This window comes from Nicotiana tomentosiformis, chromosome 7, assembly GCF_000390325.3.
Source record: "Nicotiana tomentosiformis chromosome 7, ASM39032v3, whole genome shotgun sequence".
NCBI classification, from domain to species: domain Eukaryota; kingdom Viridiplantae; phylum Streptophyta; class Magnoliopsida; order Solanales; family Solanaceae; genus Nicotiana; species Nicotiana tomentosiformis.
In genome coordinates, this window is record NC_090818.1 from 45,565,164 (window position 1) to 45,637,252 (window position 72,089).

At 38.5% G+C, this 72,089-nt stretch overlaps 5 protein-coding genes across 6 annotated transcripts; 3 read left to right on the plus strand and 2 right to left on the minus strand.

The window, feature by feature from the left end:
* Nucleotides 1–1,437: 1,437 nt before the first annotated feature.
* LOC138895550 (uncharacterized) lies at nucleotides 1,438–24,480 on the plus strand. The gene is made up of 3 exons (XM_070180251.1): nucleotides 1,438–1,771; nucleotides 23,556–23,744; nucleotides 24,185–24,480. The coding sequence occupies exons 1-3, from the start codon at nucleotides 1,438–1,440 to the stop codon at nucleotides 24,478–24,480; spliced, it is 819 nt and encodes a 272-aa protein (XP_070036352.1).
* A 744-nt stretch (nucleotides 24,481–25,224) lies between these two features.
* LOC138895551 (uncharacterized) lies at nucleotides 25,225–25,777 on the plus strand. Its single transcript, XM_070180252.1, has 2 exons — nucleotides 25,225–25,577; nucleotides 25,756–25,777. The coding sequence occupies exons 1-2, from the start codon at nucleotides 25,225–25,227 to the stop codon at nucleotides 25,775–25,777; spliced, it is 375 nt and encodes a 124-aa protein (XP_070036353.1).
* A 12,529-nt stretch (nucleotides 25,778–38,306) lies between these two features.
* On the minus strand, nucleotides 38,307–41,919 carry LOC104114964 (G-type lectin S-receptor-like serine/threonine-protein kinase SD1-1). The gene is made up of 7 exons (XM_018777243.3): nucleotides 41,631–41,919; nucleotides 39,800–39,937; nucleotides 39,520–39,644; nucleotides 39,239–39,449; nucleotides 38,913–39,150; nucleotides 38,681–38,831; nucleotides 38,307–38,587 (listed from the first exon to the last, which is right to left on the minus strand). Exons 1-7 carry the CDS (start codon nucleotides 41,860–41,862, stop codon nucleotides 38,333–38,335), a joined length of 1,350 nt encoding a protein of 449 aa, XP_018632759.3. The 5' UTR covers nucleotides 41,863–41,919; the 3' UTR covers nucleotides 38,307–38,332.
* A 5,443-nt stretch (nucleotides 41,920–47,362) lies between these two features.
* On the minus strand, nucleotides 47,363–56,733 carry LOC104088693 (G-type lectin S-receptor-like serine/threonine-protein kinase At4g27290). Of its 2 annotated transcripts, none has more exons than XM_070181489.1 (8): nucleotides 55,617–56,733; nucleotides 55,133–55,452; nucleotides 48,996–49,112; nucleotides 48,715–48,839; nucleotides 48,437–48,647; nucleotides 48,115–48,352; nucleotides 47,884–48,034; nucleotides 47,363–47,796 (listed from the first exon to the last, which is right to left on the minus strand). In XM_070181489.1, exons 1-8 carry the CDS (start codon nucleotides 56,561–56,563, stop codon nucleotides 47,494–47,496), a joined length of 2,412 nt encoding a protein of 803 aa, XP_070037590.1. In that variant the 5' UTR covers nucleotides 56,564–56,733; the 3' UTR covers nucleotides 47,363–47,493. The 2 variants fall into 2 exon arrangements, with proteins under 2 accessions (XP_070037590.1, XP_070037589.1); XM_070181488.1 differs by having other exon boundaries at nucleotides 48,996–49,118; nucleotides 55,617–56,732.
* Nucleotides 56,734–61,377: 4,644 nt separating this feature from the next.
* LOC138895552 (uncharacterized) lies at nucleotides 61,378–61,916 on the plus strand. The gene is made up of 2 exons (XM_070180253.1): nucleotides 61,378–61,711; nucleotides 61,762–61,916. The coding sequence occupies exons 1-2, from the start codon at nucleotides 61,378–61,380 to the stop codon at nucleotides 61,914–61,916; spliced, it is 489 nt and encodes a 162-aa protein (XP_070036354.1).
* The last annotated feature ends 10,173 nt before the right edge of the window (nucleotides 61,917–72,089 follow it).

The window sequence follows — 72,089 nt, forward strand, 5'->3', positions numbered from 1 at the left end:
TCCGATCTTCACTGGAGCAGATCCAAACGAGGACCCTCAGGTATTTTATTGATAGGATGTCGAGGACTTTGAGGGTAATGAAGTCCACTGCGGCTGAGTCAGTTGAGCTAGATTAATATAAACTTCAAGATGTTGCAGTTAATTGGTATGAATCTTGGGAGTTGTCCAGAGGTGAGGATACCCTTCCAGTAGTATGGCAAGAGTTTACAGATGCTTTTTGTCAACATTATTTGCCACCAGAGCTTAGAGGGGCCAGACTTGATAGGTTCTTGACCCTTCGGCAGGGTAATATGTGTGTTCGGGAGTACAACCTTCATTTTGATTCTTTGGCTAAGATGGAGGATCGGGTTCACCGGTTCGTGATGGGGTTGGAGTCGCACCTACTTAATGACTGTGTGTTGGTCTCACTTCATCCAGGCATTGATATTTCTAGTATTCAGACATACACTCAGGGTGTAGAGGAGTATAAGCATAAGAAGAGGGACGATCGAGGGCATGATAGGGTCCAGAGTAAGAGAGCGAGATTTTCAAGTCCTTTTGGTGAGTTTTGAGGTAGTCAGAAATATCAGTACCCGAGGTATCCAATCCCAACGATCGGCTAGTGCACCCCATCAGTTTGCCGGTAGGATATTTGATCGTTCCACCTATCCAAGGCCCGGTCAGAGTTCCAGGGCCTCTCGTTCACAGTATAGGGATGAGTCAAATCAGATGAGGCCACCCTTGCCACGATGTGCTCAGTGTGATAAGCAGCATGCCGGACAGTGCCTCGTGGGGGTGGGTCTTTGTTATACTTGTGGTTATCCAGGCCACATTATCAGAGATTGTCCGACGAGAGGTGGTGCAGGTATAGCTAAGCCAGCGGGATCTATAGCTAGTTCATCATCATCAGCACGCCCCCCAGGGCAAGGTTCATAGGCATCAGCCGGTCATGGTAGAGGCACAAGTGGAGAATCTAGCTCAAGTGGTCGTCAGAACCGCGTTTATGCATTAGCGGGTTGACAGGATCAGGAGCTGTCACCTGATGCTGTTACAAGTATATTATCAGTCTCCTCATATGATGTATATGCACTGATTGATTCAGGTTACACCTTATCATATTTCACTTTGTTGGTTGCTAGCAAGTTTGGGATAAAACCTGAGTTGATTAAACCTTTTGAGGTGTCTATACCTGTTAAGGATCCATTGATAGCTAGACGGGTATATAGAGATTGTATAGTAGTAGTTCTTAGTCGTTCTATAGTAGCATACCTGATTGAACTAGATTTGGTAGATTTTGATGTTATAATGGGTATGGATTAGTTGGCTTCTTGTTATACTAACGTTGATTGTAGATCATAGATGGTTCGGTTCGAATTTCCAAGGGAGCCAGTTCTATAGTGGAAAGGTAAAACTGCATCGCCTAGAGGTAGGTTTATTTCCTATCTCAAGGCAAGGAAGATGATCAGAAAGGGTTATATTTATCACTTAGTTTGGGTACTGGATGTGAAAGCAGAGTCACTGACCATTCAATCTATCCTGATGGTTAATGAGTTTCCCGATGTTTTTCCCGATGAGCTTCCAAGCCTTCCGCCAGAGAGGGAGATTGATTTTGCTATTGACACATTACCAGATACTCAGCCGGTATCTAGTCCTCCTTATAGAATAGCACCTGCAAAGCTGAAAGAGTTGAAAGAACAACTAAGGGATTTGCTTGAAAAAGGCTTTATCAGACCCAGTACATCACCGTGGGGAGCACCTGTGTTATTTGTGAGAAAGAAATATGATTCCTTGCGTATGTGTATTGATTACAGATAGTTGAATAAGGCGACGATCAAGAATAAGTACCTGCTCCCGAGGATTGATAATTTATTTGATCAGTTGCAAGGTGCCAGGTGTTTAATGAAGATAGACTTGAGGTCAAGGTATAATCAGGTAAGGGTTAGAGAGAAAGATATTCCGAAGACAGCATTCAGGACCAGATACGGGCACTTTGAGTTTTGTGTTATGTCGTTCGGTTTGACCAATTCCCCAGCATTATTCATGGACATGATGAATCGTGTGTTCATACCCATTTTAGATTTGTTCGTGATTGTATTTATAGTTTATATTTTGGTTTATTCTCGTTCAAAGGCTGAGCATGCAAATCATTTATGTACTGTGCTCACAGTTCTACAAGAAAGAAAGTTGTACGTAAAATTCTCCAAATGTGAATTCTGTAGCTTTCCTTGGATATATTATTTCAGGTGAGGGTATCCGGGTTGATACACAAAAGATTGAGGCAGTGAAGATGTAATGCCCTGTAAACTTCCGCCAAGAAATTTAAGGTTTCGTGGTGCCAAGGTAGGCTAATATATTATATTTTCGGACTTTTTGGGTTGAACGGTTCCTTGGGGAGTTGAATCATTTAGACCTCTGGAAGCTAGGTCTATAGCGCGCTAGACCGTGCTATGTTCCTCGCAAAGCCAAATCTGTAGCACACTAGACCCTGCTATATCCCTAGCGAATCCTGGTATTTAGCTCGCTATAGAGCTCGCGAAGCCTGGTATTTAGCTTGCTCTAGAGCTCGCGAAGCCTGGTATTTAGCTTGCCCTAGAGCTTGTGAAGCCTGGTATTTAGCTCGCTACTGAGCTCGCGAAGCCTAGTCTGTAGCCCAGTCCAGAATTTTGAGGGTCCATTCTTCTATCCTTGTAACCCTACCCTATCTCGTTAAATAGACGCAATAGACCATTTTTGAAGGGAATATCTGATATTTTTAGAGAGAGGAAGTTCCCTAAAGTAATAGGAGAAATTCCTAAGCTAATTGTTCATCAAATTCTTGCTCAATCCTTGAAATTCAACAAGAAAGCTCACAAGATCTTCACCCAATAGGTAAGGTTCTAACCCTAGTCTTCAATTTTGAGTTTAGGTAGAAGATGGGTGATTGGGAGTGTGATTCTTGGGTATGAGAGTATAATTTATACATGCATGTACCAATAAGGTTTCAGAGAAGATTGTTGAGCTCAAATGGACAAAAATGTGGGTTGTGGAGTGAAGGAAATCTTATGGAAAGAACCTTGTAATCAAATTTGCACACCTAGTGTTTGATGAAATGCTTAAATGAGGTGAACCCACGAGTATCTTCCTAATTTATGGTTCACTTTTGTTATGTTTCTAAATAAATTGAAGTTGCTAGGATTTCCGGAATATCTTAGTAATGTAAGGAATGCTCAAGAAAGATTGAAGTCGTCCGGAGGTCAATTCACGTGAGAAGGCCATTTTGGAATATAGGCCTAACTTCAAAAGGTAATATCTTGCCTAACCTTGTGTGGGAGAATTTTCCCTTAGGAATTGAGACTTATGTGAAAATTGTGTGATTTAAAACCATGTGCGCGAGGTGACGAGTACGTACTTGGTTTATATGTGCGAATTATATCGATTAAAATTTGTAGACACCCTTATGTATTAAATTGGAAAATTATTGGAACTTATTAAATACCTTATTTGTCATGCCTCATTCCTTGTTTACCGAGGTTCTTTTTATAGGAAAATTTGGTGTGATTGCCACTTGACTTTTATGTGAACTATGTATTTGTTTGAGTTACCATTTTTATGGAAAATACTTTCATTATTGATTTTATCTACAGATAATTTAAATGGGAAATTTAGTTAACAAGATGAATAAATCTATTTATTTCCTGAAATTGTGATTTAAAAGACGTGTTGTTCTTTGATGAATTACTTTTCAGTTCATGTTGTTGAAAATTTGGTATTGAATTATAAAGGTCGTTAACCATACTAAGGCAAAGTTCTAAATTGTGAAATATTATTCGGTTGAGTTGTTCACTCCCGAACAGTTTGTTAAGATGTTATGCACATCATGATCGAGTCGTGGGCTCCTTATTGTGGAAAATAATAGTATTCTCGATTTATGTGGCAAGTTGTGATATTTGAGCACTTGAGGTGCAATTTATAACATGTTGTGATATTTGAGCACTTGAGGTGCAATTTGTAATATGTTGTGATATTTGAGCACTTGAGGTGCAATTTGTAATATGTTGTGATATTTGAGCACTTGATGTGCAATTTATGATATGTTGTGATATTTGAGCACTTGATGTGAAATTTGTGATATTTGAGCACTTGAGGTGCAATTTGTAATATGTTGTGATATTTGAGCACTTGAGGTGCAAGTTGTTTTATGCTGTCATATTTTGGCAGTTGAGATGCGATTTATGAGATATTGTGATATTGATACGCATGCGGTGATGTAAGGTTAGGGTGTTGAAACACATGCGGTGAGATAAAGTGGGCTTGATACGCGTGGCTAGTAGGGAAACTACTAGAAGTCATGCGGTGTGAAAAGGGTGGCTAAAACGCGAGATGCTATTTCGGAAAAAATGATTTTTAAAACTAAATGTGAAGGCTCCCGCGGTGATTTAAAGAAAGATTGTGAATTTATTTATAATTTGGGACTACGAGGCAGTACCTCGTGAGTGCCCTTTGTTAAAATATATTTATGATTTGGGACTACGAGACAGTACTTCGGGAGTGCCCTTTGTTGATATTTCTCTATGGCTGAACTTGCCTTTGATTATTTTATTTTTTCGTGATAGGTAAATCCTTGTGTTATTTCGTGATGTATTATTTGATTTTATTATGTGTTTCGTATTCCTTATTGTAATGTGTTGACTTTGGTTCTTCGTACGAGACTCTGAGGATTTGTGTTTTTATTTTTTATTGGTTTTCGAGGTTGAGTTGTTTTGTATAAAAGAAATTGCTGCCATGTTTTAATTATATAAGTTTCACATCCAAAACAGCAGCTATCAGGTGCTTCATTTTAATTGAAAGGTTATTATCTTCACACAAATGATTTCTAAAAATAAATTCATTTCTTTGTTGATTTCTTACTTGATTTAAAAATTGTAAACTTACTTTATTGAAAATAAATTGATCCTGCGGATCATATATACTTTGATATTTTGGTACGTGACTTGTATGTGCGGTTGTGATAGAAATATGGGAACGAGGAGCCTTAAAAATATGTAAGTGGGCTGAGACCCGTATTTTATGATTATGAAATGGGGCGTCACAGGGTGACTTTTATTTGAAAAGAATTATATTGGAAAGGTATTTATTTGAAAGAATTATATTCGAAAGATATTTATTTAAAAGAATTATATTCGAAAGATATTTATTTGAAATAATTATATTCGAAATATATTTATTTGAAAGAATTATATTTGGAAGGTTTATATGTGAAAAAAACAACTTATAGGTGAGAAATTTATATTTGAATGACTTGATTAATTGATTGTACTTGTATTCATTATTTGTTTGATCAATATTTATGGTGTTCTTGTTGCCTTATTATTTACATCACTAGTTGATTATTATTGCTATCACTGCTATTTATTTTCTATTATTTTTGTATACGATATTGTACAAGTTATTAGACTAGTAAGTGTCTTGACTGTACGTGGTTACTACTCCACCGAGGTTAGTCTTGATACTTACCGGGTACTGACTATGGTGTACTTATACTATACTTTTGCACATTTTTGTGCAGAGCCAAGTATTGGATATATCAGACCCAGACAGAGTTAGTGTGTTGATCGCAAGGATTCCAAGTATAGCTGCTTGGTCATCGCAGTCCCTTGGAGTCTTTCCATTTTATTGTACTGTCAACTCTTATTCGAACAGTATTGTATATTTGATCCTTGTGATCATTACATGTATTCAGTTAGAGTTCCTGACTCAGTATTACTAGTCTTGGGAGGTTGTTATTATTATTTCCGTTGTTGGTTTCGACACTTGTATTAAATTATATGTTTAAAAAATGGCTCGTAATGTAATTATAATCGGCTTACCTAGTCTTAGAGACTAAGTGGCATAACGACGCCTATGGTGGGATTTTGGGTCGTGACAAGTTGGTATCAGAGCTCTAGGTTCATAGGTTCTACGAGTCACGAACGGGTTTAGTTGAGTCTGGCAAATCTTTATGGAGACGTCTGTACTTATCTTCGAGAGGCTACAGAGCTAGTAGGAAAATCTCCACTTCTTTCATTCCTTATCGTGCGACATTTATTCAGCTTGAAGCATATATCTTATATTCTTTTGCATTCACTCATGTATGAAATTGCGCACTCAGTATCAACTATGCACCAACGATTCGTGATACTACAAAGGGTCTACAAGGGAGCCAAAGTTGCTCAACCATTGTTACAACGTGTCATCCAGATCGAGGATGTGGAAGTACTGAGAGATCATTTAGTTGTGCACATGGGGGTGCAACAAGTTCTGACATCGGGTTGATAAGTACTATCTTAAGAAGGTTTAATTAGTTTCCTAATCGTCACAATCGTGGTAGGGTCACGAGGTGGATGTAGATCTGAAGATAGTTGGTGGTACTGGAGATTACGCGGTTCATATGGGATTTCTATTTAGCGAAGGGTACATACGAGCAGCCAATGCACTAGAGGAAGCGAGTTTAACTATCATAAGGATGACATGCGCCAAATAAAGCGCTTGAGGTGTCTTATGACCGGTGTCGTGCGAGCGATAAAGGTTAGTGTTATGGATCATCGGACTATGTCCTATGGCTTCGTTCCAAGTGAAGGGAGTCCTCTATCAATGATCAGATTGCAGGGTCATGTATTATATCAATTTGGACCTGAGATGTATGTATGTGATATTGAAAGGTTCTGCGAAAGTTGTATATGATTAAGCGCTGATATTTTTAAGGGATGATGCTGGGACTTACGGTATTCCCGCGTCATTAATAATTCTACATTTCAGTATCAGCAGGGTCACGAAAATAATTTCAGAATACTCAGGATGCTCTAGTGTCACAACCTGTAATGACCCGGTCAGTCGTTTTGAGAGTTAGAGCCCCGAACCTCTATTAACTGCTTTCCCCATATCTATTTCTGCTATTGTGAGTTGCCGGGATGATTGGTTTTGAGTTTCGGAGTGTTTTGGGACACTTAGTCCCTAAATGAGAGCTTAAGCCTTAGAATTTGGACTATAGTCGGACCTATATGAAGACGGTTTCGGAATGGAATTTTGCCGGTTTTGTTAGCTCCGTTGAGTGATTTTGAGCTTAGGAGCGCGTCCAGAATATGTTTTGGAGGTCTGTAGTAGATTTAGGCTTGAATTGGCGAAAGTTAGATTCTTCGGCAATTTCGGCCGATAGTGTAAATTTTGATATCAAGCTCAGAATGGATTTCCCAAAGTGGTTGTAGGTTTGTAGTGTCATTTGTGACCTGTGTGTAAAATTTGAGGTAATTCAGACTAGATTTGACGTGATTCGGCGTCGTTTGTAGAATTTGGAAATTTCTAAGTTCTTAGGCTTGAATTCGTGCTTAATTCATGATTTTTTGTGTTGTTTGAAGGCTCGACTAAGTTCGTATGGTGTTATAGGATTTGTTGGTACGTTTGGTTGAGGTCCCGGGGGCCTCAAGTGAGTTTTGAGTGCTTAACGGATCAAAAGTTGGATTGTGTTGTTGCTGAAGTCTTCAGGCATCTGTCATTTTCGCACCTGCGGTGGAGAGACCGCATGTGCGTGATCGCACGTGCGGAGAGGCAAGCGCAGAAGATGATTTGGGATGTGTGGTCAGGGGTCGCATGTGCGAAGGGAAATGCCGCATCTGCGATGATCGCAGATGCGCTAAAGGACCCGCAGGTGCGGAGGAGATCGTAGAAGAGGGCAATAGTCCGCAGGCACGCACTCGCAGGTGCGGCCCTTTTTCCGCATAAGCGGACCCAGCCCTCTTAAGTCGTTTCCGCACCCGCGAAGGAAATTACGCAAGTGCAGCGTCGCAGGTGCGACCCAAGGTCCACCGATGCGGAATAACTGGGCAGAAAAGGGGCAGATTCGAGGGTTTGAAGTTCACTTCACAAATTTGATTGAGAGCTCGATGGAAGGCGGAATTTGGAGAGATTTTCGGAGGAAGTTGTTGGGTAATGATGCTTAACTCCCTTATGGTTATATTCCACTAATCTATGCTTGAATCCATCGTTTAAATTCGAAGTTGGGGTGAAAATTTGAGAAAAGTTCTTAGGCCGAATTGTGGGGTTTTGACCGAGATTTTGGTGTCGGATTTTAGTAAATTTGATATGGTTAGACTCGTGAGTGAATGAGCTTTCGTATTTGATGACTTTTACCCGATTCTGAGAAGTGGGCCCCACGAGCGATTTTTGAGTTAAATTTCAGAATTTTCGTTAAATGTTGATTTCGTTAATTAGATGAGTCTATTATTGTTGTATTTATGATACGTAATTTCCTTTGGCTAGATTTGGGCCATTTAGAGCCGGATATTCGTGGGAAAGGCATTGTGACTGATTAATTGAGCTTGACTCGAGGTAAGTGGCTTGCCTAACCTTGTGTTGGGGACTTTCCCCTTAGGATATTTTGATATTATTTGGTGTGTGGGCACCGTGTACATGCGGTGATGTGTACGTACACGGGCTATCGTTGCATAAATCCCATTTATCCTTTTTAAATCATAAATGGTTTCTCTTATTGAATTGCACTAATAATGTTTAATTGTTTAGTTTAGACTAGAAAAGCATGCTCGCATGTTTTAACTGCCTAATTGACATTCTGTGTGCCATGCTTAGTTAAATCCCTATTTTCCTTATCTGTGATTAATGTAAACTGTATAATTCGAGGCCATACCTGTCATTGTATCTTACATTGCATATTAAAATTGGGACTACGGACATATTCCGGGAGATACTACAGCACTGCATATTTACTTTGGGACTACAGACATATTTTGGGAGATCCCCCAGCATTGTATATTTACTTTGGGACTACGGACGTATTTCGGGAGATCCCCCAGCACTGCATATTTACTTTGGGACTACGGACATATTCCGGGAGATCCTCCTGTACTGCATATTTTCTTTTGGACTACGAACATATTCCGGGAGATCCTCCTGTACTGCATATTCATTCGGAACTACGGGACGACATCCCGGGAGATTCCCCATTGTGTTTACTTTGTTCTAAGTCGAGGGCTCCTTTAACTGTTAAATTTTCGAGAATTTCTTTAACTGTATTACCGTAAATTTTACTTATATCTTTTATTGTTTAATTTATTATATTTAGTCCGGTAGGGCCTTGACCTGACCTCGTCACTACTCGACTGAGGTTAGGCTTGACACTTACTGGGTACCATTGTGGTGTACTCATACTACTCTCTGCACATGTTTTTCGTGTGCAGATCCAGGTGCACCTTATCAGCCGCACTATCAGTGAGCCGGGACAGCTTTGGAAACTTCAAGGTATATCTGCCGTGTCCGCAGAACTCGAAGTCCCCTTCTACTCTTTCTCATATCTATTATTTTTTGTTTCTTCCTTGTTATATTCTGATGTATAGAGACACTAGACTTTTCCTTATGTAGTTTGTGATTCGCGATGTTCCGGGTTTTGGGGATTGTTGTGTATTTTTGAATAGTTGGTTAAATTTATATTTTTATTTCATTATTTCGCAAAGTATTAGGCTTACCTAGTTGTAGAGACTACGTGTCGTCACGACGTCACACGGAGGGGAAATTGGGTCGTGACACAACCCCAAATTTTCCTCTGTAGGATGTCGTGATGGCACCTTGTCTCTAAGACTAGGTAAGCCTATCAATGCGGAATAACAATAGAAATATAAAATAAATAAATTTGCAAACTCACATAATTATAACTCCCAAAACCCAGTAGAAATAAGTCACAAGCTTCTAAGAATTTATTCTAAGTGTCTCTATACATCAGAGTCTAAATGAAATAACGAAGACAACATAATAAGATAGATGGGGACTCCGGAGTCTGCGGATGCTGGCATATATACCTCGAAATCTCCTCGTATGGATAATTCACCGATGCCTGGTCTGATAAGATGTACCTGGATCTGCACAAAAAGATGTGAAGAAGCGTAGTATGAGTACACCACAGCGGTACCCAGTAAGTGCCAAGCCTAACCTCTGTAGAGTAGTGACGAGGTTAGGTCAGGCCCTACTGGAATAATAAAAGACATGGAGAAATGTTTAACAATATAATAACAATAATGACAATGGGGATAAATAAAGTAAGTAGTATTTCAATATTTAACTACACGGAATAAGGACAATTAACACCTCGCGGAAGGAAAATAGAAATTTACATCTTTAAGGAAAACACCAAAAATAACCAAAGCCAATGCAACCATAAAGGAATATCAACAAGGGCACTCCCTAGTTTTCGCCTCGTAGTCCCAAATCATAAATAAATTCACAATATCTCATTTCCATATATCACCACGGGAGACTTCACATTAAATTTTTAAAGAAATTTTTTTTTCCGAAATAGTATCCCGCGTTTTAGCCACCCTTATCACACCGCATGACTTCTAGTAGTTCCCCTACTAGCCGCGCATATCAAGCCACACTTATCTCACCGCATACGTTTTAACACCCAGACCTTATACCACCTAGGGCGTATCAATATCACAATTTGCACCTCAAGTGCCCAAATATTTTAACTTACCAAAATAAATCAACAACAACATTTTTTCACAGTAAAGAGCTCACGGCTGATGCCAAAATAAATCAACAATAGTAATATTTATCCACAATAAAGAGCTCACACCTCAATCACAATGGGTACAAAAATCTCAATAAAATATTCAGCACAAATAATATTTCACAAATTTAACACCTTGTCTAAATATCAAAATTTTAAATGTAAAATACTTCATTTTTAATAATATTTAAATTTAAGAAATTTATCCTTCAAATAATGCACAGAACAAAAGAAATAGAGTTTCAACTAAGAAGGTAACACACTTAGCAGGAATAGGTCCGACAAATTTAAAATACGAAAATATATTAATGATGATGATTATAACAGAAATAAATAATTTAATTAATATGCAATAGTGCTCTGCACAATTTAAAGACATAATCTCCCACATTTAGCCTGTGTACACACTCGTCACCTCGTGTACACGACTTTCAACACATCAACATTTTCATATCAATACCAATCCTAAGGGGAATTCCCCTCACCTCCCCCCCCCCCCACAAAATGTTAGACGAGTCACTTACCTCAAACGACGCTCAATCAGTCAAGTAGTATTCCTTATCCACGACTTTTCGACTCTGATCAGCTCGAATCTAGTCATAATTAATTTGATTCAATCAATACAAATTATAGGAATAAATTCCATATGAAAATACAAATTTTCTAACAAAATCCGAAATTTAACCCAAAAATTGCTTGTAGGGTCCACGTCTCGTAATCCGATGAAACTCACAAAATCAAAAAACCCATTCAATTACGAGTCCAACCATACTAGTTTCACTCAAATCCGACTCCGAATCGACACCGAAATTTCAAAAATTCATTTTATGAGATTTCTAAAAGTTTCACCAATTTTCCATCTCAAAACACAAATTAAATGATGAAAACAATGATATACTCATGTATATTGACCAAATCAGAGTTAGAATAACTTACCACCAATGTGTTTCCTTGCAAATCTCTCAAAAATTGCCTCTCCTAAAGCTCCAATTTGTCAAAAATGGAAAAATGGGACGAAACCTCCGTTTTATAATTTAAAGTCTTTGTCCAGGCGCTGCCCTCGATTTCCTGATCTCAATTTCATGACCACGATTTTGACCTCGATTTTGACATCGATATTGACCTCGATTTTGACAGATGAAGGAAAAACCATATCAACCAAAAACCAGCAAACTCAACTTCAGCACTCTCCCAATTTCAATTCTTGATCGGTTAACCATCCGAAACACACCTGAGGCCCTCGGGACCTCAACCAAATACATCAATAAGTCCTAAAACATTGCATGAACTTATTTGAAATCTCAAATCATATAAAACAATGCTAAAACCACGAACCTACCCCAATTCAAGTTTAAGGAACTTAAGAATTTCCAACTTCTACATTCGATGTCGAAACCTACCAAATCAAGTCCGATTAACATCAAATTTTTCACACAAGTCTTAAATGACATAACGGAGCTACAAAAATTTTCAGAACTGGATTTCGACCCCAAATCAAATAGTCAACTCCCCGGTCAAACTTTCCAAGAATTCAACTTTCACCATTTCAAGCCAAATTTCACTACAGATTTCAAAAAATAATTTCGGACACGCTCCTAAGTCCAAAATCACCATATGGAGCTATTGGAATCATCAAAACTCCATTCCTGGGTCCTTTACACATAAGTAGACATTCGGTCACTATTTGAACTTAAGCTTTAAACCTTGGAACTAAGTATTCCAATTCATTCCAAAACCTCACCGGACCCTAACCAATTACCCAGTCAAGTCCCATATCAAATGTAAAGCATAAAATGAGCAGTAATGGGGGAACGGAGTTGTAATACTCAAAACGACCAAATGGATCGTTACATTCTCCCCCTCTTAAACAAATGTTCATCCTCGAACGGGTTTAGAATGATACCTGGAGTATCAAATAGGTGTGGATATTTGCTCCGGATCTCCCACTCAGTCTCCCAAGTAGCTTCTCCATCTGACTAGCCTCTGCACTACACTTTCACTGAAGCTATGTCCTTTGATCTTAGCTTTCTAACCTATCTGTCCAAAATGGCCATTGGTTCCTCGACATAAGATAGATCTTTGTCCAACTGGAATGAGCTGAAATCTAACACATGAGATGGATCACCATGATACTTCTGGAGCATGGAAACATAGACCACTGGATGAACTGCAGAGAGGCTAGGTGGCAGTGCAAAGACTGTAAGCCACCTCTCCAACTCTCTCAAGAATCTCAAAAGGTCTAATATACCTCGGGCTCAACTTGTCCTTATTTCCGAACCTCATAACACCCTTTATAGGCGAAACCCAGAGCAAGACCCACTCACCAACCATGAATGCAACATCACGAAACTTCTGATTCGCATAACTCTTTTGTCTAGATTGGGCTGTACAAAGTCGATCCTGAATCAATTTAACCTTTCCAAAGCATCCTGAACTAGGTCTGTACCCAATAGTCTAGCCTCGCCCGATTCGAACCAACCCACTGGAGACCGGCACCGCCTACCATACAAGGCTTTATATGGAGCCATATGAATGCTCGACTGGTAGCGGTTGTTGTAAGCAAACTCTGCAAGTGGTAAGAACTGATCCAAAGCACCCCAAAAATCTATCACACACTCACGAAGCATATTCTCCAGTATCTGGATAGTGCGCTCGGATTGTCCGTCTGTCTGAGGGTGAAATGATGTACTCAACTCCACACGAGTACCCAACACTTACTGTACAACCCTCCAAAACCGTGATGTAAACTGCGTACCTCGATCAGAGATGATAGATACGGATACGCCATGAAGTTTGACAATCTTGCGAATATAGACCTGAGCCAGCTATTACGAAGAGTAAGTAGTAACTACAGGAATAAAATGAGCTGACTTGGCCAACCTATCCACAATCACCCAAACTGCATCGAGCTTCCTCTGAGTCCGTGGGAGCCCAACAACGAAATCCATAGTGATCCGCTCCCATTTCCATTCTGGAATCTCTAACTTCTGAAGCAATTCACCCAGTCATCGATGCTCATACTTCACCTACTAGCAATTTAGGCATCGAGCTACATACTCCACTATATCTTTCTTCATCCGCCTCCACCAATAGTACTGTATGAAATCCTGATACATCTTTGTAGCACCCGGATGAATGGAGTACCATGAATTGTGAGCCTCTAAGAGAATCAACTCACGCAAACCATCTACATTAGGCACACACAGCCTGCTCTGCATTCATAATACATCGTCATCTCCAATAGTGACTTCTTTGGCATCACCGTACTGAATTGTGTCCTTAAGGACAAGCAGATGGGGGTCATCATACTGATGCTACCTGATGCGATCATACAAAGAAGATTAATAAACCACACAAGCCAAAACTCGACTCAGCTCGGAAATATCCAATCTAACAAACTAGTTGGCCAAGGCCTAAACATCCAAGGCTAAAGGCCTCTATATTATTGGTAAGCATGCTAAGATGCCCAAACTCTCCGCCTTATGACTCAAGGCATCGGCCACCACATTGGCCTTTCCGAGATGATAGAGAATGGTGATATCATAATCCTTAAGCAACTCTAACCACCTTCGCTGCTAGAAATTAAGATCCCTCTATTTAAATAGATGTTGTAGACTCTGGTGGTCAGTATAAACCTCACAATGGACACCGTATAAATAATGCCGCCAAATCTTCAAGGCATGAACAATAGCTGCTAACTCCAGGTCATGGACCGCATACTTCTTCTCATGTATCTTTAACTGTCTGGATGCATAGGCAATCACCCTACTGTCTAACATCAATACTGTGCCGAGACCAATACGCGATGCATCACAATACACAGTATAAGACCCTGAACCTGTAGGCAATACCAAAAGTGGGGTTGTTGTCAAAGTTGTCTTGAGCTTTTAAAAGCTCTCCTCACATTCCTTGGTCAACCTGAACGGAGCACCCTTCTGGGTCAATTTGATCATAGGTGCAACAATAGAAGAGAAACCCTATACAAATCGGCGATAATACGCTGTCAAACCAAGGAAACTCTGGATCTCCGTAGCTGAGGACGGTCTGGACCAACTTTGCACTGCCTTAATCATCTTCGGATCTACCTTGATCCCTTAGTACGAAACAATATGACCCAAAAATTCCACTGAATCAAGCCAGAAATCACACTTTGAAAATTTTGCATAAAACTTCTTTTCTCTCAAAGTCTGAAGCACAGTTCTCAAGTGTTGCTCATGATCCTCCCAACTTCGAGAATACACCATAATAAAGTCAATAAATTCAATGATGAAGGAGTCAAAATAGGGCTGAAATACACTGTTCATCAGATGCATAAATGTTGTTGGGGCATTGGTTAGCCCAAATGACATTATAAGGAACTCATAATGACCATACCGAATCCTAAAAGCAGTCTTCGAGATATCTGGCTTCCGAATTTTCAATTGATGATAGCCTGAACACAAGTCGATCTTAGAGAACACTATGGCACCCTGAAGCTGATCAAATAGGTCATCAATATGTGGCAATGGATACATGTTCTTCACTATAACCTTGTCCAGCTGGCGGTAATCAATACACATCCGCATAAAACTATCCTTCTTCTTCACAAATAATACAGGAGCACCCAAAGGCGGTACACTGGGCCGAATCAAGCCCTTATCAAGCAACTCCTGTAAATGTTCTTTTAATTCTTTCAACTCTGCTGGGGCTATACGATATGGTGGAATAGAAATGGGTTGAGTTCCCGATAACAAATCTATGCCGAAGTCAATATCCCTGTCAGGTGGCATACCCGGAAGATCCACTGGAAATACATCAGGAAAATCCCTTACTACAGGAACTGACTCCACGGTAGGAGTGCCAACACTAATATCTCTCACAAAGGCCAGATACGCATCACACCTCTTATCAACCATTCGTCGAGATTTAAGAAATGAAACAACTCTGCTAGGAACATGATCCAAGGTACCTCTCCACTCTAGACGTGGTAGACCTGGCATAGACAACGTCACCGTCTTGGCGTAACAACCAAGGATAGTGTGATAGGGTGACAACCAGTTCATGCCTAAAATAATATCAAAATCCACCATACTGAGCAATAATAAATCAGCTCTGGTCTCAAAACCACTTATAACAATTAAACACGACCGATACATGCGGTCCACAATAATAGGTTCACCCACGGGTGTAGAAACATAAACAGAAGAACTCAAAGAATCACGGGATACGCCCAAATATGGGACAAAATAAGATGATACATAAGAATAAGTTGAGCCTGGAGCAAATAAGACTGATGCATCTCTATGACAGACCGGAATAATACATGTGATAACATAATCGGATGCAACGGCCTTTGTCCTAGCAGGAAGGGCATAATATCTAGCCTGGCCTCCCCGTCTAGGGCGACCTATACCTGTCCGACCTCCACCTATGGATGGCTGTGCAGGTGGGGTGGCAACTAGTAAAGTAATCATGGCCTGAGAAGCCTGAGGGCCCTGTGGAATAGGGGGCCTGAGGAATATGACGAGGTGCACCCCTCCTAAGTCTGGGGAAATCCCTCAATATATGATGAGTGTCACCATACTCAAAATAAGCCCTCGGAGGATGTTGATGTTGGGACTGGCTCGGGCCTGATCGACTAGACTGCCCCCTTAAGGCACCCTGTACAGGAGGTACAGTAGACACTGGCGATGCATAATATGGAATCTGAGGTCTGGGAGTAATCGGAATACCACTAAAAGCTAGAAGTGTTGAATGAATAGGACGGCTCACATAACCTCTACCATGACGGGCTGCAATTGGGGCACGATAATTATTATATGTGCCAGAATCTCAGGGTCTCTTAGCTTCTCTCTCTTCCCTCTCCCGGATCCGCATACCTTCCAATCTCCTAGAAATTGACACCACCTGTTAGTACGTGATGTCCTTTTCTAGATCTCGGGCCATACTGAATCTGATACTATGGTGGAGACCCTCAATAAATCGGCGAACCCGCTCTCGAATAGTAGTAACTAAGGTTGGTGCATGCCTAGCCAAATCACTGAATTGGATCGCATATTCTGACACGGTTATAGAACCCTGCCGCAGCTGCTCAAACTCTATGCACCATGCATCTCTAAGACTCTGAGGAACATACTCCCTCAAGAACATATTTGAAAATTGAGTCCAAGTGAGTGAAGCTACCTCAGTCGGACTATCCAACTCGTCTGCCCGCCACTACTAGTAGGCTGCTCCTCTAAGATGGAATGTCATGAAAGAAACCCCACTGGAATCCATAATACCCATAGTACGGAGGATACGGTGACATTTCTCAAGAAAACCCTGAGCATCCTCTGAAGCTAAACCGCTGAATGTGGGAGGCTGGTACTTTTTGTACCTCTTGAGCCTGAGTTGCACCCCCTCTGAAACGGCTTCCCTAACCTCGAGCCGAACCGGGATAACTGGCTGCACTAGTATAACCTCTAGGGCATGTTCAACTTGGGCATGTGGCTCTGGGGTACAGGCAGCGGGTGTTTGTGCTCCTCCCCCGACCTGAGATGTGGCAGGAGCAAGTGGAATTAACCCTGCCTGAGCTAGAGTGCCAAACATGCTCAAAAACTAGGCAAGAGTCTCCTGAAGTGCAGGAGTGGTAACAGGTGTCTCAGGTGCTTGTTCTCCAACTGGAGTTACTGGTGGTTCCTCTGCAGCAGTTCGTGCGGGTGCTCTGGCTGCACCACGCGGTCTTCTTCGGCTTCTTCCCCGAGCCCGGCCTCTTGTGGCTCCAACAGGGAGCACGATTGTCTAATCATCGGATCCAGTAGTACGTGTCCTCACCATCTATGAGAGAATAGAAAGACAATGGTTTAAAATTTTGAAGTCAACAAATGCTCACGATAAGGAATCAAAGTAGTGAATATTTTCCTAACAGTTTCGTAGCCTCCCGAAGATAAATACAGACATCTCTGAACCGATCCGCGAGACTCTATTAAACCTGTTTGTGACTCATAACACCTATGAACCTAGAGCTTTAATACCAATTGTCACGACCCCAAATTTCCCTCTATAGGATGTCGTGATAGCACCTAATCTCTAAGACTAGGTAAGCCTATAAATGCGAAATAACAATAGAAATATGAAATAAATAAATTTGCAAACTCACATACTTATAACTCCCAAAACCCGGTAGAAATAAGTCAAAAGCTTCTAAGAATTTAATCTAAGTGTCTCTATACATCAGAGTCTAAAGGAAATAACGAAGACAATATAATAAGATAGAAGGGAACTCCAGAGTCTGTGGACAGTGGCAGATATACCTCAAAGTCTCCTCGTACGGATAATTCACTGATTCCTGATGTGATAAGATGTACCTAGATCTGTACAAAAAGATTTGAAGAAGCATAGTATGAGTACACCACAACGGTACCCAGTAAGTGCCAAGCCTAACCTCAGTAGAGTAGTGACGAGGTCAGGACATGCCCTACTGGAATAATAAAAGAAAGGGAGAAACGTTTAACAATATAGTAATAATAATGACAATGGGGATAAATCAAGTAAGTAGTATGTCACAATTTAACTACGAAAAATAAGGACAATTAACACCTCGTGGAAGAAAACAGAAATTTACAACTTTAAGGAAAACACCAAAAATAACCAAAGGCAATACAGCAACCATACAGGAATATCAACAAGGGCACTTCCGAGGTACCACATCGTAGTACCAAATCATAAATAAATTCACAATATCTCATTTCCTTATATCACCACGGGAGACTTCACATTAAATGTTTAAAGAAAACATTTTTTTATTCGAAATATCATCTCGCGTTTTAACCACCCTTATTATACCGCATGACTTCTAGTAGTTCCCCTACCAGCCACGCGTATCAAGACACCCTTATCTCACCGCATGCTTTTCAACACCCACACCTTATACCACCGCATGCGTATCAATATCACAATTTTCACCTCAAGTGTCCAAATATTTTAACTTACCAAAATAAATCAACAATATTTTTTCACAATAAAGAGCTCATGGCTCATTCCAAAATAAATCAACAACAATAATATTTTTTCAAAATAAAGAGCTCACAGCTCAATCACAATGGGTACAAAAATCTCAATAAAATATTCAGCAAAAATAATATTACACAGATTTAACACCTTGTCTAAATATCAAAATTTTAAATGTAAAATACTCCATTTTTAATAATATTTAAATTTAAGAAATTTATCCTTCAAATAATGCACAGAACAAAAGAAACAGAGTTTCAACTAAGTAGGTAAAACACTTAGTAGGAATAGGTCCGGAAAATTTAAAATACGAAAATATATTAATGATGACGAATATAACAGAAATAAATAATTTAATTAATATGCAACAGTGCTCTGCACAATTTAAAGATATAATCTTCCATATTTAGCCTGTGTACACACTCGTCACCTCGTGTACACGACTTTTAATACATCAACATTTTTATATCAATACCAATCCTAGGGAAAATTTTCCCCCACACAAGGTTAGACAAGTCACTTACCTCAAACGACGCTCAATCATTCAAGTAGTATGCCTTTTCCACGATTTTTCGACTCCGATCGGCTCGAATCTAGTCATAATTAATTCGATTCAATCAATACAAATTATAGGAATAAATTCCATATGAAAATATAAATTTTCTAACAAAATCCGAAATTTAATCCAAAAATCGCTTGTGGGGCCCACGTCTCGGAATCTACGAAACTCACAAAATCCGGCAACCCATTCAATTACGAGTCCAACCATACTAGTTTCACTCAAATCGACACCGAAATCTCAAAAATCGTTTTATGAGATTTCTAAAAGTTTCCCCAAATTTCCATCTCAAAACAAATTAAATGATGAAAACAATGATATATATTCGTTTATATTGATCAAATCCGAGTTAGAATCACTTACCCCAATATTTTTCCTTGAAAATCTGTCAAAAATCGCCTCTCCCAAAGTTCTAATTTGTCAAAAATAGGAAAATGGTACAAACCCCCCGTTTTATAACTTAAAGTCTTTGTCCAGGCGCTGCCCTCGATTTCATGACCTCGATTTTGATCTCGATTTTGACAGATGAAGGAAAAAACAGATCAGCCAAAAATCAGCAAACTCAACTTCAGCAGTCCCGAACTTCAATTCTTGATTCGTTAACCATCTGAAACTCACTCGACACCCTCGATACCTCAACCAAATACACCAACAAGTTCTAAAACATCATACGAACATATTTGAAGCTTTACATCACATAAAACAACGCTAAAACCACGAATCATACTCCAATTCAAGCTTAAGGAACTTAAGAATTTCTAACTTCTACATTCGATGTCGAAACGTATCAAATCAAGTCCGATTGACCTCAAATTTTGCACACAAGTCATAAATGATATAACGGAACTATGAAAAATTTCAGAACTAGATTTTGCCCCCGATATCAAAAATTCAACTCCCCGGTCAAACTTCCCAAAAATTCAACTTTCGTCATTTCAAGCCAAATTTGACTACGGATTTCAAAAAAATAATTCCGGACACGCTCCTAAGTCCAAAACCGCCATAAGGAGCTATTGTAATCATCAAAACTTCATTTCGGAGTCGTTTACACATTAGTCGACATTCGTTCACTATTTGAACTTAAGTTTTAAACCTTGGAACTAAGTGTTCAAATTCATTCCAAAACCTCACCGGACCCAAACCAATTATTCCGGCAAGTCCCATGACAAATGTAAAGCATAAATTGAGAAGTAAATGGGGGAACAGGGTTGTAATACTCAAAATGATCGGACGGGTCGTTACATCCAGTAAGTTCTTTTAATGTACCACTAACACGGAGTTCTTATAATGATTATTCCAGTTATCCGACACAGGCTCAGTATGAGCAGTCGAACCCACATAGGGGGTTGTTATCAGTATGGTGATACCAGGCCCATCATGAGAGATTGTCCCAGACTTGGGAGAGGCGGATTTCATCAGAATACTCAGGCTACAGGCTCAATTCGAGTTACTACCCCACATGCACAGTTATTTAGGGGTGGAGGATAAGTGGGTAGAGGGCGCCCTAGAGAGGGAGGCCCAACCCGTTGATTTAATTGGTATGGTATGCTGAGGCCGCTACACCAGATGGTGTTGTTACAGGTGCGATCCTAATTTGTTATAAAGGAATATTTTCCTTAGTTTGATTCGATTCTGAGTATCGAAGTGAGTCCTCCTATTATGCTCCACTTATGGGTGAGCTTCATAATTTCGAAATCTATTTATGTGTTTATCCTTGTTGGGAGATTTGATAGTGTTAGCCTGTGTCTAGCATTTTGTTTTGTACAATATTGAGGCTAAGAGTCCAAAAGTGACTTTCTGTTACTCACTATAGTGGGATTTAATATAAATTCGGGATAGTTTGGTAAAATTTTGTGAATTATATGCCCTACCGGTATGGGGGTTCATTTTGTGTTGTGAAATTATTTCACGGAATTTATTTTTAAAAAGGAATGGAAAATTTCAATTGGCACAATGTGCAAAATACTTGTGATGCAGGGTTGAGGATGAAATCCTCACAATTTTTATATGATGTGAAATATTTAAGCCGGGCTACAAGCCGCGGTGGAAATTATATAAGGACGAGATCCTTGTGGTAAAAATTTTATGTGTTTAAATTCTCCCTTTGTGAAATTAAAATTTGTAAGTATTAATAGGGAGTCATGCCTGATAGGCTTATGTGATAAATTCTTGTATGTATTGTCTGTGCATATTTAGCCATATTCGTGCTGTGAATATTGAGTGATAGCCTACGAGGTGAGTGCCCATGTGTTGAAAATTTGGTATTGAATTATAAAGGTCGTGAATCAGGCTGAGGCAAAGTGCTACATTGTGAAATATTATTCGGTTGAGTTGTTCACTCCCGAACATTTTGTTAAGATGTTGTGCACATTATCATTGAGTCGTGGGCTCTCTATTGTGGAAAATATTATTATTGTTGATTTCTGTGGCAAGTTATGATATTTGAGCACTTGAGGTGCAATTTTTAATATGTTGTGATATTTGAGCACTTGAGGTGTAATTTGCAATATGTTGTGATATTTGAGCACTTGAGGTGCAATTTGTAATATGTTGTGATATTTGAGCACTTGATGTGCAATTTATGATATGTTGTGATATTTGAGCACTTGATGTGCAATTTGTGATATGTTGTGATGTTTGTTCACTTGAGGTGCAATTTGTAATATGTTGTAATATTTGAGCACTTGAGGTATCATGAGATACTTTGGCACTTGAGGTGCGATTTATGAAATATTTTGATAATGATACGCATGCGGTGATATAAGGTGAGGGTGTTGAAATGCATGTGGTGAGATAAGGTAGGCTTGACACGCGTGGCTAGTAGGGGAACTACTAGAAGTCTTGCGTGTGATAAGGGTGGCTAAAATGCGGGATGCTCTTTCGAGAAAAATGATTGTTAAAACTAAATGTGAAGGCTCCCGCGGTGATATAAGGAAAGATTGTGAATTTATTTATAATTTGAGACTACGAGGAAGTACCTCTAGAGTGCCCTATGTTAAAACGTATTTATGATTTGGGACTACGAGGTGTAACCTTAGGAGTTCCCTGTGTTGATATTTCTCTATGGCTGCACTTGCCTTTGGTTATTTTATTTTTCCGTGATAGGTAAATCATTGTGTTCTTCTGTAATGTATTATTTAATTTTATTATGTGTTTTGTATTCCTTGTTGTAATGTGTTGGCTAATGGTTCTTCGTACGAGACTCTGAGGATTTGTGTTTCTGGTTTTTACAGGTTTACGAGGTTGAGTTATTTTGAATAAAAGAAATTGCTGCCATGTTTTAATTTAAAAAGTTTTACATCCAAAACAGCAGCTATCAGGTACTTCGTTTTAATTGAAAGGTTATTATCTTCACCCAAACGATTTTTAAAAAATAAATTCATTCTTTGTTGATTTCTTACTTGATTTAAAAATTATAAACTTACTTTATTGAAAACAAATTGATCCTATGGATCATATATACTTTGATATTTTGGTGCGTGAGTTGTACGTGCGGTTGTGACAGAAATATGGGCACGAGGTGCCATGGAAATATGTAAGTGGGCTGAGATCCGTATTTTATGATTATGAAATGGGGTGTCACAGGGTGACTTTCATTTTGAAAGAATTATATTCGAAATATATTTATTTGAAAGAATTATATTCAAAAGATATTTATTTGAAAGAATTATATTCAAAAAAATATTTATTTGAAGGGAGTATATTCGAAATATATTTATTTGAAAGAATTATATTCGAAAGGTTTATATTTGAAAAATAACTTATAGGTGAGATATTTATATTTGAAGGACTTGATTAATTGGTTATACTTGTGTTCATTATTTGTTTGATCAATATTTATGGTGTTCTTGCGCCTTGTTGTATACATCACTAGTTGATTATTATTGCAATCACTACTATTTATTTTCTATTATTTTTGTATACGATATTGCACAAGTTATTAGACTAGTGAGTGTCTTGAATGTACCTCGTCACTAATCCACCGAGGTTAGTCTTGATACTTACTGGGTACCGACTGTGCTGTACTCATACTACACTTCTGCACATTTTTGTGTAGAGCCAGGTATTTGAGATATCATACTCGGACAGAGTTAGTGTGTTGATCACAAGGATTCCAGGCATAGCTACTTAGTCGCCGCATTCCCTTGGAGTCTTTCCATTTTATTGTACTATCAACTCTTATTCGAACAGTATTGTATCTTCGATCCTTGTGATCATTACATGTAGTCAGTTAGAGTTCCTGACTCAATATTACCAGTCTTGGGAGGTTGTTATTATTATTTTCGTTGTTGATTTCGACACCTGTATTAAATTATATGTTAAAAAAAATGGCTCGAAATATAATTATAATCGGCATACCTAGTCTTAGAGATTAAGTGCCATGACGACGCCTGTGGTGGGATTTTGGGTCATGACAAAAAACTTGGCCTAGACCCACGACACCGACGAAGGTTCGTAGCTTCCTGGGTTTGGCAGGTTATTACAGGAGATTTGTTGAGGGCATTTCTTCTCTTTCAGCACCATTGACAAATTTGACTCAGAAGGAAACTAAGTTTCAGTGGACTAATGCTTGTGAGCGGAGTTTCCAGGCATTGAAGGACAGATTGACTTCAGCACCGGTTCTGACACTCCTAGAGGGTACCGATGGTTATGCTATCTATTGTGACTCTTCGGGCATTGGATTGGGTTGTAAACTGATGCAGCATGGTAAGGTTGTAGCTTGTGCTTCTAGACAACTAAGAAAGCATGAGAAGAATTACCCGACCCACGATTTAGAGTTAGCCGCGGTGATTCATGCACTAAAGATATGGAGGCACTATTTGTATGGCATTCATGTTGATATCTATATGGATCATAAGAGCCTTCAATATATCTTCAAGAAAAAGGAATTGAATTTACGCCAAAGGAGATGGTTGGAGCTACTAAAAGACTATGACGTTGATATTTTATACCATCCGAGGAAGTTGAATGTAGTAGTCGATGCCCTCGGCCGTAGATTTATGTGTAGCATGTTATATTTATAGCCAGAGAAGTGTGGGATATCCCATGAAATTCATCAGCTAGCTAGTCTTGGAGTTCGATTACTAGACTCAGGTGATACCGGAGTTACTATTCAGGATACGTCAACATCCTCTTTTGTACTGAAGTGAAGGAACGCCAGTATGAGGATCATGTTCTAGCTCATTACATAGATATATCCCCTCAAAAAGAGAATACATCATTTGAGATTACAGGAGATGGATTCCTCAGATATCGAGGTCGATTATGTGTTCCTAATGTGGCAGGGTTGCACCACCAGGTTATGAGAGAAGCTCACTATTCTCGTTATTCTATTCATCCAGGAGTGACAAAGATGTATCATGATATCGGGGGAATATACTGGTGGGACAGAATGAAGAAGGATATAGCAGAGTTTGTTGTTCAGTGCCTTAATTATCAGTAGGTTAAGATTGAGCATCAGAAACTCGGTGGATTATAGCAGGCTATAGAGATTACGACTTGGAAATGGGAAGTGATTAATATAGATTTCATCATAGGCTTACCTCATACCCAGCGTAAGTTTGATTATATATGGGTTATTATTCATAGACTTACAAAATCAGCCCATTTTCTGCATGTTAGGACTATGTATTCAGCAGAGGATTATGCAAGGCTTTACATTAAGGAGATAATACGACTTCATGGTGTCCTTATATCTATTATCTCAGATAGAGGTGTTCAGTTTACAACTAATTTCTGGTGGTCCTTCCAAAAATGATTGGGGACTCAAGTAAGTCTTAGTATAACATTTCATCCCCAGACAGATGGTCAGGTGGAACGTAATATTCAAACACTGGAGGATATGCTACGGGCTTGTGTGATGAACTTCAGGGGTAGCTGGGATGATCATCTTCCACTTATTGAGTTCACATATAATAATAGTTATCATTCAAGCATCCAGGTGGCTCCATATGAAGCACTTTATGGACGGAAGTATAGGCCACCTATCGGATGGTTCGAAGTTAGGAAAACTAAGTTAGTAGGACCAGAGTTGGTACAACAGACAGTTGAGAAGATTAAGCTTATACGGGAAAGGCTATTAGCATCTCAGAGTCGTCAGAAGTGCTATGCAGATAATCGACGACGAGACTTAGAGTTTCAAGTAGATGACTGGGTATTCCTAAAGGTATCACCAATGAAAGGCGTTATGAGATTCGGTAAGAAAGGAAAGCTTAGCCCTCGGTACATTGGACCTTATAAAATCATACGCAGAGTAGGCCAGGTAACATATGAGCTAGACTTGCCTTCCAACTTGGAGTCAGTACATCCAGTTTTTCACGTGTCTATACTCCGCAAGTATATTGGAGATCCTTCTATAGTAGTTCCAGTTGATGATGTTCAGGTCATAGACCAACTATCATATGAGGAAGCTCACATTGCTATACTAGATAGACAAATTCGGAGATTGAGAACTAAGGACGTAACTTCAGTTAAAGTACTTTGGATGAACAAGAATGTGGAGGAGATAACTTGGGAAGCTGAAGAAGACATGAAATCTAGGTATCCTCACTAGTTTCCGCTTTTGGAGGAGGATCGGACTGAGACATCACAACCTTTAGGTACGTATATGGTAATTGATTCTTATGTTAGTTATTGTCATTGGACATGTGAGGCCATTGGTGTTATTGATGATTGTGGACCTGTGTGGATTTATGTTGTTTGGTTTTCTGTCTGACAGGTTGGTAGCAGTACCATTATAGAGGAGACTCAACGATCCCTACGATGTAAGTATCATTAGACCGACTCTTATTTTTCTTTGTAGTTCGAGTTTTGTAAGGTAATTCATAGTTAAGAAACGTCTAATTTCTGTATTTATGTGTTTAAATATCAAGGAAGGTTGATAAATTAGTTTTCTAATATTTAGAACTCATTTAGTGGACTACAACACGAGTGGACTGTTTTGTAGTCCACTCGTCTTGGCCTATTGTGCTGCTGATTTATGGAGTTTGGAAGGATGAAGGGTGTGGAGAAACTCCACATGTGGTAAGGTAGTATGTTGGTCGCTCGTCATTGCAATTGCAGGCTAATTGATAACTTATTGATTGGGTATGTTATGGTATATTTGGGGTTTTTGTTGTATTGAAGGTCCCGAATTGTCGTTGGGTTGTTTTTGAGTTGCTGATAGTGTTGTGTTTGTATCTGGCCTATAGTAGGCTTGAGGGAGCAGTGAAATCAGGGGAAATGCTGCCTGTTTTATTTTAGAATCGAGTTATCATTTGAAATACGTGATATACCACCGCCATCTAAGTTGTACACGTATTTCTTTGTTATAGGGTTGGCGCGCTAGTTGTCATAAGCTTGTTGTTGAGTTGCATTGGCGACTTGAGTTATGTTAAGGCTATCCATTATTTCCTTTTGGCATGATCCATATGATACAAATGAAACGTGCAAATGCGGAACTTTCATAAATGACTCTATTCATAGAAGTACTAGGGGTACCTATGTTCTTGATTCCCCATGTGTCCTATTATTATATCTTATGTTCATGGGTATCAAAAAAATACGTAAGTTGCTAAAGTTTATCCGAAGGCATATTGATCTTATGACATTTCGAGAAATTTTACTGACTTACTTCATTATACATTGCATTTATTTATACATGTACATTGTCCCATGACCAGATGGTGTGTCACGACCCAAAATCCATTAAAGGTCGTGATGGCGACGGACACTGCTGTTAGGCAAGCTAAAAATAAATATTTAATTTGGTTCTCATTTTAATATTTTTGAAATCATATTTTCCTCAATTAAATATTTACAGATTAAATAATAATATTTTTAAGAATTTCAATACAGGACAACCCATAATCACCCCAAAACCCGGTGTCACAAGTGCATGAGCCTCAACTAGGAATGTAAAATAAAATACAACATCTGTCCGGAATACAAATTTGGACAGGAGAAATATAAATACTCTGAAGGAGACTCTGCTGGTTGCTGATCGTAGAATAGAATGCAGCTCACCTAAGTCCTCGCAATAACCGCGCCTCTGCGCCCACAGGGTCACTAGACATATATGTACCTGCAGAAAAATGTGCAGCAAGTGTAGTATGAGTACGTAAATCAATGCATACCCAGTAAGTATCCCGCCTAACCTCGAAGAAGTAGTTACGAGGGGTCGACTCCGACACTTACTATGGGCTATAAATAAAATACCAATGATATAAGTAAGCATGAATTACGTAGAACGGCTATAAGCTTAATATCATGAAATTAGTACACAATTCTTTTGTTAATAAGAAATCTACAAATTTATTTTTCATCGTTTATCATTTTGTATTTCAGGCCGATGAAGCAATATCAATTATCATAAATTCCAAAGCAACCAATTCAATCATGTGCAAATCATGTCGAGTTCGCACGGCCCGATCCAATATAAATATTTAAACTGTGCACTGCCGAGGGTCGAACGACGCGAACCATAGATGCATTTATCTGCTACCGAGGAGTTCGACCCGCTCCATAATATGAAAAAAATACATTAAACAACCAATTCAAGAATTATTAAGGGGCAAATATTCCAAGAATTTCAAAGTCTCATTTAACGGTCAAGTAAATGAAGTTTAACCTTTTTACAATTCCTTTATCGATTTTCTAAATGTTTTAAACAATTAAATTAACAAGTAGGGCACAAACATCGCAAGTACAACATGATATGGATCCTAGACTACCCGGACATAAGCATAATAGTAGCTACGCACGGACTCTCGTCACTTCGTGCGTATGTAGTCCCCACAAATAGAAACACATAATGATTTGATTCACCTATGGGGTTAATTCCCTCTTACAAGGTTAGAAAGGAGACTTACCTCGCTCCGAAATTCCATAACCGGCTCTAAAGCCTTTCCAACAACTCAAACCAATACCCATCACTCCAAAACTAGTCACTAAAGGTGCAAATCCATAAATATATACTCTAAAACTCATAATAATTCAATTTACGACAATTTCCAACTCCGCTCGAAAAGTAGATAAAAACATCACCCTCGGGCCCATGTACCCGGATTCCGAAAATTTTCGAAGATAAACTTTACCCATAACACCACGAACTCAAATATATTATTTATTCCAAACTCTATGTCCAATTTCGTGATCAAAATCCAAAAATATCAATTTTTAGGTTTTTATTCAAAATTCCAAATTTCTACAAATGTTCATGCATAAATCCATGTATAAACCTTGTATGTAACTCACAACTAGTAGAAATCACTTACCTCATGCTTGATGACGAAATTTCCTCTTCAAAAGCTCCAAAAACCGCCAAGGTCATGTGAAAAATAGGAGAAATGAACCCATTAAAAACATTCTTCCCAGCCCGACTTTCACACCTGCGGTCAAATAGCCGCTTCTGCGGCTCCGCACCTGCGGAAATTCCATCGCAAGTACGGCTCCAGCTCGACCCAACAGTCCCCGCATCAACGCCCCATGTAGCGCATCTGTGCATCCGCTTCTGCGGTCATCAAGCGCTTCTGCGCTCGCGCACCTGCGTGTTTATGCCCGCTTCTGCGACCCTCATGGCCGCTTCTACGGCTCCGCACCTGTGACCCAAACCTCGCAGATGTGGTTACACCAGAAGACAGCAGCCTCAGCATTTCTTCCAAGTCCAAACTCGATCCGTTTACCATCCGGAATCCACCCGAGGCCCTCGGGACTTCAATCAAATATACCAACACGTCCCAAAACACATTACGAACTTAGTCGATCATTTAAATCACATCAAACAACGCTAAAAACACGAATCACCCTCCAATTCAAACTTAATGAACTTTGAAATTTCTAACTTCTACAATCGATGTCGAAACCTATCAAATCACGTCCGATTGACCTCAAATTTTGCACACAAGTCACATTCCACATTACGGACCTATTCCAACTCCCGGAATCAGAATCCGGCCCCGATATCTAAAATTGCACTCCCGGTCAAACTTCTCAAAACCTTAGAATTTCTAACTTTCGCCAAATGACCCAAAATGACCTACGAACCTCCAAATCCACATCCGGACGCGCTCCCAATACTAGAATCACCTTACGGAGCTATTCCCAAACTCGGAATCCCAAACGGACATCAATAACATTGAAATGCACTTCAACCCAAATTTATGAAATTCTTCCAAAACACCAACTTTCAACAATAGGCGCCAAAACGCTCTCGGGTCATCCAAAACCCGATACGGACATACTCCCAAGTCCAAAATCATCATACGAACCTGTTGGAACCTTCCAATCCCGATTCCAAGGTCGTTTACTCAAAAATAAAACCTTAGTCAATTCTTCCAACTTAAAGCTTCCGAAATTAGAATTTTCTTTCCAAATCAACTCTGAACTTCCCGAAATCCAACTCCAACCATGCGCACAAGTCATAATACCTGAAGTGAAACTATTCAAGGCCTCAAATCGCCGAACAACGCGCTGAAGCTCAAAACGATCAGTCGGGTCATTACATTCTCTCCCACTTAAATATACCTTCGTCCTCGAACGTGCTAAGAAATGCTCTGGAGTTGTCCGAAATCATTGTTTATTACCTCGTGCACCTACCCATGCTACCACAACCCAGTTGAGTACATTAGCTTGAGTAAACCCGAAAATTCTCCATTTTCTAGTCAAATAAGCCTTAGAGCCAAATTCCAACATCTGAAATCCTCTACCAGGTTTGTTTCCAACATACGAACACCGTATCCATCACTACACGATGCACCAATACATGATTGCATACCTTTACTGAATTCATACCATGCACTGTGTAACTCAGATGACCATAATAACATCCTCTGACAATGATAGTCGAAATCCCACGAATCTGATGCCCACACGCACCTCACGAAGCATATAAGTCCCGTTTCAACTCTCGCAATACTGCCACAATAGAAAGGATGCGTAGAAGTTCATAGCCAACTTCTGAGTCGACAAATCATTGAGTCCCTCCTCCTGACAAGGACCATTACCCCATTATGAACCAAATAACAATATTTGCTTTTTTTTTTAATATGTCTGATATAATCCGATCGCACTAATCCCAAGTCCAATAATCTCGTCTCACCCAGTATAAGTTGTTCCGACAATAAGCTACCACCAGCACTACCAAAGATCTCATATAATGCCACCATGTGCCAACAATCCACAAGTTCACATGTGATACATAAGGAAAAATGAACTCCGGAAAGAACTGTTTAACCTACGTGACTAATTAAACAACCGAAAAGATGTTATGAACCTTCTTCAGAAAATGAGAAGCAAAACACACAAGAATAGGTATAGGGAACTGTACTCAGCATCACACTGTTGAGGCGTGCAACCCGATCCATACATGATACCGTTGCGGCATGCAACCCGATCCAACCATGATACCCGTGGCGGCGTGCCACCCGATCAACACATAATAATCAAAAGAAAACACACCTCGAGCCGTAACGCTCATACTCACAAAATGCTCGAATATCAACCATAAGCACACCAAGTGAATAATACAAATCCTGGGGAGATAGGTAGCGCCCTACGCTATAAAACCCAAGCACAACTAAGGTGCGATATATAATATGCATCTCAAGAGCCATCCTGCTCACATAACACCACCGCTACGTGGGACCTCAACATATTGTACAAATAATCAAGCCGACTCACGACCCATAGGGCATAATAGAGTATTACATGAAATAGATGGCGACGGAATTAACATCCAACGCCCGAATACTCCTCCATAAGGAATGATATTCTGAATGAACACACTCAGGCTGGTGTAGAGTACACATCCATATTTGGACCCATCAACGGACCCCAAATCGATTCTGATCATATCATGCTTGCGCAAATACCCTTTCAAGGATCCACAATACCTTTTTCCCATGACACACGAAGAACAACCACCGAATCCGGAACAAACTTCCACAATTCACAATCAACCGAATAGTGCGCCTTTCAGGCCTAAACTCTCACATTAGCGATAGTACCAAAATCTCCATACTTGGTTTCAATCTTTAGTCAATCAAGTGACTACATGTTACACTTATACAATATTCCCATGGGATATGCTCCCACGACCTCCCGCACCAGGTAACAAGTCTGCACATCCATACCACCGGCCATACTAATGATGTAAAGCAAATCAAGAAGCCGCAAATCAGCACACAAAGCCTCTTACACAGGACATCGATCTCAAGTGACGCTTAAGACAATACCAACTAATTATAACCATCTGAATTCTTCCCTGATCATCCGAGCTCATGACATTCTTGTCAACACCGAACCACAACCTTGATCCTTAGCTTCCAATTCCCCATGCCACTCACTGCACCTAACATGCCAATACGTGAGAGTACCAGAATTCCATAATAACCCCTGATCCACTAATAGGATAAACACTTCATCGTATAGAAACCTTTTACTTAGCTCATTTCAGAAGAACCAATGCAACACACAACTAAATTCCCAAACCGCAGAAAATACAACCTCATGTCGTAATCTAAACTGCCATAACTCTTCCGGAAATCCCTTTACATAACAAAGCCATACAAATCGAATACCTCCCAATTCAACCAAGTTGTGGTGGCGCTCAAGCCAAAGTTTACAACCACAAACCACATGTATAACTTCACGCTGGAGAAACTGGTCACTGCCATAATCGTGTTGATTCAACCATTACCAACCGAGCCACTTCTTCTAATTTATTCGGGACTTGCCCTAGAAATAATAATAGCTCCATTCAAAACATCATGAACCCAAATCCGCACTCATCCTGAGTGACCCTATTTCACGAGAGCACGTTGTCTCCAAAACCCACGAACCATCGCATACCCTCCTTATGCGCATATTCGCAACTTCAACCGGTACACCCATTCTGAAAATCCCTCTATGAATCCGAAGTTATTTTCTCCCATTCCTCCAATGACACACCACAGATCGAAGATAACATAGAACACTCCAAGCCACTTTTCATAATCCACTGCAAAAGCTCAATACTTAACCATACTACTGGCTGGAAATCCTTAGGCACCGCACTTTGAATTTTCTTTTTTTCAACCCACTAGAACCATTGTTGAGAGTCACCCACTCTGACTTGTTCCCAATTATGATCAAACTCCAAGGCCCTGTTGGCACATGAACACCCTCTCAAAAAAGCATCCGGCTGAATCACGTTCCTTGTAACTTACCTCTACACGAAGCATAAATCCTGAGTCTTCCCAAAGCCTAAACATGAATCGATAAGGCTAATTATAGCGTACATTCCTTAAATCCTTTGATCGCATTGCCACTAATGTTTTTTTCCTTAGTCATAATCAATATGCTACTAACCAGAAACCTCACAAGTAGATAACCATACAATCCAATCGTAGGCGGTGGGGCTCTCCCACTTAGCTCGAAGCTACCATTGCATAACTCTGGAACCCACCAAGATTCCTTATCATCCATTGACATGATCTTGCACAATTAACCCACCAAATTTCTCGAAACCTTTCTGTTAAACTCTCCATGGACACTCTGAATCACTAGCCACACGCACATATTCGGCCTCTTCCTGAATAGTTAGTAGAAATTCTTCGCAGGAGCTTCGTCAACATCACGCAACCGCTAACCTGCTCACAAGAGATAACCTAACTATGGAAACTCCATGTCGACATCATCCAATGCCGCTGCACTGGGTACAATTACTACGAAATCAGTAACCCATCCTGAGCCCGTGCTCATTCACAAGTTGTACAAGTCCGTTCAATCCTCATGGGCATCAATTAAAGGTGCGACAATACATCCCAAAGTCATGTTATATCCTTCTTCATATCAAGCATCTTCTTTCTGTTGTATCCAACCTTCCTCTATATAGCAGCCAATATTCCAAATTAAGCTCGTAAACCGAGTCATTGTCTTGGGCATCAATTAAAGGTGTGACAATACATCCCAAAGTCATGTTATATCCTTCTTCATATCAAGCATCTTCTTTCTGTTGTATCCAACCTTCCTCTGTATAGCAGCCAATATTCCAAATTAAGCTCGTAAACCGAGTCATTGTCCACCATGAATCCCAAATCACTCTAAACTTTCTCAAGGCGTGTAGTCATCTTACCCCAGAACCCATATACTGCTCTGCCACTCTCCCACTTTGGTCAAACTCACTCCTTTAAGCAACTACTCGACTCATATTTCTCACATTTGGCCTTCTAGAAGTTTATCCACTACCAGACACCTCCCTCATGTCCTTCCTCATCCTTCGCCACCCAGTTGTTGCCTTAAGTCAGATCCATCTCTGCAACACTTGAACCAATAGATCGCTACCAACTTTAAACCTCTCCGAAGATCATCCTTCTCAATCCATCAACACTAGGAACACTGATTCGATCATAAACCACTGCACTCCACGGTCTCTTACGGCCGCTTTCCCCGGCCCCATTTTACAATACTCTACCCTAAAGAAGAATTGAAGAAGACCATAAAACCGATGAACTTAACACATTCAATCAAGAACGACGACACCACATCACAAACGAAAATTCCACCACACTCAAAATACCAAGTCTCGTTACTCCATCAACCCAAACACTCATAGTCCGATTGCCTTTTCTCCATTGGAAATGCACTGAGCAAAACCTCATTTCAAGTCATTACAATACATTAAATGTCGTGATGGCACCGGACACCGCTGTCAGGCAAGCCAAAAATAAATACTTAATTTGGTTCTCATTTTAATATTTTTAAAATCATATTTTCTTCAATTAAATAGTAAAAGATGGAATTTTACAGAGTAAATAATAATATTTTTAACAATTTCAATACAGGACAACCCATAATCACCCCAAAACCCGGTGTCACAAGTGTATGAGCCTCAACTAGGAATGTAAAATAAAATAGAACATCTGTCCAGAATACAAATTTGGACAGGAGAAATATAAATACTCTGAATGAGACTCTGCTGGCTGCGGATCATAGTATAGAATGCAGATCACCTAAGTCCCCGCAATAACCGAACCTCTGCGCCCACAGGGTCACTAGACATGTATGTACCTACACAAAAATATGCAGCAAGTGTATTATGAGAATGTAAATTAATGCGTACCCAGTAAGTATCCCGCCTAACCTCGAAGAAGTAGTGACTAGGGGTCGACTCTGACACTTACTATGGGCTATAAATAAAATACCAATGATATAAGTAAGCATGAATTACGTAGAATGGTTGTAAGCTTAATATCATGAAATTAGTAAACAATTCTTTTTTAATAAGAAATCTCCAAATTTATTTTTCATCGTTTATCATTTTGTATCTTGGGCCAAAGAAGCAATATCAATTATCATAAATTCCAAAGCAACCAATACAATCATGCGCAAATCATGTTGAGGTCGTACGGCCCGATCCAACATAATTATTTAAATTGTACAGTGCCGAGCGTTGAACAGTGCGAACCATAGATGCATCTATCTGCTACCGAGGCGTTCGGCCCGATCCACAAAAGCGAAAAAATACATTAAACAACCAATTCAAGATTTATTAAGGGAAAAATATTTCAGGATTTTCAAACTCTCATTTAACGATCAAATAAATGAAGTTTAACCTTTTTACAATTCCTTTATCGAGTTTTTAAATATTTTAACCAATTAAATTAACAAGTAGGGCGAAAACATCACAAGTAAAACATGATATGCGTCCCAGACTACTCGGACATAAGCATAATAGTATCTACGCATGGACTCTCATCACCTCGTGCGTACGTATCCCCCACAAATAGAAACACATAATGATTTGATTCACCTATGGGGTTAATTCCCTCTTACAAGGTTAGAAATGAGACTTATCTCGCTCCAAAATTCCATAACCGGCTCCAAAGCCTTTCCAACAACTCAAACCAATTCCCATCGCTCCAAAACTAGTAAATAACGGTACAAATCCATAAATATATACTTTAATACTCATAATAATTCAATTTATGATAATTTCCAACTCCGCTCGAAAAGTAGATAAAAAATCATCCTCGGGCCCACGTGCCCGGATTCCGAAATTTTCGAAGATAAACTTTACCCATAACACCACGAACTCAAATATATAATTTATTCCAAATTTCATGTCCAATTTCGTGGTCAAAATCCAAAAATATCAGTTTCTAGATTTTTTTTCAAAATCCCAAATTTTTACAAATTTTCATGCATAAATCCATGTATAAACCTTGTATGTAACTCACAACTAGTATAAATCACTTACCTCGTGCTTGATGATGAAATCCCCTCTTCAAAAACTCCAAACACCGCCCAGGCCGTGTGAAAAATAGGTGAAATGGATCCAAACCCCTCTTTAAAAATATTTTGCCCAACCCGACCTTCGCACCTGCGGTCAAATAGTCGCTTCTACGGCTCCGCACCTGCGGAAATTCTATCGCAAGTACGGCTCCAGCTCGACCCAACAGTCCCCGCATCTGCGCCCCATGTAGCGCATGTGCGCGTCCGCTTCTGCGGTCACCAAGCGCTTTTGCGCTCGCGCACTTGCGCGTTTATGCCCGCTTCTGTGGCCCAGGCCTTTTTGGCTAGCCTCCGCTTCTGCGACCCTCATGGCCGCTTCTGCGGCCCAAACCTCGCAAGTGCGGTTACACCAGAAGACAGCAGCCTCAGCATTTCTTCCAAGTCCAAACTCGATCTGTTAACCATCCGGAATCCACCCGAAGCCCTCGGGACCTCAACCAAATACATCAACATGTCCCAAAACACATTACGAACTTAGTCGATCCTTTAAATCATATCAAACAATGCAAAAAACATGAATCATCCCTCCAATTCAAACTTAATGGACTTTGAAACTTCAAACTTCTACAATCGATGCCGGAACCTATCAAATCTCATCCGATTGACCTCAAATTTCGCACACAAGTCACATTCGACATTACGGACCTACTCCAACTCCCGGAATCGGAATCCGACCCCGATATCCAAAAATTCCACTTCCGGTCAAACTTCTCAAAACCTTCGAATTTCTAACTTTCGCCAAATGACCCCAAAATGACCTACGAACCTCCAAATCCACATCCAGACGCGCTCCCAATACCAGAATCACCTTACGGAGCTATTCACAAACTCGGAATCCCAAACGGACATCAATAACATTGAAATGCACTTCAACCCAAATTTATGAAATTCTTCCAAAATGCCAACCTTGCACGATAGGCGCCAAAACGCTCTTGAGTCATCCAAAACCCGATCCGGACATACTCCCAAGTCCAAAATCATCATACGAACAAGTTGGAACCTTCCAATCCCGATTCCGAGGTCGTTTACTCAAAAATCAAACCTTAGTCAATTCTTCCAACTTAAACCTTCCGAAATTAGAATTTTCTTTCCAAATCAACTCTGAACCTCCCGAAATTCAATTCCGACCACGCGCACAAGTCATAATACCTGAAGTGAAACTACTCAAGGCTTCAAACCGCCGAACGGCATGCTCAAAATGACCGGTCGGGTCGTTACATGGTGTTATATACACATATATTATATGTATATGGGATATGGGGAAAGGTTAAGACGTTATATACGCACCACCACCTCATCAGCTGGTATACGTTGATTATTTCGCCTACAGTGACTGAGATGATATGATGGGATACCCACAGAGGCTTGATGATGTTATGTACGCATATATCAATGCATGGTATGACATTTATACGCATATGCATGACATTATAAATGTTTCATGATTCACAGATCTATTCAGACTTACAGGTTGAGTCCTTTTCTCCATGTTTCTTTCATGCTTTTATATACTAATTTTTATGCCTTACATACTTGGTACATTATTCGTACTGATGCCCCTATTGCCTGGGGCCTGCGTTTCATGCCCGTAGGTGCGGGTAGACAGGTTGACGGTTCTCCATCTTAGGATCCTTGCTCAGGGAGAGTTGGTGTGCTCCATTTGATCTGGGGCTGCTATTGAGTTTTGATTCGATCCTTTTATATACATATGGTTATGACGGGGCTCAGTCCCGTCCTCTATACAGTTGTACACTCTGTTAGAGGTCTATAGACAGTCATGTGTAGTTGAATAGTATGTGGCCTTGTCGGCTCGCCCTACCATATTCCATATATATATATATATATATATATATATATGTGTGTGTGTGTGTGTGTGTGTGTGTGTGATGTGTGTGTGTGTGTGCGCGCGCGCCTTTTGGGCATGTTTTCCCATGTATGTTGTTCATATGAATCAGTAGTTTATTTTCAGAAGTTATGCATGACCTACACATATTTCATGTTTATATCTTAGACATATGCTTAGGGGTGTTCGATAGGTAGAACTCGGGCACTCATCACGGCCCATCGGTTTGGATCGTGGCAATACTGACCAATTTTGGTCGGTATATTTGAAAACAATTAATTAAGTTTTTTTTGGTAAATAATATGCAAGTATGATCAGGTCTTGGTCAAAGATTGACCAATTTCCGACCGACATCGGTTGGAATTTTCATATCTTTATTGTGGGACCACTATTTTCGTTGTGAGAAATATATTTTTTGACTTTTGTGACCAATTTACTCTTTTTCCGACCAATTTCGGTCGGTTTTCGACCAATTTCGGTCGGTAATCTTTGGACGGGTTGTGCCCGTTTTCTAGTAGTGACTAATACCGAATTGAACGAGTTACATAAACTTACCTTACTTTTACGCCTCTAAATTTTTGTCATAGGATTGTAGAAGCTTGTTAACATCCAGTCAATAGTATGAGTTGATTAAGGCGTGTTTATATTCTTTATATACTATATATCCAAGATTCTATGCTAATTTGACCAACAGAGACCATTGAGTAGAAGATCCCAACTTTTATATAATCTGCAAGTGATCTCCTATACTAACATCAAAACAGTCTTTTCCTATGCCTTTTTACCAAAGTAAGATCGTTCACAGAACCATTAAAGTTGTATGTTACAGTTACATGCAATTAGAATTGCAGTTGTGCTGTTACTAGTCTTAGTTATAGGGTTTATACTGCTGCATTCTTAAATATATACGAAATGTACAATTGCGAAGGATGTAAATGAATAGAATACAACTTGTTTCCATCCTTTCCGTTCTTCTTCAGCCTCCACTCTTCTTCAAATAAACCTGAAAATGTTCTCAGTAGACCTTAACCCCCTCTCCTTGATCTTAAAGATGAGGTTTTTCCTTATATGTCAAAGTGTACTTTTATCCGTATAAATTTGCACACTCACTATGTATTACATAAATTTCAGATTTTCTTATGATTTATTAATTGGATGCACAATGGGCTTGACCGTATTACAAAAGGGTTAACTGATAAACTCAGCTGACTCTATCTGTTGATTCCATTGAATTCCTCTCTATGAAAAAACCAGGCTGTTTTGGTTGAGGAAGAACCAGACCTTCATTTCCCAACCAGAAAACTACTGATGCCATTGTAGGCCTATCCTCTGGCAGTTTTTGGACGCACAACAAACCAACTTGAATGCATCTCAATAATTGAGATTCTGAAAATGATTCTTTCAAACATTCGTCCATCAGTTCCAACGCTTTGCCTTCATTCCAAAGTAACCATGCCTAAAGTAACAAACAGAACACATTTATACAAAGGCATTCACAATAGAAAGAGTGACTAACGAAACAACTTAGTTTTGTGCTGTATCTGCTTACATGTCCCAAAAGATTGTGATGATGTTCCAAATGACTAAATTTCCTGTTCCTTTTGCCACTAATTATTTTTAGAATGATTACGCCGATACTGAATACATCTGATTTTACTGAATATTTCCCATCAACAGCATATTCTGGGGACATATATCCACTGCATCAACTCATCAAATTTTAAGTTCATGTACTGATTGAATATAATAAAGATTGTATGATGAAGGTTTGTAGAACTTACTAAGTCCCTATTACTCTCTTAGTTTTTCCTTCCGTTTGGTCTCCGCCAAAACTTTTGGCAAGGCCGAAGTCAGAAATTTTAGCATTCAAGTCACTATCTAATAAAATGTTGCTGGTCTTGAGGTCTCTATGAATAATTCTAAATCTCGAGTCCTGGTGAAGATAAAGAAGACCTCGAGATATTCCCATAGCAATTTCGAAGCGGTTCTTCCATGGAAGTGAGGCATTTCTGCTTGGATCTGCACAATGTAGGCCTAATCATTGAGGGCTGCAGGAATGTTGAGGACTTATCAAATACTAGGAGTAGTATAGTTAAAGAATCATTACCAAAAATGAAATAGTCCAAACTAGTGTTTGGCATAAACTCATAGATTAGCATCCTTTCTTTTCCTTCAAGGCAGCAACCCAAAAGCTTGACAAGGTTCCTGTGTTGCAGCTTGGAAATGAGAACGATTTCATTTCTTAACTCTTGAACGCCTTGTCCAGAATACTTTGATAGCCTCTTTACTGCTATCTCTTGTCCATTTGGTAGGATACCCTACAATGTTTTTTAGCAACAGTCAAATGTGCCAATTCTAACTAGAGGTTGAAGATCAAAGTTGATTTACCTTGTAAACTGGTCCAAAGCCACCCTCACCAATCACATTAGCAGAGGAGAAGTTTTTAGTGGCACTAGCAACAGTAACTAAATCAAACAATGGCAACTCGGGGTCTTCGTTTCCAACTTCTGCACCTGTCAGTATATATTTGTCGGTCACGAGCATGATATTAATGAGCTCTTCCATACAACAGATTATAAAAAAAGAAAAAGCAACCCAATCTTTTGGTAAAGGTGAAGAATATTAGCTAGATGGAGATTTTCTAATAAAGAATATTAGACAAAGGTACCTCTAGTATATTTTTCTGTTCTTCTGTTCTTTCTTTGGAAGGAAAACCAAGCTACAAAGCTGAGGATAAAAGCTGCTACCACTGCTGAAATGATCGCAATCAGGGCTGACCTCTTTCTCCTCCGATTCCCGTCTGAGTCTATTCAAGAAATAGTCCATAAGCAGTCTTCAATTGAAATATGAATTGGCCATTTCAGTATGAATTGTTTCAGTGATTTGTTTTTATTTTGTTATTGAACCTCTTCCCCTAAGCTAGTAATGCTTTCGGGTACTGGACTTTCCTCATCTACATTCGCGCTGCTTCTCCTGGCTGCATGGTGCTTCTACAAAGAGAGTTGAAGCACCTTCAGATTTTCAGTGTGCAGTACTTACTGAAAAAGTAGCCAATTTCAAGCTGTACTGGTAGTTAGAACATCTTTTCTGTTAGATGACCAAAGTACAGCGGACTATCTCAGGTAGTATCTAATATTACTCTGAAGCTAATATGTTTTGTGCAGCAAAAGTTTCAAGAGGTCAAGTTAGAGGCGAGTCCAATATTTATAGTGATCGATTGGGCCAGATTTGGTGTGAATCGTCTCTCTCTCACACACACACACTATCTCTTTGGCCAGAGCTGAAAAGTGTACAACCACCTAAGTTGCTGGGATTCGGGTGGGGTTGTCTAATACGGGTGCGGATGTTTAAGGATACGGTTGCGAGGATTCTGCTAAAAATAATTCAAATATCTAAAAATAGAGTTATAAAAATATTTCTAAATTATGAGACATTACGTAAAAAACTTGCAAGGTATTCTAAGAAGGAGAAATGCAGCTCCTGCTTGTATGGCACCTCAAAGGGGGGGAAATGCAGATAAGACACTTGATGGATGATAAAACCTTAGACAATTTTTCTTATGTTTCAGTAAGTTAGCAACACCACCCGGTCGACTCAGCGGCAGATCTAAGATTTTGAGTTCATGGGTGCTTAATTTTTTTTGACGTAACGTTACTATGTATTATTATATTGTATAAGTACACAACTAGTTGAACACACATGTGAAAAAAGTTAAGAAGAAAACCCATATTTTAATATTATGGACACAGTAAATCTGTGATGAATATGCAATTGGCCAAATAAAAAGAAGATCGGTGGATTTTACCTTTCTGGAGGAACTGTTTATCTTTAAAAGGGATTGAACTTTGGGATTTCTTTTAAGATGATTTTTTTCTTTGCTATAGAGAATTAGGTAAATTAAAAGAAAAACATAAAGCTAAAAACAAAGGTTAGCAAAAAAGAAATTTAAAAAAAGTAGTATTGGGTTAAGAAAGTGTGCTTGAAAAGTAAAAAAGAACTAATTGAGAAAAATATTTAAAAAATAAATAAAAAGAAGAAGAAAGAAAGTAGCCTTGAATATAAGGAAAGGAAATTGTTTGCTTGGTTAAAAAAAATACTGTGGTGAGATGGAGTTTCGAACACCCGCCCCCAGCAAGATTTAATCTTCCAGCACCCTTTCCTAACCGCAGCACCCATCACAGTTTATTTTACCCAGGTGCTTTTTGACCTTTATATATATTTTCTTAAGTTTTTTATGGAGTTATACCTACATTAAGTTAAGGTTAATGGGTGCTTAAGCACCCAAATTTTACATGTAGATCCGTCCATGAGGGTCGTCATAGTTGGTTAAAAGTATTTTTATCATTTACGAATCAATTAACATATTACCAACTATTACAGCACCTAATCAACTTTAAATCAAGTAAGTACATAAGATAGTAGAGTTCCTTCAATTCTAAAGAGTTGTGAATCTATATTGTATAATAAAATGAGAAAATGGTACAGGGTAGGGTCATTACCTAATTCTGAAGCAGCGACTCTCACGAACAGGTCTTGCTCATTGTGGCTCAACTCTCTAATATCAATGAGTTCTCCAAACCATAGTAAGCATCCACTTCCACCATTTATAACATCAAGATTTGAGTAGGCTGTGCAATTGCAATCAGTCAAGCACATTTTTTTGCATTCTTCAAGGTTCATGCTCTGATTATACCACGAGTGTCTAGAATCCGGCATTTTAATACCCGTCATTTTAAGAAAATCATCTTGGTTACAAACCAAAGAAGTTCTCCTTACACAACCACTAGATCAGTCCGCTGCATACCATTGATTCGGATACCTGTGAAGACATAATTATGTAATCAAAATAAACTTCCACTTGCTTGACCTGGGGATAAGAATTTAGCCATGGGGCGAGGGAGCTTGTGAAGACATAATTAAATAATTAAAAATGTGCCCTCCCTAATAACATAAGAAGAAATAGTCACACAATTAAACAAATACCTAGGCTCGAAACCTCTCAGACAGTCACATGGAGGTGAGTTATTGATGTTGCAGCTTGCATAATGTCCACATAAAGCAAAACGATCACAGTTACCAAATTGTGTTGTCAAGTAGAGAAACTAGCTCTGACTGTGCTCTATCCATGTTAGGTGCTCTACAACCCCATCTGTGTCGATCACCACCCTGGTGGGCAGGGACGCATTCATAATCCTTGTGTTGATATTGTCTTCTCTATTTGCTTTGTGTGTGATTGTGTGCCAGTTAACTCTCCATCTTCCGCAACAATTGGTATCAGAGTAAGGGTTTGAGTTTCGGCATATAATCTAGGGTTAAAATATCTTCATCATATTCAACAAAGTACGAAATAGAGAAATTTGATAGGGGTTTTAGTTTCAGTCTATGAAAGATTAGGATGAAATCATCCCTGTGTTACAAGGATTATGGAAGGCAATTGATGAGGATTTTCTTGAAGAGATGAAAGAGACAGAGAAGGCAGACCTAAAAGAGAGGGCTTTGAGTACCATCTTCATGAGCGTTACAAATAACGTTCTTCGGAAAATTGCTGAAGAAACTTCTGCATCAATGGCATGGAAGAAGCTAGAAGATCTGTAGTCTAAGAAATCGCTGAATAACCGTCTCTACCTGAAAAAGAGGTTATACTATCTCCGTATGAACGCGAAGGTACACCTGATAAAACTCACCTTGATGAATTTAATTCAATTACAATGGACCTGAAGAATGTGAATATCAAAATTGAGAGTGAGGATCAAGCCTTGATTGTGTTATGTTCTTTATTACCATCTTATGATACTTTTGCCGATACACTGCTATATGGGAAAGATAGTATTTCATTGGAAGATGTTAGTAATGCACTAAAGTCTAAAGAGTTGAAAAGGAGCTTTTCAGACAGCAGATTTGAGGCGAGGGTCTTGTGTGTAGAGGAAGAACACAACAAAAAGACTTTAACAGGAAAAAGCCAACCGCCAGATCGAAGTCTAGAGCAATGAAGCAAAACTGTTATGAGTACGGAGAGCAAGGTCACTACAAGATAGATTATCCTAAGCTGAAAGAGAAAAGAGGGAAGCAGAAAATAGATAATTCTGCAAATATTGTTGACACTAGCAATAATTCTGATGATAGTGACTATGTAGAGGAAGTCTGTGCTATGATTTCTAGTCACGAGCAGAATTTCTGGGTTCTTGATTCTAGTGCTAATTTCTACATCTATCCACACAAGAATTGATTTACAACTTACAAGCAGACGAGTGAGACTGTCTACATGGAAGATGATAATCTATTACCAGTAGAGGGGATTGGTAACATCAAATTGAGAATGTTCGATGGAATTATCAAAAACATTGAGTGTTAGCATATTCCTCGGATAAAGAGAAATTTGATTTCCCTTTCGATTTTGGATGATCAAGGGTATCATTTTCATTCCGAGAATGGAATACTTAAAGTGTGTAAAGGCTTCATGGTACTCATAAAGGGTAAACTGCATTCTTAATTATATCATCTTCAGGGCAGTGTAGTTGAAGGTGAAGCTGTTGTAGCTCCTGAAAAAAGTGATCTAAATCAATCTCAGTTGTGGCACTTGCGACTTGGTTATATGAGTGACAAGAGATTGTCTTTGTTGAGCAAGTAGAATTTGCTGGATGTATACAAAAAGTAAGTTTTGAATTTTTGTGAGCATTGTGTGTTTGGTAAACAGACAAGAGTAAAATTCAGTAAGAGGGTAGAGCACAAGACCATAGACAAGTTAGATTATATGTACATTCAGACTTGTGGGGTCCAAACAGAGTTCTCTCCAAGAGTGGTGCCGGGTATTTTATGACTTTGATTGATGATTACTCAAGGATGGTGTGAGTATATTTTCTAAAAATAAAAGATGAGGCTTTTTCGACATTTGTTAAATGGAAGACAATGGTTGAGAGGCAGACGGAAAGAAAAGTTAATCATCTTCGGACTAACAATGGATTGGAATTTTTCAATCTTGAGTTTAATAATTTCTACAGCATAGAGGGCATAGTAAGACACCGCACTTATGTCAGAACACCATAACAGAATGGTGTTGCAGAATGTATGAACAAAATGTTTTATGATAGGGCACGAAGAATGCTTTCACACTCTTGTGTTAGCAAAGATTTTTGGGTTGAAGCAATCAATACAACTTATTATTTGGTCAACAAATCTCCATCCATAACTATTTAGTTCAAAACTCCTTTTGAGGTTTGGTCTGGTTCGCCAGCTGATCATTCAAATTTAAGGATATTTGGTCGTCCCGCTTATGTTCATGTGAGGGGTGAAAAACTTGAGTCGCGGGTAAAGAAGTACATATTTTTAGGGTATGCAATTGGAGTGAAAGGTTATAGGTTGTGGTACACAGATCAAAAGACTCTATGGCTAATTATCAGTAAGAATATAACATTCAATAAATCTGCCTCAATGGACAGTCAGAGGGAGACGACAATAGTAGAAACAAATCGTGGTGTCAGTGACCGCATAGAGCTAAAAATTGAAACCTCACTAGCTCGGCACGGTAGTTCTAAAGTAGAGGAAGTGGAGGAGGTTTAAAATATTGATCAAGATGATAATATTGATGCACCTGCCCAACAATAACCATATAGCATTGCAACAGGCAGAGAGAAGAGAGTGATTAACCGACCACAAAGTTTACAAACGTAGTTGATGGGAATTTTCTTGGATATACGAATCCTATGAGATTTGCTTTGGCAGTTGCAGAGATTGTTGATAATTTTGAGTGTTATAGCTATTCAGAAGCTATTTTTAGTGTAGAACCAAATTGACGGATTAGTGTTATGGCTGAAGAAATTGAGTCTCTTAACAAGTTTAGATGTTGCCTAGACATGGTTGATGTGTGCGGCAATGGGTAGAGCCCTTGCGAGGGCTGAGGGCAAGGTAGAGAAGCGTGTTCCTATTGATGAAGAAAATTCAAGCCAAAAAGAAGATTTGTTATTTGTGGCTTGAATTACTTCCTTGTATTTTTAGGAAACCTATAATCCCTATAGGTTTGGCAAAACTCATTATTCCGTTCCTTGTCAAATTAGGAAACCTTTCTCTTATAGGTTTGAGACTATTTGGGATCTATATATATGGGTGGTAGTTGGTGATTCTATAGATTGTATTGTGCTTTTCTTCTCATCATAGTGGAAAACTCTCTGCTTTTGCCCCCGACGATTAGGCTTTGCCGATCCTTGTTAAATCCTTATGTTGATTTTTTCTTCTCTATTTGCTTTGTGTGTGATTGTGTGCTAGTTAACCTATGATTACGTAACAAACCCAGACGACAGTTCCAGTTGCTATATTCTTGTACCATATGCCAACATAGCGATTATTGGAATTTCCGGGGCTGAAAAATCCAAGTTCATAAAAATCGCCAGCTGAAACAATTGTGTCACCATCTCTAATGGGTTTATCTGTAGTGATCGTGTCTAATGCTGCGGAAGTTAGTAAGACCAAGAGAAAATGGGATCAAATGAATGAATAACTGAAATGTGAATTGGAGTTATTGGAAGCATCTTATCTAAATGGCTCATTTTATTTGTTTCCGAGAATTCTTAGTGAAGGTTTATCACGGCTTCTACATTTTATTGGCAACAACCTAAAATTTTCTCCTGTGAATTCTTTTTAACTTTTTTACGAGCCAATCACTTCAGTTTACTGATCAATTGAACAATATCTTTTCCCAATTGAGTAATTCGTTCAACTTAACTGTTGGAGGCATGAAGGCGGCTAAGAGCTAGGATGTGAAAGTCTCAACTGTTCAAAGTTGTACACCTTTGACTCTCCAGTTCCCCAGTTGCAGATAAAAAAATATTTACAAACTTTGTGTTTATTAAAGCAATAAATGCACGATGTAAATACTTAATGGTGATTAAATTAATTGATATTGTCACCTCATTTTAATATGTCTGTTAAGATTTAGACATACCTACTAAGAGAACTATTCAATTAATTGCATTACCCATAAGTAATATGACCTCTATTCTCCTTTAGTAATCCACAACGAACCTTGTAGTTACTTGAGAATACTATAAATGAAGTACGTATTTTATCACAATACCCACAATAATAATACTCTTTTTGTTTCAATTTAGATAACGCATTTTACTTATCGAGAGTCAAACTGTGTGAAGGTTGACCAATATTTTAAAATATATTGTTATCGTATTGACATGAGAAAAATTACAACTTTTACTACTTTTCGTGTAGTTTTTGAATATTCAAATTTTAATTTTAAAATACTAAGGTGAACTAATTTAATTTAGCTTCAAAGTTTAGTCAAATTGACTCTCGATAAGCGAAATATATCATCTAAATTGAAACGGAGAGAGTAATAAATAATCTCAATAATACGAGGAAATGATTTGAAATGAGTAGTTAATAATAAGAGTAAAAGAGAAAGTAATATTTTTCCTCTATATTTGCTAAAGTGAAAAAAAATAATTGTTGGCAGATACTTGTCATTTTAGACACAAGAGAGAATTAATTATTCTCTTTTCAAATTAACCCTTTCGCATCAATTGTTCCAGAATTAAGAAGCACGTAAATAGACAAAGATTAAAGAATTAATAAGGAGACTAGACTAGTCAAATTGCTGTTTTTATTAATATTTTCTTAATGAGAATGTAAAATCTTATCCTGATAGCAAAATGGGAATAGAGAAAAAGTAATTTTTTAAAAGTGACAGAGAAAAAGAATATGAGGAAATATACTTTAGTTCAAACATCATGTAGGTATAAATATTTTCCGTTTCAGACCAACCCCTTTACCCTTCTTATCAGTGTTCTTCCTCTCACTGGCTATTTATATTTGTGATGGAGAAGGGAGTGATGGAAAAGGATACTTCCTCCAACTTTCTCTTTTTCCTTTTCCTGATGTAATCAGTCGGGTCAAATTGAACAATTTCAGCTTTAAGGTATTGACGCATTTGTTTCTTCTTTTTTCCTTTCATATTGTGATAAAGTCCCCATGTTACATTCAACTGAGGAAAAAACAGAGGACAAGTTTAATCTTCTAATTGAACTCTTGGAATTTGTTCAGAAAGAACATGGCGAAGCGTTATTGCGTAATGTTTTTATACGAAGAAAGTGTATATCAAGTCATTTGCCCTACCACGATAAAAACAATAACAAAAAAAAAAAAAATGTCTAAGTAGGGTGGGGGGTGTGCGCCTTGTGTAAGGTAGATGAGGTGTTTCCTATAAATCCTCGGTTCAAGAAAAGCATTCAAGAAAGGTTTGAAAAAATATTGTCAATAAACTGTCAGTTTTAGTTACTCCGTCATATATACACTAGTACTGTTGAAACAAGACAAAGTAAATGCATTTCACTTCTAAAATCCAATTGTATTTTATGTCTATCTTGGCTCTAGGACTGTTAACGACACGTTGTTACTGAGACATCCTTCATCAGCTGACTCTGTTGATTCCATTGAATTCCTCTCTACGTAAAAACCAGGCTGCTTTGGTTGAGGAAGAACCAAATCCTCATTTCCCAACCAGAAAACTACTGACGCCATTGTAGGCCTATCCTCTGGTAGTTTTTGGACGCACAACAAACCAACCTGAATGCATCTCAACACTTGAGATTCTGAAAATGATTCTTCCAAACATTCGTCCATCAGTTCCAACGCTTTGCCTTCATTCCAAAGTAACCATGCCTAAAGTAACAAACAGAACACATTTATACAGTTGCATTTACAAAGAGTCAAATTAAGGGATCGAAGTTCTGCGCCATATATGCTTACATGTCCCAAAAGATTGTGATGATGTTCCAAATGACGAAATCTCCTGTTCCTTCTGCCGCTAACTATTTCTAGAATGATTACACCGATGCTGAATACATCTGATTTTACTGAATATTTCCCATCAACAGCATATTCTGGGGACATATATCCACTGCATCAACTCAACCAATTTACGTTCATGTACTGACCGAATGTAATAAAGATTCAATGGTGAAGGTTTGTAGAACTTACTATGTCCCTATTACTCTCTTTGTTTTTCCTTCCACTTGGTCTCCGCCCAAAATTTTGGCAAGGCCAAAATCAGAAATTTTGGCATTCATGCCGCTATCTAATAAAATGTTGCTGGTTTTGAGATCTCTGTGAATAATTCTTAATCTTGAGTCCTGGTGAAGATAAAGAAGACCTCGAGATATTCCCATAGCAATTTCAAAGCGGTTCTTCCATGGAAGTGAGGGATTTCTGCTTGGATCTGCACAATGTATCATTGAGGGCTTGCAGGAATATCGAGGACTTATCAAATACTAGGAGTAGTATTTAGTTAAAGAATCATTACCAAAAATGAAATAGTCCAAGCTAGTGTTTGGCATAAACTCATAGATTAGCATCCTTTCTTCTCCTTCAAGGCAACAGCCCAAAAGCTTGACAAGGTTCCTGTGCTGCAGCTTGGAAATGAGAACGATTTCATTTTTTAACTCTTGAACGCCTTGTCCAGAATACTTTGATAGCCTCTTTACTGCTATCTCTTGTCCATTTGGTAGGATACCCTGCAATTTTCTATCAACTGTCAAAGATACCACTTCTAGCTAGAATCTCAGATCAAAGTTGACTTACCTTGTAAACCGGTCCAAAGCCGCCCTCACCAATCACATTAGCAGAAGAGAAGTTATTAGTGGCACTAGTAACAGCAACTAAATCAAACAATGGCAACTCCATCTCCTCATTTGAAACTTCTGAACCTGTCAATAATATACATTCACCCGTCACAAACATGATATTAATGAAAATTTGGTAAAGGCAAACAGTATTAGCCAGATTAAAGTTCACCTAGGTCACACAGAATTCAGAGTTAACAATTTTCTAGTAAAGCTGTTTGACAAGAGTAGTATATTTACCTGTTCTTCTTTTCCTTCTTTGGAAGGAAAACCACGCTAAAACGCTGAGGATAAATGTTGCTAGTACTGCTGAAATGACAGCAATCAGGGTTGACCTCTTTCTCCTCCGCTTCCTGTCTGAATCTGTTTAATAATTAGTCCATAAGCAGTCTTCACTCTTCAGTAGTGAATTGCATAAGAGTGTTACTTTTATTTTGTTATGAAGCCCCCGCAGACTTGGTAACAATAACTTGTGAACCAATGCTTTCAATCTGTCAGATTTACTGAAAAAGTAGCACATGTTTAATCGATATCGAGCTGCACTATTAATTGGGACATCTTCTCTGAAAGATGACCCAAATTAAAGTACAGTAGCACTATCTCATGTAGTAGTATCCAGCATTACATGATGCTTATATTCTTTGTGCAGCAAAAGTTTTAAAAGGTTAAGTTATTGGTTCACAGTTGGTGCAAATTATTATATACACATGCACACACTTTCATGGTTCAGACCTCTTCTCTTACTGCTCATTACAAATCACAAATTGTGTTCTTGTGAGAAATTCGAGTTAATTGTTGAAACTTGAATTTCGTTGGCTTTGTAGAATCCTGGATAAATTCTGCCACCATCTTCGCAGTAACGTAAGTCAGAGGCTAAAATTCCTTATGGACAAGGATTACACTATCAAAACCAGTCTTTTATTGTTCCCCAACTCTATAATTTTCCTAACACCAGCTACTAAAGCACCTACTCAACTTTAATGTCTATCAACTATCAAGTAAGAAAATAAGATAAGTAGTAGATTTCCTTCAATTCTAAGGAATTGTGCATTTCTATTGTGTAATATGGCCAAATTTTCATGACATTTGCCATGACATAATATTCATTATAACAAATTTGTGGTTCATGACATTTGCCATGACATAATATCCATTATAACAAAATTGTGGATCATGACATTTGCCATGACATAATATCCATTATTAGGCCAAGGATTTCTTGCTATAAATAGAGGAGTTTCTCCTCATTTGAAAACACACCAATTCAAGAACTTTTCACTCTTGTCTTTCTTTCTCCTCCTTTATTTCATTATAGAGTAGTTCGTAAGAGAGTGAGTGTTGGGAAACACTTGTGTGAACTCTTTCTTTGGAGTGATCTTGTGAGGTTATTCTCTTAGGGTATTTGGGATTAATTAGAGTATTTACTCTAATTTTGTACTCTCTTTTGTACTCTTGTTGGTATAGTGAAATTGCTCATCTCCGCTTGTGGACGTAGGTCACCTTGACCGAACCACATTAAATTTGTGTCTTCTTTATATTCTTTAATTGCCGTTATTATCAACTTTCATTGTCTTTGTTATTGTCATTATACCATTGTTTGGCTAAATTTTGCACTACCCGAGTTCCCAATCCTAATAAATTAGTATCAGAGCCAGATCTAACCGGGTTAGTTTAAATAGCCAAAATGACTCTAACAAAGTCTTATGTTGAGAAATTTGACCGAAGTGCAAACTTCGGAATGTGGCAATTAAAGATGGAAGCTATCCTAATTCAGGATGGCTTAGATTTGGCACTGCAAGGAAATGAGAAGATGCCGGATAAAATAGCAGACGAGGAGTTTGCCGTCATAGACAAAAAGGCAAAAGCAGGTATTATTTTAAATCTTTCAAATGAGATTTTACGTGAAGTTGCAGGAGAAAGCTCAGCCAAAGGCATATGGGAAAAGCTTAAAACCTTATATATGAGAAGAACAGTAGAAAACAGGCTTTACCTAAAGCAAAAACTCTACACTTTTCGTATGGCTGAAAGTACCTCTATACTTACTCATCTTGATACTTTTGATTCTCTTCTTATGGATTTAAGTAACATAGATGCTGAAATCAAAGATGAGGATCAAGCTGTGTTATTGCTTGTTTCCTTACCCAGTCGTTTAAACATATAAAAGATACTATGCTTTATGGAAAGGATAATATCTCTTATAAAGATATCAAATCTATTTTGAAATCAAAAGAACAAATAGATAGAGACATTATTGGGAAAACTAGTGGGAACCAAGGGGAAGGCTTATTCATAAGAGGTAGATCCAATAAGAAAGATTCAAGTAGTGACAAACCTAAATCAAGGTCAAAATCCAGATACATAAATGTCATGTGCAAATATTGTCATAAGAAATGTCACATTATTTCTGAATGCTTTAAATTGAAAAACAAAGAAAAGCATACAGAAAAGAAAAATGAGCACAAAAATACTGACACTGCCGAAGCAAGTTTAGCTGCTGATGAGACTAAGGAAACTATTTTTTTAGCAACTAATAATAGTTTCAAATATAACAATGAGTGAACTTTAGATTCGGGTTGTTCTTATCATATGTGTCCTAGTCGGGATTTATTTACCACATATGAATCTATTGGAGGTGGAGTTATCTTGATGGGCAACAATGCTGCCTGCAAAGTTATTGGAAAAGGTATAGTCCGAATCAAAATGCACGATGGTGTGGTGAGAACTCTCACCGATGTTAGACATATTCCTGACTTGAAGAAAAATCTCATCTCTTTGGGCACTCTAGAATCTCTTGGGTGCAAGTACACAGGTGAAGGTGGAGTTCTGAAAATTTCTCATGTTGCTCTTGTGATCATGAAAGCACGCAGATTTGGTACGTTGTATACTCTTTTGGGATCTACTGTTACAAGTGCTGCTGCAGTTTCAATATCAGATAAATCAGATTCTGACATCACCAAATTGTGGCATATGCGATTGGGGCATATGAATGAAAAAGGTCTTTCCATCCTCAGCAAAAGAGGTCTCTTATGTGGCCAAAGTACCGAAAATATAGAGTTCTGTGAACATTGTGTGTTCGGAAAACAGAAAAAAGTTAGCTTCAAATCTCCAGCGATTCATATAACAAAAGGTACTTTGGATTACATTCATTTAGATCTTTGGGGTCCTTCACGTACCCCATCAAAAGGTGGTGCCAGGTATATGTTAACTTTCATTGATGATTATTCAAGGAAAGTTTGGGTTTATTTCCTAAAAAATAAAAGTGATGTTTTCTTAAATTTCAAAGAGTGGAAAATTTTGATTGAGAAGCAAACAGGAAAACAGGTTAAGCGGCTTAGAACAGATAATGGCTTGGAATTTTGTAATAATGAATTCAACGAATTTTGCAAGAATGAAGGAATTGCTCGACATTGTACTGTGAGAATGACACCTCAGCAAAATGGTGTGGCAGAAAGGATGAATAGAACTCTTTTGGAAAGGGCTCGTTGCATGATTTCAAATGTTGGGTTGACAAACACCTTTTGGGCAGAAGCTATCTCTACAGCTTGTTATATTGTCAACCGAGCTCCTTCTGCACCTTTGAACTTTAAGACTCTAGAGGAAGAGTGGTCAGGTACTCCTGCTAATTATTGTGATTTAAAGATATTTAGTTGCCCTGCATACATGCATGTAAATGATGGAAAATTAGAGCCAAGGGCTAAAAAGTGCATTTTCCTTGGGTATGCATCTGGGGTGAAAGGATACCGACTATGGTATCCTGATCCCATGGCACCAAAATTTATAATTAGCAGAGATGTAACCTTTGATGAATCCTCTATGTTACATTCTAGAAAAGAGTCTTCTAGTTCTTGTGATACAGATAAAGGAAAGTGTACACAGAACCATGTGGAGATTGAGGTTGGCATTCCTTCTGAGCCAAGCTCATCAACTTTGGAGCAAAATACAGTTGAAACTCCTGAAGTTGAGACATAAGCTGAAATTCCTGAAGTTGAACCAGAATAAGAGGAGTATTCTATAGCCAAACATAGACCAAGAAGAGAAGGTAAATAACCATTAAGGTTTAGAGATTATGTTGCATTTGCTTTTTCAGTTGCACAGGAAACTGAAGAAATTGGAGAACCATCAAAATATTCAGATGCAGTTTCTGGTGCTGACTCAGCCAAGTGGCTGATTGCAATGAATGAAGAAATTGAGTCTCTCCACAAGAGTGGTACTTGGTCTCTTGTGAAGCTGCCATCAGGAAAAAGAATTGTTGGTTACAAATGGGTCTTCAAGAAAAAGGATGGCATTCCAGGGGTTGAAGATGCGAGGTATAAGGCACGATTAGTTGCAAAGGGCTATAGCCAGGTACAAAGAGTTGATTTTAATGATATTTTCTCACCTGTTGTTACACATAGCTCTATTCGTGTCTTGCTTGCCTTCGTTGCCATGTATGATTTGGAATTAGAACAACTTGATGTTAAGACAGCTTTCTTACATGTCGAACTTGAGGAACAAATATACATGCATCAACCCGAAGGATTTGAAATTGAAGGAAAAGAAGATCATGTTTGCTTGTTGAAGAAATCCTTATACGGATTAAAGCAGTCTCCAAGGTAATGGTATAAAAGGTTTGATTCCTTTATGTTGGGTCATGATTATTCGAGGAGCATGTATGATAGTTGTGTTTACTTCTGGAAGTTAAATGATGGTTCATTTGTGTACCTATTATTATATGTTGATGACATGCTCATTGCTGCTAAGGATTTAACAGAAATTCACAATTTGAAAAGTCAGCTGAAAAGTGAATTTGAGATGAAAGATTTGGGAGCAGCTAAGAAAATCCTTGGCATGGAGATCAAAAGAGATCGAAGAGCCAACAGGCTATTTCTGACCCAGAAGAAGTACTTGGAGAAAGTCTTAGAGAGGTTTGGCATGAAAGATGCTAAACCAGTTAGTACCCCTCTTGCTGCTCATTTTAAGTTATCAGCTGTTCAGTTCCCGCAGTCAGAGGAAGAAGAGAGGTACATGGCACAGGTTCCTTATTCCAGTGCAGTCGGCAGTATTATGTATGCAATGGTTTATACACGTCCAGACATTTCACAAGCAGTGAGCGTGGTAAGCCGGTATATGGCTTGCCCGTAAAGCACATTGGCATGCTGTGAAATGGATTCTCAAATACTTGCGAGGTACTTCAAACACATGTTTGGAGTTTGGGAGAAATACTAACACTTTGGTTGGTTTTGTAGACTCAGATTATGCAGGTGATCTTGACAAAAGAAGATCACTGATATGCTATGTATTTTGCATCGGGGGGTGCTCTATTAGTTGGAAAGCTACATTACAACATATAGTAGTTTTATCTACTACCGAAGCAGAATATATGGCAGTGACCGAGGCGATCAAAGAAGCTTTATGGTTGAAGGGTCTATTTGCGGAACTCAATTTACACCAAGGTGGTATTACCATTTTCTGTGATAGTCAAAGTGCCATTCACTTGACTAAAGATCAAATGTATCATGAGAGGACGAAGCACATTGATATAAAGTATCATTTCATCCGAGAAAACATTGCTGAAAGAAAAGTCTCTGTTCAGAAGATCAACACTAGAGACAATCCTGCTAACATGTTCACAAAACCTCTTCCAGTGTCCAAGTTTAAGCTTTGCCTGAACTTGATTGACATTTATGAAGAATGATTTTGCCCATTGGGGGTTTTTGCGGAGAAGGTGAAGCAAATTTATTATATATAAGCCGAAATTAGGCCAAGGTGGAGATTTGTAATATGACCAAATTTTCATGACATTTGCCATGACATAATATCCATTATAACAAATTTGTAGTTCATGACATTTGCCATGACATAATATCCATTATAATAAATTTGTGGACCATGACATTTGCCATGACATAATATCCATTATTAGGCAAAGGATTTTTGCTATAAATAGAGTAGTTTTTCCTCATTTGAAAACACACCAATTCAAGAGCTATTCACTCTTGTCTTTCTTTCTCCTCCTTTATTTCATTATAGAGTATTTCATAAGAGAGTGAGTGTTGGGAAACACTTGTGTGAACCCTTTCTTTGGAGTGATCCTGTGAGGTTATTCTCTTGGGGTATTTGGGATTAATTAGAGTATTTACTCTAATTTTGTACTCTCTTTTGTACTCTTGTTGGTATAGTAAAATTGCTCCTCTCCGCTTGTGGACGTAGGTCACCTTGACCGAACCATGTTAAATTTGTGTCTTCTTTATATTCTTTAATTGCCGTTATTATCAACTTTCATTGTCTTTGTTATTGTTATTATACCGTTGTTCGGCTAAATTCTACACTACCCGGGTTCTCAATCCTAACATATTGTATAATAAAATGAAAAACATGGTACAGGGTAGTGTCATTACCTAATTCTGAAGCAGCGACCCTCACGAACAGGTCTTGCTCATTGTGGCTCAACTCTCTAATATCAATGAGTTCACCAAACCATAGTAAGCATCCACTTCCACCATTTCTAACATCAAGATTTGAGTAGGCTGTACAATTGCAATCAGCCAAGCACAGTTTTTTGCATCCTTCAAGGTCCATGCTCTGATTATACCACGAGTGTCTAGAATCCGGCATCTTAATACCCGTCAATTTAAGAAAATCATCTTGGTTACAAGCCAAAGAAGTTCTCCTTATACAACCACTAGACCAGTCCGCTGCATACCATTGATTCGGATACCTGTGAAAACATAATTATGTAATCAAAATAAACTTCCACGTGCTTGGCCCAGGGATAAGAATTTAGCCATACGGCGAGAAAGCTTGTGAAGACATAATTAAGTAATTAAAAATGTGCTCTCCCTAATAACTTAAGAAGAGACAGTCACACAGTTTAATAAATACCTAGGCTCGAAACCTCTCAGACAGTCACATGGAGGTGAGTTATTGATGTTGCAGCTTGCGTAAGGTCCGCATAAAGCAAAACGATCACAGTTACCAAATTGTGCTGTCAAGTAGAGAAACCAGCTCTGACTGCGCTCTATCCATGTTAGGTGCTCTACAACCCCATCCGCGTCGATCACCACCCTGGTGGGCAGGGACGCATTCTTAATCTCGTATTTGTAGTAAATTTCCTGCTGATTAATAACAAACTCGAAAGTATAATATATATTTGGTTTAGAATTAGGGCTACCACTAAATGCAATACCGTTCCATGGCCCTACGTTATATACTATAGATGAATTTTTCAGCACGACCAATTGCGGGTACCCATGAGAATCAAGAAAGTCTACATATTCACCAGGAGCAGGATCATCAGTGCTCTTCCATGACGATATGTACCAATCCATGCCCGTGACCAAGTTACGTCCAAGCTTCATGCCAGGTAATAAAGTATTTCCTGGATAGTCAAAACTCTGCCACACGAGATTAATTTCCGCGTCTCTGTCATTTCTGTCACTGACAACAAGGTTCCCAGAATCCAAAATCCGTGCTTTTGGATTTTTTAAGGATCTTGATGAGTTTGATGACCAAATTGAGGCATTGGAACTGTTGACAAGTACAAGAGTTCCATTGGGTTTAAGTGTTAACATTCCTGAAGTGTCATTCAATGGAATGTTTCTGTTGGCAACCCAGACGGCAGTTGTAGGTAATAGCTTCTTGTACCATATCCCAACATAGCGATTCTTGGAATTTCCAGGGCTGAAAAATCCAAGTTCATAAACCCCACCAGCTGAAACAATTGTATCACCATCTCTAATGGGTTTATCTCTAGTGATCGTGTCTAATGCTGCAGAAGTTAGTAAGATGAAGAGTAATTGGGAACAAACAAATAAAGGTAGCCCTTTCATGAATTCTGACTCATGTTTTCAGTTGACAAGGTTAAAGCCTTAAAGCCATATTATAGGGGACACAGAGTGAATTCCACTAACTTTGACTGACAAGGCTAATTTTCCCTGTCCAATCTAAAGTTATGTTCATTATTCGTTTATATAAAGAAAATGACAAGAAATCTTATTTGCATAACTGAAATGTGAATTGGATCTTGGAAGCATCTTAAGGAAATAAGCTAAATATATGTATGGTTTTGGAAAACTCTTAATGAAGGTCTTTCACGGCTTCTTTATTTTATTGGCAACTACCTAGAATTTAGAATTTTCTCCTGTGATTTCATTTTAACCTTTTTACGAGCCAATCACTTAACTGTGAATAGTATCACTTCAAAATTGAATAGTTCGTTCAACTTAACTGCTGAGACTTGAGAGGCATATATAAAGGCGGCTAAGAATTACATTATTAGCATGTAAAAGTCTGAACTTGTTCAAAGTTGTACGCCTTTGACTCCCCAATACCCACTTATAAACCGGTGTTTGCAATAAATCTATGCTATGCCCCTCCACATTTGCTTTTATTATTTAATCTTCGTTAATTTTTATATAAACTTTTACCTTATTTTATCACCGAGCTATGCTAAGTTAGTATTATTGGTGTTTCTTTTAATATGTCCTTTAAGGATTTGACACTCCTATTAGTAAAATTAATTAATTAATCACATTAATCATAAAGGATATATGAGTAAATCCTCATATCTCTTCCTTAAATAAAATAATAATAAATGACAATACGTTTTTAGAATAGTAAAGGTGTGACGAGAAAAAGAAAATTCATGTCTTCTTAGCTTTTAAATTGCCAAATACTTTTACCAAATCTTTTAGATAAAGTGAAAAATAAAAGAATGTGAAAAAATATAATTCAGTATAAACATCAAATACGTATAAATATTATTATCTTTTCAACGGAGAAGGGAGTGATGGAAAGGGATACTTCCTCCTCCTTTTTTCTTTCCTTTTCCTGATACAATCAATCAGGTCAAAATAAAAAATAAGATTTCTACCATTTCTCATTACATATTTCATAATATTGACGCATTCGTTTTTTCTTTTTTCTTTTCATAATGTAAATCGTGGTAAAGTCACCATATCTCTTCTTCTTTTTTCTTTTTCTTTTTTTCATTTTATTTTAAGAGAAGTCACCGTTTAATATTCAACTTAGAGGAAAAAACAAAAAGACTAGTTTGCCATGCTAAATATAATCTTCTACTAGTCTTCCTGGAAGTTGTTGAGAAATATCTTTCCGAAGCGTTATTAATGTTTATACAGTACAAAGAAGTTATTGTTATAAATATATTATACTGTGGATGTCCATTTAGTACTCTTGTATAAATAAACTTTCTAAAAAATCTTATTCATATTGGATTTCACTGTAACTATGTTTATCTATTTAGTACTTTATTGGAAATAAGCCTCCTGAAGAATTTTATTATTTTGACACTCCGTTGTGGATAAATATTACTCTTGTATAAGATTATCTATAACTGGTACAATAACAGCTTACAAGCAGCTTATACAACAGCTTGCAGTAGCAGATTACACAACAACTTCCCTTCTTGTATAACTAGAAGAGTTTTTAGTTCAATATATACATCAGATTAAAGTTGAATAATATATCAGTTTCTCTCTATACTTGTCTTTACTTTACAGATTTTATTTTATAACATGTTATCAACACGAGACTCTACCATTTTGAGTAATTACTTCGAATTTAATTTCTATTTCAATGTTCATATCAATGTAAAGCGACACTCTTACGTTCGTAGTTAGATCTTGTTCATTCCGAGCATCATAAGGCAGATTATATCCTTGAGGTGGCGAATTTTTCTTCTTGGCAGTAGTGAGCCGAGGGTCTATTGGAAACAACCTAGAGGTAAGGTCTGCGTAGACACTACCCTCCCCATACCTCACTTGTGGGATTTTACTGGGTCGTTGTTGTTATTGTTGTAGTAGTGATGTAGATATCACTTACATCTGGACTGAAAATATGCGTAAATTAATTTGAGCCTTTTGCTTATATTTTAATATCTTTATCATCGCTTGCTTGGTTATATGTTACGTATATAGTACCTATTTTGGTATTTATTTCCATCCTAATTATCTTAATAAAGGATTATAAAGTGGATAACATTATTAGATCCACTTAAACTCCAGTGGAGTTTGCAAGAAATATACAACCACAAGAAGTGGTTATGTTTCGTATATCTCATTGTAACTAACTTTTGTTAACCACCACAAGTGGTATATGCCTATGACCACGCGAAATGATGATTTAGGCTTTCTATGGTTACTATTGAAGATAAGCTAGAGAAATATTCTCTATATTACATACACACCTCGATTTGCTTCTGAAGTAGTAAATATTTTAAAAGAGGTTGCAACATCACAATTTGATATGATTAATGCGCGTTCAGATAATTATGTTTGATTTCCTGAAGGATGATAATTTTTGATAAATAATAATCTATTCTCTGAAATGAATGTGACAATATTAATAAAGCCGTAAATATGAACGCGCTCTTGATGTAAATATATTATGATTCACCTCCATAAGAGGTAATATGATTGAAAGAATATATACTCAATTTTTCGTATTTTAAATTTGCTCCCGAAGAAGTAACACAATTGAAATTTCCTCCTCAAGTAGGAAAATATTATGAAGAGGTGTTTTCTTGTGCTTAAATAATTGTTTTATATTGTTTATTTGATTATGATTTTCTCTCATGATACTTGAAGTGTCTGAGCAATATTTGATAGTACAAAATGTATCAAAAACTCCTGAAGAGCTAATTGTTTGTCTAGAAGACACATGACACCAGTAGTGTCCGAATAATATTAGATTGTGGATAATAAATAAAGGCTCTCGAAGAGATAATATATAAATATGTCATTTATATTAAAAGATTATGGTCAAAATATATGTTATAGTATACTCAAAGTTTACTAATACAAATGGATATCATATTGAGACTACAAATGATTGTAAGATAGAAAATCTTCATGTTTTCACAATCATAGGGGGTAAAATAATATTTATGTGAGAAGTTACCCGACTTATTTTTCAATTTGTACTACATCATTTTACAGTAAACCATAAGTTTACTAATGCAAAATCTGTCATAGTAAATCAAAAGTTTTACTGAGGCAAAAGTAGCTATAATAAACTATAAATTTGCTGATACAAAAGTAGCCACAGTAAATCAAAAGTTTACTAATACAAAAGTTTATGCCATAGTAAAACCAGATATAACGATCCGACCGGTCGTTTTGAGTATTACAGCCTTGTTCTCCTATTTACTACTCATTTTGTGCTTTACAGTTGTTATGTGACTTGTCGGGATATTTGGTTCGGGTCCGGTGAGGTTTCAGAATGAATTGAGACACTTAATCTCAAGGATGGAGACTTAAGTTGAAAAGGTTGATCGGATGTTGACTTATGTGTAAACGACTCCGGAATAGAGTTTTGATGATTCCAATAGCTCTGTATGGTAATTTTAGACTTAGGAGTGTGTCCGGATAATTATTTGGAAGTCTGTATGAGAAGGTCCGTGATCGCATAGGCTTAGCTAGACAGTGGAGGTTTTGTGCTATGCGGTCGCATGAGAAAGTTGAACTTGAAAGCATGCCTATATTTCTGTACTATTATTTTCTATGATAGGACTGTAATTATTGAGCTCGTCACTACTTTCAGCCCAAAGGTTAGCCTTGTTACTTATTGAGTACATTGGGTCGGTTGTGCTCATACTACACTCTGCACTTTGTGTGCAGATCGAGGTACTTTCGGATACGTCGGTTGCTAGATTTTGGAGATTTATCTATTGAAAATTATCGAGATAGCTTCTTGGCGTCCACAGACCTTGACTCTCCCCCATTTCAATTATTTGTGTTGTTCATTATTTTTCAGATAATATTTTTATTAGTCAGACTGTATTGTCATTTAAATACTCACATACTTAGTGACACCGAGTTTTGGGAGTGTATTGTATAAAGATAATATTTTGTATAAAAAAAATTGTGGGATTTTACTCTTAAATTTATTTATTGTATTTTCAAACTTAAAGGAAATTGTGGTTTATTAAGGTTGTCGGTTTGCCGAGTATTAAGATAGGCGCCATCACGATAGATGAGATTTTGGGTCGTGACAAGTTGGTATTAGAGCCTAGGTTATATAGGTCTCACGAGTCATGAGGAGGTTTAGTAGAGTCTTGCGGATCGGTACGGAGACGTCTGTACTTATCTTTGAGAGGTTATCGAACCCTTAGGAAAATTTTACTTTCTTGTATTCTGTCGTGCGAATTTGTTGATTTCAGAAACTAAATTTATGTATTCTATTCTCTCACAGATGGTGAGGACACGTACTACCGGATCGGACGGCCAGCCACCAGTTAGGGCTATGAAAGATCGAGGTCGTGGTAGAGGACGGGGTCGTGGTAGAGGTGTAGCTCGCACAGCAGTTAGAGCAGCACCTGTAGAACTACCAGTTGCTCCAGCTCAAGAGCAGGTTCAAAATAAAGTTGAGCCGGCGACACCAGCTCAGACACCAACTATGCCTATTGTGATTTCAGGCCTTCAGGAGGTTTTTTCCCAGATATTGACTGTTTGCATTGGCCTTGCTCAGGTGGTTTTGGCTCATGCCGCACCAGCCACTTCTTAGGCCGGGGAGGTACTCATACCCATGTCGCCTGTACTCTTGAGTACGTGGTGCATGGACTTCAGGTATCGGGGGCACTACCAGTGTAGCCGGTTGCAACTGCTCAGTCCAGGTGGGTCTTATTATGAATGTCGATGAGCAGAAGAGACAAAAGAGGTTTGGGAGACTCCGTCCTCCATCATTCAGTGGAACTGAGTTAGAGTATGCTCAAGATTTATTGGACATATGCCAGCGTATTCTTCGTACAACGGGTATTCTGGAGACTAGTGGGTTCTCATTTACTACTTTGAAGCTGACCGGGACAGCCTTCAGATGGTGGGAGACTTATGAGAGGAGTAGACCAGTTGGTGTAGCACCACTTTCATGGCATGAGTTCTCTGTATTATTCTTGGAGAAGTTTGTGCCACAGACAAGGAGGAGCTGCGCAGGCAGTTCAAGAATCTACGTTAGGAGGACCTGTCTGTGACCCAGTATAAGATGCGGTTTTCTAAACTGGCTCGTCATGTAGTTTGGTTGGTTACCACTGAGAGGGAGAAGATTAAGAGGTTCATTAATGGCCTCAACCAGCAGTTTCATTTTGTTATGACTCTGGGGAATGCAACAGGTGCTAAATTCGACGAGGTGGTTGATAGTGCTCGGCGGCTAGAGATGGTCCATATTTAGGAGCGTGAGGAGAGGGAGTCCAAGAAGTCTCGTGGTCCGGGTAATTCTATCGGTGTTTCTTCTGGGGGAAAACCCTATCACAACAGGGTTCGTCCTTATAGGCCCGCTCAGATGGCTCGTCCAGCTCATCGTGGCGCATTAGCTAGCCATGGTTCATATAATGCTCGACTGGGTCAGTCTTCTCTTAATGCACTTCCAGCTCAGAGTTCATCTCGTGCACCATCAGTTCAGGGTTCATCTGTACAAGGTTCTTCTGGTAGTTATTCTGGTTCTCGAGGTCCGCCTCAGAACTTGTCACATTTTCCGAGCGGGATTGCTATGAGTGTGGAGAGCTGGGTCATGTGAGGAAATTGAGTCCCCGCCTTTCGCAAGGTCAAATTCAGCAGAGGAGTCAGGCTACGACTCCTGCACCAGCTACAACACCACCCGCCCAGCCAACACGAGGTGGGGCTCAGGCAGCCAAAGGTCGCCCTAGAGGGGGAGGTCGATCAGGTGGCAGTGAGGGTCAATTCTATGCTATTACTGCGAGGCCAGGTGTCGTTTCTTTAGACATAGTGATCAGAGGTATTGTCTCAGTATGCCACAAGGAATCTTCTATATTATTTGACCCAGGTTCCACATATTCGCATATATCATCATATTTTGCACGTTATTTGGATATACCCCATGAGTCCTTAGTCTCATATGTTCATGTATCTACGTCGGTGGGCGATACTATTATTGTGGACTGTGTATATCGGTCATGTGTAGTGACTATTGGGAGACTTGAGACTAGAGTTGATCGGCTTAATATGGTTGATTTTGATATAATCTTGGGTATGGATTGGTTGTCTCCATGTCATGCTATTCTGGATTGTCACGCTAAAACAGTGACGTTGGTGATGCCAGGATTGCCGAGGGTTGAGTGGAGAGATTCTCTAGGTTATGTTCCGAGCAAGGTAATTTCTTATTTGAAGGCCCAACGGATGGTTGGGAAGGGGTGTTTGTCATATTTGGCCTTTGTGAGAGATGTTGATGCATACACTCCTACTATTGATTCTGTTCCGGTAGTGCGAGACTTACCGAATATATTTCCTGCAGACCTACCGGGTATACCACCCGAAAGGGATATTGACTTTTGTATTGACTTGGTGATGGGTACTCAGCCCATTTCTATTCCTCCGTATCGTATGGCACCAGCTGAGTTGAAGGAATTGAAAGAGCAATTTCAGGAACTTCTTGATAAGGGGTTTATTAGGCCTAGAATGTCGCCTTGGGGTAGACCAGTTCTATTTGTGAAAAAGAAAGACGGTATTATACGGATGTGCATCGACTACAGGCAGTTGAACAAAGTTACAATCAAGAACAAGTATCCTTTGCCACGTATTGATGATTTATTTGACCAGCTTCAGGGAGAGAGGGTGTTCTCTAAGATTGATTCAAGGTCTAGGTATTACCAGTTAAAGATTCGGGACTCGAATATTTTAAAGACGGCATTCATGACCCGCTATGGTCACTATGAATTTCTTGTAATGTCTTGTGGGCTGACCAACGCCCCAGCAGCGTTAATTCACTTGTTGAACACTATATTCCAGTCATATCTTGATTCTTTCGTCATAGTATTTATTGATGATATTCTTGTGTACTCGCGTAGCTAGGAGGAGCATGCACAACACTTGAGTATTGTATTACAGAGGTTGGAGGAGAAGAAACTTTATGCCAAGTTCTCCAAGTGTGAATACTGGCTTAGTTCGGTGGCGTTCTTAGGGCACGTGGTGTCTAGTGAGGGGATTCCGGTAGATCCGAAAAAGACAGAGATAGTTCAGAGTTGGCCCAGGCCATCTTCAGCTACTGAGATTCGGAGTTTTTTCGGCTTGGCTGGGTATTATCATCACTTTGTGGAGGGCTTCTCGTCTATTGTATTGCCCTTGACCAAATTGACCCAAAAGGGTGCTTCTTTCAGGTGGCCAGAGAGCTTTTAGAAGCTCAAGACTGCCTTGACCACAACTCTAATTCTAGTTTTTCCTTCAGCTTCAGGCTCTTATACAGTGTATTGTGATGCTTCTCGGATTGGTATTGGGTGTGTCTTAATGCAGGAGGGTAGAGTGATTGCTTATGCTTTGCGCCAGTTAAAGCCACATGAAAAGAGCTATCATGTTCATGATGATATAGAGTTGGCAGCCATTGTTCATGCATTAAGGATTTGCAGGCACTATCTCTACGGTTTATCTTGTGCAGTATTTACGGATCATCAGAGTCTTCAGCACTTATTCAAATAGAAGGATCTAAATTTGAGGCATCAGAGATGGTTGGAGCTACTAAAGGACTACGATATTACTATTCTGTATCATCCCGGGAGGACCAATGTGGTGGCCGATACCTTGAGTAGAAAGACGATAAGTATGGGTAGCCTTGCATTCATTCTTGTTGGTGAGAGGCCTCTTATAGTTGATGTTTATGCCTTGGCCAACCAGTTCGTGAGATTAGATATTTCGGAGCGCAGTCGAGTTGTAGCTTGTGTGGTTTCTCGGTCTTCCTTATATGACTGCATAAGAGAGTGCCAGTATGATGATCCCCATTTGCTTGTCCTGAAGGACACAGTTCAGCACGGTGATGCCAAAGATGTTACTATTGGAGATGATGGGATGTTAAGGATGCTAGCTTCAGTGAAGGTGTAGTGGAGAGACCAGCCAGTTGGAGAAGCCACCTGGGAGATTGAGCGGGAGATGCAGAGCAAATATCCACACCTATTTGAGACTCCAGGTATGATTCTAAACCCGTTCGAGGACGAACATTTGTTTAAGAGCGGGAGAATGTAACGATCCGGTCGGTCGTTTTGAGTATTACAGACCTGTTCCCCCATTTACTGCTCATTTTGTGTTTTACAGTTGTTATGTGACTTGTCGGGGTAATTGGTTCGGGCACCGTGAGGTTTCGGAATAAATTGAGACACTTAGCCTCAAGGATGAAGACTTATGTTAAAAAGATTGACCAGATGTTGACTTAAGTTTAAACGACCCCCGAATAGAGTTTTGATGATTCCAATAGCTCTGTATGGTGATTATAGACTAAGGAGTGTGTCCGGATAATTATTTGGAAGTTCGTAGTTGATTTTGTCTTGAAATGGTAAAATTAGGAAATAGAAGGTTTGGAAGTTTAACCGGGAGTTGACTTTATTGATATGGGGGTCGGAATCCAGTTTTGGAAATTTTTATAGGTCTGTTATGTCATTTATGACTTTTGTGCAAAAATTTGAACTCAATCGGACTTGATTTGATAGGTTTCGGCATCGAATGTAGAAGTTGAAATTCGTTAGGTTTCATTAGGCTTGAATTGAGGTGCGATTCGTGATTTTAGCATTGTTTGGCATGATATAAGGCTTCGACTAAGTTCGTATGATGTTTTAGGACTTGCTTGTTTATTTGGTTGAGGTCTTGGGGGCCTCGGGTTAGTTTCGGATGGTTAACGGATCAATTTTGGACTTAGTGTTAAAGCAACAGATTTTCTGGTGCACTGTCTGGTTTCCTTCTATGCGATCGCGTAAGAAGGACCGCGATCGTGTAGGCTTAGCTGGACAGTGGAGGTTTTGTGCTATGCGATCGCTTGGGGAGGTACGCGATTGCGAAGCTTTGGACGCCAGTGCATCGCGAGCGCGTGAGGAATGTCGCGTTCGCGAAGAGGAATTGGAGCAGGAGCTGGTCACGCAAAGTTATTCTTGGTTATCGCGTAGGTGTATGGAGACAATACTTCACGATCGCGTAGGTTTATGGAGCCAATACTTCGCGATCGCGTGATGTTATCTGCGATCGCGTAAGGTTAAATTTTGGCAGTGGGAAATTGTGCTCCGCGATCGCGGGAATTGGTTCGCGATCGCATAGAGTAAATGACTGGGCGGCAGAACTAAAGTTCTGAAAATGAGACTTCTTGATGATTTGGAGCTCGGGGAGAGGCAATTTTCAAGGAAAACAGCGGGATAGGAGTTCTTAACTCAATTTTGGTCAAATTGCCTGAATCTATGGTTATTTTTAGTATTTAATTAGTGTTTTAAGTTGGAAAAATTGAGAAAGCCCTTAAGGATAAATTGAGGATTTGAGGGTCGAGTTGATGTCGGAATTTGATAAATTTAATATGGTTAGACTAGTGGTTGAATGGGCGTTCATATTTTGTTATTTTTGTCGGGTTCCGAGATGTGGTCCCCATTGTTGATTTTTGGGTGGATTTTCATATTTAATTGGGAAATTTAGTATTTTCATATGGAATTGATTCCTATAATTTGTGTTGACTATATCGAATTAATTGTGACTAGATTCGAGGCGTTCAGAGGCTGATTCGCGAGGCAGGGGCATATTAAAATAAAGAACTTGCACGGTTTGAGGTAAGTAACACTTCTAAACTTGGTTCTGAGGGTATGAATCCCCGAATTACGTGCTATATGAATTATTTGGAGTTGACGCACATGCTAGGTGACAGGCGTGTGAGAGGACACCATAGAAATTACAACTTAATTGTTTCCGTGGAGTTGCATAATCAAATAATAATGTCATTATCCACATATCCTCCACATGTTAGAGAAATTTGAGCTTAGACTCATATTAAAGATCATGCTTAGGCTACGTGCCAATATTTTGGGATCCACAAGGGTCGTATTGCCGTTGAATTAATTGTTTTAAAAATATAAATTTCATACTCAGTCATGCTCATCCATTTGTGAGGATATTTATGGGATCAGGTTATATGCCGCATCAGACTTTATTGGCTTTATATATATTTATTACTATATGGATGGAGCTGCACTCCGCAGCAGGACTTATAGGCTTTATTATTATATGGATCGGGCTGCACGCCGCAGCAGGCCTTACAGACTTTATTTTAATGGGATTGGGTTGCACGCTGCAGTAGGCCTAAATTATAGCGCTTGGGTTGAAGGAGCCCCTCCGTAGTCTGCACCTCCACGGTGAGTGCAGTTGATATTATGTTGAGCACGAGAGGTTTTAATTATGCTGCATCACGTATGACATGTATATTGGCATGTAGGCATAGAGATGTCACATTCCTCATATCATTCTGATTTAATCTATTTTTCTTGTATGGAGTTTAACTGTTGAACTTGAAAGCATGCCTATATTTCTGTACTATTATTTTCTATGATTAGACTGTAATTAATGAGCTCGTCACTTCTTTCAGCCCAAAGGTTAGTCTTATTACTTATTGAGTACATTGGTTCGGTTGTGCTCATACTACACTCTGCACTTTGTGTGCAGATCCAGGTACTTCCGGATACGGCGGTTGCTAGATTTTGGAGATTTATCTGTTGGAGACTATCGAGGTAGTTGCTTGGCGTCTGCAGACCTTGACTCTCTCCCCTTTTAATTATTTGTGTTGTTCATTATTTTTCAGACAATATTTTTATCAGTCAGACTGTGTTGTCATTTAGATGCTCATGTACTTAGTGACACCGGTTTTTAGGAGTGTATTGTATAAAGATAGTATTTTTTATCAAAAATTTGTGGATTGTTCTCTTAAATTTATTTATTGTGTTTTCAAACTTAAAGGAAATTGTGGTTTATTGAGGTTGTCGGCTTACCTAGTATTAAGATAGGCGCCATCACGACATGTGAGATTTTGGGTCGTGACACTAGAAGTTTACTAAGAGATAGCACATGCCATGATAAACTTGAAGTTTTTATTTTCCATTTTTAAATGAGCTATTTGAGAATTCAGATAAGCATATACTGAAGAACTAGAAGATTCTTCAAGAATTCTCTTATGTTACTTATTCTCATAATAAATTAATATACCTGCTAAAGTTGGGACCGAGACCAGGGGCGGATCTATATGTGGAATTGGGGGTGGCACGTCACCCGGTCACTCGGATAAAGTTTTATATACATACTAGTATTTTTCACAAAAACTCCTACAAAAAGAACAAGTGGCACCCCAAATCACAAAATGATTGAAAGTGCCATGGTTGAAGTGCTGAAATTCCATGCACAACACCCGGGATCGAGACTCTCCAGATGCTCTCCTTGTTCCCTTTTAGCCTTTCTTTTCTTTATGTTTCTTTTTGTTAATTTCTCTCATTTTCTTCATCTTAAATTTACACTTTACTTATACAATTCCAATTTTATTATTTATTTATATTGTATATTTGCTTCCTTTGTCTATTTCTGGATGTTCGTATATTATTTGGATGGATGTAATCTAATCATTTTCTTTTTTTATCCATATAATGTTATTTTATAAATTACAATTTTTTTTTATAGTAATGCATCAAAGACATAATATAATATTAATTAGCTATATGTAAATGGAATAGGTGTATCATATATTCGTTATGCATAAAACACATTTTAAATTGGATTGAATAACTTCAAAATGGATCGAACCAAACCGAAGTAATCCAAAACGGATCGAATCGACTTAGTGTACACCTTAGTTCAATCTTCTTCACTAGTGGTCGTTAATAGTGGCACCCGTAGCCATCAAATCCTGGATCCGCCTCTGATCGAGACCCCTAAATTCTGGAATATATAAAAGGTGAATATGTGCACATTCACCTATCATGTAAATCACTTATAGATGCATATATGAGATGGTTACATGTGTGTTTATTGTCAACCTGCAGTTTGACATTTGAAATTGCTTTTCTCAATTAAGTGCATAATTTTCAAATTATGAAATCAAGATAGTTCATCTTGATGATGCTGGTTTATATCCAAGCTGGTTTAGCATTGAATATCTCCTATTAATGGCTAAAGTATTACTTATGAGAACAAAGCTTCATGTGTTGGTATAAGATTTTCTAAATTGCATACAACAGTATTTGTATGCATCAGACCAACAATATATGATAAGTCCTCCTCTCACAATTGGTTTAGGATTAGAAACCAAATATTTTTTACTATCTAATAAGTTTTGATGTGTGGTATATGATTAGTTTCTCCACCGCAATACACAAAGATAGGTTTCCAAAATAAGATTGGGGATATATGTTAATTTTTCTAACATTTGGTAGATGGAGTAAACAGCTGGAAAATATACTATATGAATCGAATTATTATTAATATGATCCTCACTCAAAAGATAATTCAAGTCAAATGCCAGAAGCATTTGTTGATCCAAAATTAAATATCATATTTCAACTACAAATACTCCTATTAAAATTAAAATCCCCGAAGGATAAAATTTACTGCACGCATAAAGCATAGTAAATCGATCGGTTCCAAAGTTAACAATCCTTGAAAAATGATAGGAGCAAATGATCAAAGTGGTCATAATGAGGAGGAAATGAGCTCTAGAAGATCCCACGGCATAACATTTCATGAAACTCCAGAAGAAGTTCTGGTACCTGAAAATAAAGAAAGTGATGAGATCTCAATAAGTTTATCGCTTAGGAACCGATACAAAATGATCGTCGACGATATTTTGATACAATATAGTGCACAATATTATAAAAGATTGTGAGGATAAAACCTGTAGTCCGGACATCTGAAGATGTCATGACATTTAAATACAAGTCATAACCTATATGACTAATTTGAGTAAGTCTATATGAAGATCCCTGAAGGATTTAAAATGCCTGAAGGATTTAAAATGCTTGAAGCATATAGTTCAAAGTATGGTGAAATGTAATCGATCAGATTACAAAAGTCTTTGTACGGTTTAAAGCAATCTAGGCGCATGTGGTATAATCGCCTAAGTAAATATTTGTTGAAAGAAGGTTACATAAGTGATGTCATTTGTCCATGTATTTTTATAATGAAAACGTCATCATTATTTGTTATTCTTGTTATTTATATTGATGACATAAATCTTGTTGGAACTTATAACGACCTGGCTGGTCGTTTTGAGTATTACAACCCTGTCTCCCCATTTACTGCTCAAATTGTACTTTACAGTTATTGTGTGAATTACCGGGGTAATTGATTCGGGTCCGGTGAGGTTTTGGAATGAATTGGAATACTTAGTTCCAAGGTTTAAAGCTTAAGTTAAAATAGTAACCAGATATCGACTTATGTGTAAACGACCTCTGAATGGAGTTTTGATAATTCCAATAGCTCCGTATGGTAATTTTGGACTTAGGAGCGTGTCCGAAAAATTATTTGGAGGTACGTAATGGAATTTGGCTTGAAATGCCGAAAGTTGAATTTTTGGGAAGTTTGACCGGGGGGTTGACTTTTTTATAACGAGGTCGGAATCAAATTTTGGAAATTGGAATAGCTTTGTTATGTCATTTATGACTTGTGTGCAAAATTTGAAGTCATTCCGGGTTGATTTGATGTATTTCGGCACAAGATATAGAATTTGAAAGTTCAAAGTTCATTAGGCTTGAATTGAGGTACGATTCGTGAGTTTAGTGTTGTTTGATATGATTCGAGGCTTCGACTAAGTTCATATAATTTTTTAGGACTTGTTGGTATATTTGGTTGAGGTCCCGAGGGGCTCGAGTGAGTTTCGGGGTGGTTTCGGGGGTGGTTTCGGACCATTTCTAGGACATTTTAAATTGCTTGTTTTTGTCCACAGAGGTGTGAATCGCGATCGCGAACATCAGGTCGCATTCGCGAAGAGTAAATAATAGTTTGGGGCATTGTGAATCGCGATCGCGGAAGCTATTTCGCGATCGCGTAGAACAAACCTCCGTTGCACTGACCCGACTTTGGAAGCTTATATCTCGCAATCTATATGGAATTTGGAGATGATTCAAAAATAAAAGTTGTAGCCCTTTGTGTCTAGTATCCAGACAGGTAAAAATATATCATTTGGAGTTGTGTACAATAAGTTATGATAGATATACTCTAGGCTGTCTAGGAAGTGTTTGGAAATTCTCTGTTGCACAGGGCTGACTTTGAAAGCTTATATCTAGGAATATATAAGGAATTGGGGGATGAGAAAGAAATGAAAGTTATAGTCCTTGGTGTCTAGTTTTCAGAAAGCTAAACCAATTATAATTTACAGTTTTGTACAAAAGGTTATAACCATTATATTAGAGGATGTCTTGAAGTGCTGGGAATTTGTTCTTCGCAATCGCGAAAGGCAAATTTTGGGCTGGAAATTTTTATGCTTCGTGATCGCGAAGAGTAAATGACTCGACAGAAGATAAAATCGTGGGTTTTGGTTTCTTTCTTCATTTTCGGATTTTGGAGCTCGGATTGGGCGACTTTGGAGAGGAAATTTTCCACAAAACTTGGGGTAAGTGTTCTTGACTCCCTTGTGATTATATTCCATGAATTAATCTTCATTTTCGGCGTTAGATTATTGATTTTTCAAAAGAAATCAGAGGAATTTCTACAATTTCATAAAAATGTATTTTTAAGATTTGAACACCGATTCGGAGTCAGATTTGAGTGAAATTAGTATGGTTGGACTTGTAATTGGATGGGTTATCGGATTATGTGAGTTTCGTCAAATTCCGAGATGTGGGCCCCGCGGGTGACTTTTGAGCTAAATTTTGGATTTTGTGAAAAATTAGCATTTTCTTATGGAATTAATTCCAATAAATTTTATTCACTGAATCAAATTAATTATGGCTAGATTTGAGGCGTTTGGAGCCAAATCCATGAGGCAAAGGCATACCGGATTAAAGAATTACACGGTTTGAAGTAAGTAACACTTCTAAACTTGGTTATGAGGGTATGAATCCCCAAATTTGGTATGATATAAATTGTTGAAGGTGACTCACACAATAGGTGACGAACATGTAGACGTGCACCACAGAAATTGTGTCTTGAATAAATCCTGTGAAGTTGTAAAATTAAACAATCATGTTATTATATGAATATGTGGAACATATTAGGGGAAGTTAGATGAGGCTAGTAGTAAAGATCATGTTTAGGCTATGTGCCGATATTTTAGGACCCATGGGGTCGTGATGCTGTTGAATTAATTATTCTAAAAGATACATTTCACACTCAGTAATAATTGTCCAATGTAAGGATATTTATGGGATTGAGCTGCGCAACGCAACAAGCCATTTGGCTTTATATATGTTACTATTTTATGGATCGAGGTTTCCTGCCTGCAGCAGGCCTTATTGGCTTTACTATTTTATGGATCGGGGCTGCCCGCCTGCAGCATGCCTTATAGGCTTTACTATTTTATGGATCGGGGCTGCCCGCCTACAGCAGGCCTTATTGGCTTTATTATTAAATGGATCGGGGTTTCCCGCCTGCAGCAGGACTCATTGGCTTTATTATT

Excerpts from the sequence above, each read along its gene's own strand:
- LOC138895550 (XM_070180251.1), top strand. The coding sequence starts at position 1,438 with ATGATCAGAAAGGGTTATATTTATCACTTAGTTTGGGTACTGGATGTG. Across the intron at positions 1,772-23,555 it reads AAAGAAATATGATTCCTTGC|CACCATTGACAAATTTGACT; the intron begins GTATGTGTATTG and ends CTTCTCTTTCAG. Across the intron at positions 23,745-24,184 it reads TTGTAAACTGATGCAGCATG|TGAAGGAACGCCAGTATGAG; the intron begins GTAAGGTTGTAG and ends TTTGTACTGAAG.
- LOC138895551 (XM_070180252.1), top strand. The coding sequence starts at position 25,225 with ATGAGATTCGGTAAGAAAGGAAAGCTTAGCCCTCGGTACATTGGACCT. Across the intron at positions 25,578-25,755 it reads GAAGAAGACATGAAATCTAG|GTTGGTAGCAGTACCATTAT; the intron begins GTATCCTCACTA and ends TCTGTCTGACAG.
- LOC104114964 (XM_018777243.3), bottom strand. The coding sequence starts at position 41,862 with ATGACGGGTATTAAAATGCCGGATTCTAGACACTCGTGGTATAATCAG. Across the intron at positions 39,450-39,519 it reads GCTTTGGACCAGTTTACAAG|GGTATCCTACCAAATGGACA; the intron begins GTAAATCAACTT and ends AAAACATTGTAG. Across the intron at positions 38,588-38,680 it reads ATCACAATCTTTTGGGACAT|GCATGGTTACTTTGGAATGA; the intron begins GTAAGCAGATAC and ends TTGTTACTTTAG.
- LOC104088693 (XM_070181488.1), bottom strand. The coding sequence starts at position 56,563 with ATGAAAGGGCTACCTTTATTTGTTTGTTCCCAATTACTCTTCATCTTA. Across the intron at positions 48,353-48,436 it reads CTTGGACTATTTCATTTTTG|ATCCAAGCAGAAATCCCTCA; the intron begins GTAATGATTCTT and ends TACATTGTGCAG. Across the intron at positions 48,035-48,114 it reads AAGAGAGTAATAGGGACATA|TGGATATATGTCCCCAGAAT; the intron begins GTAAGTTCTACA and ends GAGTTGATGCAG.
- LOC138895552 (XM_070180253.1), top strand. The coding sequence starts at position 61,378 with ATGAATGTCGATGAGCAGAAGAGACAAAAGAGGTTTGGGAGACTCCGT. Across the intron at positions 61,712-61,761 it reads AATCTACGTTAGGAGGACCT|TTTGGTTGGTTACCACTGAG; the intron begins GTCTGTGACCCA and ends CTCGTCATGTAG.